At 43.1% G+C, this 72,089-nt stretch overlaps 1 long non-coding RNA gene across 1 annotated transcript; it reads right to left on the reverse strand.

Annotated features, from left to right (window-relative positions):
* Positions 1–841: 841 nt before the first annotated feature.
* LOC144690123 (uncharacterized) lies at positions 842–36,762 on the reverse strand. Its single transcript, XR_013578757.1, has 3 exons — positions 36,697–36,762; positions 5,297–5,359; positions 842–882 (listed from the first exon to the last, which is right to left on the reverse strand). It is a non-coding gene; the product is annotated as an uncharacterized LOC144690123 (long non-coding RNA).
* Between the last annotated feature and the right edge of the window lie 35,327 nt (positions 36,763–72,089).

Raw genomic sequence — 72,089 nt, forward strand, 5'->3', positions numbered from 1 at the left:
CCTCTCTATATGTGCTATCCACGATACTCTCCACCTCGCAAATGCTCCATAGTGCACAGTGTCCCCAGTCGTCGCTCCAGCTCAGAAACCGCTGAGGTCCACGGGGGGAGGGGCAGCTCTTAACTGCTGTGCAAAGTGACCCATGCCAATACGGTACTCATCCTTCCTGATCACAGGTGATTGTTAAAGTGCTTTTGGCACTGGACCCATGTGCAGCTCACCACATCATGGCTGCTGATCCTGGATGCCACCTCCTCCCAGGCCTTTTTGGTGAGGTGAGGTGAGGGGCCTCCTCCTCCCATCTCTGGGGACAAGTGTTTCTCTCCTGGCTGCCACCTCCTCTAGGAGGGCACCGAGGCACTCATTGGAAAAACGCAGGGCTGACTGCCACGCTGACCAGCCGTCCTGCCTGCCGTGTCCACCCACTGTGGCATCCATGCACACAACTTCCGTGTCCTTCGGTGACAGCCTTCCGGGGCTGCCGAGGCCATATTTGAATCGGCCACAGGGTCGCCATTGAACCCGGCGGACATTAAGCCCCCAACCCCGTCCGCCCCTTCGCACTCATTCAAAGGCCGTGTCTCACGCTGGGTGGGCCTTAATTGGCTTCCTGCATAAAATCGCGGTGTGCTGCCGATCACGGGCAGCGGTCAGCTTCCCAACCGCCCCCGCCTGCCCCCGCCAAGCCCACAGGCCAAGGGTAAAATTCTGCCCATAGTTTATTCTCTTACCACAACCTCCATGTCCATTTTAGGGGTTAACCAACTTCTCACCCATTAAGTCTCCAACTGTCTCAAATACTTTGAACCAACCTTTGGATGAATCACTTACTTGCATTCTCTGATTTAAAAATCGTAGTTTCTGATTCAGCAACTCTATTTCCTAAAGTAAAAAGCAAACAAAAACATATAAGGATCTTCCAGTATTTTGTTATTAAACAGATTTCATAGTTTTTTGTCAAAACATAGGAACATAGGCCTTAGGAGGGAAGTAGGCCATTCAGCCCTTCTCATCCGCTCACCCATTCAATAAGATCATGGCTGATCTGGTTGTGGTCTCAGCTCCATTTTGCCATTTGCCCCTCATAGCTCTTGACTCCCTTGTCTATCAAAAATCTGTCTTACTCTGCCTTGAATAAATTCAATGACCCAGCCTCCACTGCTGTCTGGGAAAGAGAATTCCACATACTAACAACACTTCGAGAGAAATAAATTCTCCTCATCTCTGATGATGGCAGATCTCTTATTCTTAAACTCTGTCCCCTGGTTCTAGTCTCTGCCACAAGTGGAAATATCCTCCCAATACCTACCCTATCAAATCCCCTCAGGGTCTTATATGTATCAAGAAGATCACCTCTCATTCTTCTAAACTCTAATGGGTACAGCCCAACCTGTCCAACATGAATGTGCAAGATTCCTATCTCGGAAGAGGAATCTATGATGGAGTAAAATATCAAAGTAATCAGATGTGCAGTAATTGGGCAGAGCTATAAAAAAAAATGGCAGTAACTGTGGTTTGTGCCATCCATTGTTAGCCATGTTAGTAATTTGGCAGTGCAAATTCAGTTTCTTACAAATTAACATCTTTGTTGACATTGATAAATCATTTATTTTCAATACCTCAATGAGTTTTGAAACCGCTGCTGCATTGTCTTGTATGCCTGGTCTAATTTTAGGCTTTTCCTAAAATTTGTCTTTCTTATCAAAGTGAGGATTGTTAGGGTTGGAGAATGCATGCTTCCAATTTCCGACACTCATGTTAGTCGCAGGTACTGCCAGGTCAGCTGTAACTAAGGCAGATATACTTAAACTCACAGCTTTGCCTTTAACTTAAGGTTGCTTCGTTTTCAAACAGAATAACATGGTAGTCGCATCCCATCTTGTCCTTTCTGATGTGACTGTTGATGTCCTGGTTTGAGGGTGCATTGTGACAGACGATCCATGTCATTTAGCTGTTTTTGACTCACCACGATCTTGGTTTTATTCTAAGATTCAGTTTTGTAATCATATTTTGCCCTTCTGATTCAATGTGGAGATCCTAGTTAGCTATTGTTGGCTTTTACGTGCCTTTGTTTTTAGCTTCAGCTGGGTGCTAACTCCAAATGCAAGAGTGATCCATTAAACCAGTGACACAATATAGATCAGCTTGAGAATGAGAAGAGTATAGTGTGGTTATCAGTGAATAAAAGTCTTAGTTTATCTCTGGCTCTTTGTATGTGGGGGTTGAAAATGGCACAATCTCTCCAGAGTTGACAGAGGTGCCCCTGTTTAAATCAGTTATGCAACATACAATATAACTGTGCAAGCAAGCCCAGAGGAGAACAAAGCAAGCACGTAGCCTTGTTTCATGTTGCTTTCTTTTATTCATTTATAGGTGCTTTCTTTTATTCATTTATGAGATGTGGTCTTTGCCAGTTGACAACCATAGCCAACTAGGTTATTTGAAACAGCTGCTGTATTGTTTTGTATGCCTGGTCAAATGTGGTTATTGCCCATCCCTTAATGCTTTTCAGCAGGTGCCTTCTTGAACCACTGCAGTCTGTGTGATGTAGGTAGACTCACACTGCTGTTAGGTAGAGAGTTCCAGAATTTTGACTCTGTGGCAATGAAGGAACAGTTATACATTTCCATGTGTAACTTGGAGGGGAGCTTGGAGATGGTTATGGAAATATGTTCACAGTATCATCAGTGATTACAGTGTCCATGTTATCAGTGTCATGAAAATATAATTATTTTCATAATATTATGATTTATTGTAAAAGTGGGTTAATAGTGGGGTTTGGATAGTGTCTGTGTGTGTGGGGGATTTAATTGAATTGGACACAGCTGGTCTGGAGAATTTGAGTTATCAAAAAGAAGCTAGGTTTGAAATGCTAAATACAAAACATGGCTGAAGTTTTAGAATGTGAGGTGTGAGGAAAATTTGCATTTATAGATAAACCGGAGTAGTTCAAAGAGATTGTAAGAGGTTACACATAGCCAGAAGAAGCCAAGCCAAACAGTGTGTTTATTTTTCCCATAGGTTACTGATAAAATTAGTACTATGAAAAGATTTGGATTATGAGAGAGATAAAGTTCAAAAAACATATGGGAAGAATGGAATTCACATTAAAAAGGGAGAAACATGTTTAACGGATATGAGGCAATGTGTCAGAAGGGAGAAGGCATTCTCAGATCTGACACAGGTGTGAAAAGCCTCTAGCCTCTCTGCATCAAGTTGCTATCTACAGGAACCAAAGCTGAGAAAACTTATTTTGAATATGACTGTCCAGTGTTATTGTGTTATTTTGCCTGGGTCTGTTTAAATCTATTTGTTTTACTGCTGCCTTAATGGGGGTGTAACTGGAAGCCAGATTAATTCGGGGTTTTAGGAGTTATTATAGTAGTAATTTGTACACCTATGTATGTGTTTGAAATATTTTCCTTTATTAATAAATGTTTAATTTAGTTTTGTAAAAAACCTCTAAATCTCGGTGGACTTATTACTACTGAATTCAAGGCACGTATCTCAAAATAAAAATACAAATTGCAAAATCGTTGTGACCACGTGATCAAATTTCCCTCGTTAATTTGATCTGCCTGGCACACATCATCTGCCGTGTCATAGCACTGGTCTTAAAAGGACAAATAGATGTGCTGCACTGTTTCCTTCTCCAATAACTGCATCAAAGGCTTTTGTGATTATCAATAAACATTAAGCCTAACGATTGCAATTGCTGCAGGCATTTCTGCTACGTATGCTAGATTAAAAAGATTGTACAAACTATTCCAAGGTCTGTATGAATTAATACCATGCTTCATGAAATACTCAAGTTGCAGTTATAAACTTCACATAGGCAGCCCAAGATATTGGTCACTTGTTTAACTTAATAGCGATACAAATTTAGAGTCATGTTGCTTGATCCCTCTTGCCTACATTGAATGTATCCAACTCCTTGAGGGCTGCTCTTACACAGTCCAATTTTATTGTTTTCTTTCTACTTCTTTAAATAATTATGACTCAATGTTAACATCTAGCATTGTGCAGATGGCCAAATAGCCTTATTCATTGTCCACTTTTTGAAGAATGGCCAATGTTGTCCAAACATCTTCAAACAAAATTGGCTAGCCTACCATAGCCAACTAGGTTCTTCATGTCAGATCGAAATGATAAGTCTTTACTAAGTTGAGCCTTGAATGTTAGAATATTGTTCAATCATTTTTAAAGATCCAAACTCCTCCATAGGTCATTCTTCGGTCCAAAATTCATTACTTCACACATCTTTGCATTAAGTTTCACCTGCCATGAGTCTGCTCAATTCACCAGCCCATCTAAAGTCTGCCACTATTCTCCTAACTGTTTACTATATTTTCCAGTTTTGTGCCATCTGCAAACTTAACAATTATGCCTCCTATATCCAAGCCTAGATCACTAATTTGTACCAAAAATATCAGTGGCCCTAAAGGAAATGCTGGAGGACACCACTCTTCAGAATGAGAAATAACCCTTTGGGCAAGATTTTACCTCCAGGCTGGGAAACAGGGATCAGGGCTATTTCTAGGTCCCGAACTTTCCAGTCACTCATTGTGATTTTCACATGGGAATCCTCTGAATTAGTCTGGAGACAGGCTTGCCATCCAACTAAGGATGGCAGGCAGGCTCACAAAGCTGCAGGGCCAATTAGAGGCCTTCCAGCTTCAAAGGAGCAGCAGGTGGCAATGAAGGGTAAGTAAGAGACAGAGTGCTTCAAGATGAAAGTGACCTCTCTCTAAATTTTAAAAATAGCTTTTGCAACCAGGCCACCGCTGTGAGGAAGGTGGAAAGGTGGAGGTTGGGCTCTAGGGGCTGCCTTGTAGCTGCACCTAGGCAGGTAGGGGATGGGACTTCAGGCCTGCCTGGAGTGCTAGACCCCCTGCCTACCACGGAGCTGCCTCCAGGCACTAAGCTAACCCTGCCGCCTGCAGGAAGGCAGAGGCCAACTGAAAAATCCTAGTCGGGATTTCATGCTAAAAGTAGTGAAAATCTGGAACTGACTAAAAAGGCTGTGGTTGCTGAGTCAATTGAAATTTTCAACACTGAGATTGATCATTTTTCTTTAGGTAAGGATATAGATATGGAACAAAGATAAGTAAATGGAATTGCAGTACAGGCCAGCATGACCTAACAGAATTGCAGACCAGCATGAGGGACTGAATGACCTACTCCTGTTCTTTGTTTAGAAGTAAAACAAATCTATGAGTCAATTCCTTTATTCAGTGCACAGGGGTTATATAATTCCATTAGTCAAACTCAATTGTTGATTGCAGAGAATGTCTACCTCATTTAGCTTGTCTTGCCGTCTCATTTTTATTTCTGGTGCCAATTCCTCTATTCTCTCAATCTGAAAATAAATTACCAAAGGACGTCAATAAAATTACTCGTATTTCAATACTGATGGAAAATGCACAATAATAATTACTTCTTATATTTTACAATGCACAGCTTTATATAAACACTGTTGATGTTGTGCATATTGTGTAACCATTAAGCCAACATTGTTATACATTTTAATAAATAATGAAAACATTAAACCCATTCCCCAAAACTGTTTTGTACATGCTAAACTGAGGTAAGTATCCTTGGCTTAACTCAGAATAATCACATTTCTATTCAATCTCATTATATTTTTCAAAAATATCTCAAAATACCGCACATAAAAGAAATTTCTTAAAGAGACACTACTGACGTTATGTGGCAATAGATAGCATGTGAATAATAAAACGGTCTGACCCTCTGACTCCCCCATCCCTGACTCTCCGACTCTCCCTCAACCCTCTAACTCCCCATGCTCCTCCGACCCCCACCCCACCCTCCAACTCCCACATGACCCTCCGACCCCCACCCCACCCTCCAACTCCCCCATGACCCTTCAACTCCCACCCCACTCCCCAATCCCCCCATGATCCTTCGACTCCCAACCCACTCACTGCCACCCCCAACCCTCCACAATTCCCTTCCTAATCCTCCAACTCTCACACCAACCTGACCCAAACTCATCACCCTACACACCCTGCCACCAACAACCCTGCCACTTGCCACTCTACTCATCCTGCCACCTGCCATCTACCACCCTACCCAGCCTGGCACCCTACCCAGATGGCACCCTACCCACTTATCTCACTCGCACTCATTCACTAAGACAGTGAAAAGCTATTTAAATGTCCCAAAACTTTTCACTTTGTTAGTGAATGAAGACTTAACAAAATATTGCAGCTAGTGCCAGTAAAAAAGGGTGTGGCTTGACTTCCCCCAATGATCCTGCCCTACAAAGAAAGACTTCAAGGACAGGTACGCTCCGCATTTCTGAAGAAGCCTGGTTTGGAAGTCTGGGCCAAGAATACAGAGCTCTAGTGATAGGTAAAAAAAAAGAAGCAGAGTGGCAATCCAACAGTGATTGGAATTCCTTGGAAGATAAGGCCCATTAGGTTTAAACAGCAGTGTGTCCTCTTTAGCAATTCCTAGTCTACAAGTATATTGTTGTTTCAATGTCCCTTAGTCATTATATAAGAACAAGGAACTGGGTTCAACAATTTGCTATGATCACCTTGTAAATTAATTCAATATTTGAGGTCAAAAAACTGTATAAAACATTTATAGCATTTCTGAAGCCTTCTGTTGAACATATCAAGACCCTCCTCTTTGCCACACTAAGAATCTAAAACAACATAGGACATTGCAGAAAAGTTTTAATCAGCATAAAAGCAAAATACTGCGGATGCTGGAAATCTGAAACAAAAACAAAAATAGCTGGAAAAACTCAGCAGGTCTGACAGCATCTGCGGAGAGGTATACAGTTAACGTTTCGAGTCCGTATGACTCTTCATCAGAACTAAGGAAATATAGAAATTAGGTGAAATATAACCTGGTTGAGGGGTGGTGGGACAGGTAGAGCTGGATAGAGGGCCAGTGATAGGTGGAGGCAAAGAAGATATTGCCAAAGATGTCATAGACAAAAGGACAAAGGGGTGTTGACAGTGGTGATATTAGCCAAGGTATGTGCTAATGGTGACATTAAGGGTAGAAAGCAGGACGAGCAAGTGACAGATAGCTGTAGTAGGGATCGGGTGGGGGGAAGGGATCGAAATAGGCTAAAAGGTGGAGATAAAGCAATAGATGGAAATAGATTTGAAAATAATGGAAATAGGTGGGAAAAGAAAAATATATTTTAAAAATTATAAATTATTGAAAAAAGGGGATCGGAAAGGGACAGGAGGGGATGGAGGAGAGAGTTCATGATCTGAAGTTGTTGAACTCAATGTTAAGTCCAGAAGGCTGTAAAGTGCCTAGTCGGAAGATGAGGTGCTGTTCCTTCAGTTTGCGTTGAGCTTCACTGGAACATTGCAGCAGGCCAAGGACGGACATGTGGGCATGAGAGCAGGGTGGTGTGTTGAAATGGCAAGCGACAGAGAGGTCTGTGTCATGCTTGCGGACAGACCAAAGGTGTTCCACAAAGCAGTCATCCAGTCTGCATTTGGTCTCTCCAATGTAGAGGAGACCGCATTGGGAGCAGCGAATGCAGTAGACTAAATTGAGGGAAGTGCAAGTGAAATGTTGCTTTACTTGAAAGGAGTGTTTAGGCCCTTGGGCGGTGAGGAGGGGGGGAAGTGAAGGGGCAGGTGTTGCACCTTCTGTGGTTGCATAGGAAGGTGCCATGGGAGGGGGTTGAGGTGTAGGGGGTGATGGAGGAGTGGACCAGGATGTCCCGGACGGAGCGATCCCTGTGGAATGCCGCCGGGGGGGGTGAAGGGAAGATGTGTTTGGTGGTGGCATCATGCTGGAGTTGGCGGAAGTGGCGGAGGTTGATCCTTTGAATGTGGAGGCCGGTGGGGTGATAAGTGAGGACAAGGGGACAACATGGTTCTGGGAGGGAGAGGAAGGTGTGAGGGCAGACGCGCAGGAGATGGGCTGGACACGGTTGTGGGCCCTGTCAACCATCGTGGATGGAAAACCTCGGGTAAGGAAGAAGGAAGACATGTCAGAATCTATTTCCATCCATTGTTTTATCTCTACCTTTTAGCCTATTTCGATCCCTTCCCCCAACCCCACCCTCCCCAGGGTTATCTGTCACTTGCTTGTACTGCTTTCTACCCTTAATGTCACCATTAGCACATTCCTTGGCTAATATCACCACCGTAAACACCCTTTGTCCTTTTGTCTATGACATCTTTGGAAATATCTTCTTTGCCTCCACCTATCATTGGCCCTCTATCCAGCTCTACCTGTCTCACCCCCCTCAACCAGCTTATATTTCACCTAATTTCTATATTTCCTTAGTTCTGAAGAAGAGTCATACGGACTCGAAACGTTAACTGTATTCCTCTCTGCAGATGCTGTCAGACCTGCTGAGTTTTTCCAGCTATTTTTGTTTTAATCAGCACACCTAGTTAGCCAAGGTAAGTGAAGGCACAAGTGCCCAGAAGCGGAAGCTTGGCTGACCTCCACACTCCATAATATTCACACTGTTTAAATGCAAAAGATACTTCAGCAATCACGCCCTCTTCCACCACCACACCCTGCACACACAACTCTGTCCTGGCATCCACTGTTCCTCATGCTACTTCCTGACACCAAGGTGGCAGTGTTTGAGTGAAATGTGAAGAGGCTGCTGCACGGCCTACACCTCAAAGTATGATCACCGTGAAATGTCAACAGAAACCTTCAGGTAATTCAAATCTGAATTAATCCTTTATATAGCTTTACATTCTTTGCAAATGAAAAGGTCACCCATAATCAGTGGCAATTAAGTATCACAAGTGAAGGAACAGCAATTATGAGGTCCAGAGTAGGCATCAGAATGCAGTTCCACAATTTCTAGATGCACCAGGAGATAGCAGTAGATGCGTTAGTGGAGAATGGTCAAGTTCTGGTTGCTAAATGAATCATTAGTAAGAGTGCACCTTCTGAAGATGAATGATCGTGTACCGATTTTTAACAGAAAGCAGGATCTGATGGTCAGCCGGACAACTCGAGTGAATCCATTCATGCACCTAATCCACTGCGCCATTATATTTATCGAATCACTAACTGTAAGAAATGGTATGTTTCAGAATATTATAGAATACCTGTGGAATTAGCAGGCACAGTATGAGGCCACCTGGTGCCTATTACTCTTCTCTAAAAAAACATAAGCTGTCCCTGTCAGGGACTGAGGTAAAACAAAGATCATGGTCAAGGAGAGTGATGTTTTCAGGAGGGCCATATAGAGGCCGCTAGACTCTCTAGGCATTCCTGAGCTGATCGTAGGGAGTCTTGTGGCTCCTTGTGTACCCTCTTATATATACAGGTGCCTGGCAGGAGTTAACAAAAGGCACTCAGCGTGAGAATAACTAAGAGGTGACCTCGAGCCAATTTGGGGTGGGGGGGAGGTGCCTTGGGCACTTGTCCTTTGGTCATCGGCCAGATGGACTGGAACATGTGATTGATATAGGATAAGCAACTAGCCCCTAGAATTAAAGTATCTTAACAAGTGCTCGGGAGGTCAAGGGGAAAGTTCTCATCAGGCAGCTGCCTTCTTCATATGGAGGAAGGCCGGGGAAGAGCAAGGAAGACTGTGAGAAGAGCTACTTAACACTTCCACTAGAGAGCATAATTCTGCTACCACAAATTACAGAGGCCAATACTCACTGTGCGTCATCCACCTGTTCGTTGCCTGGGGCTGGTAAGTCACTCTCAACTGTCATGGGCTGCATGTTTTTTCTGTATAGTTAGCTTATGTGTCATAGTTGAACTGTTGCTTCTTAATAAACACTTAATAAATTACTCCAAATTCACTTATGAGCTGCTCCATTTTTTGGGGTAATCTGTGACTTTTTCTTCTTCAGTTCTCTGTCCGTAGGCAGGTCCAAACCACAGTGCCACAATCTCTGTCATGGCTAGGGCAAGAGATCAGGCCCCAAATCCACCCCAGCCGGAACAAGGATTGACTCCCATATTACTGGCACCATCTAATCCACATGCCAGTCATCCTGAGTAAGCAGAGCACACTGTTGCTTTTATGAATGGATTTTAATTTATCCTGCGTTATCGTGTGTACTGTACGATCACTGGGCCACCTGAGCCAACCACCCCCAGCCCCACCCCACTCCCAGGGATTCTGAGTTGCTATGGAAAATACACTTCTACATGCAGGATTGTAGTGTGGAACTATATTGGAGTGATGGTAGAGGCTCCAACATTCTTTCCATCACGTGGATGACCAGGAATCTCTCCCATTCTTATCGCCTGTCATTGGTTTCACTGTGTTATGATCACACCTTCCATGACCATCAAGTCCTGGGGCGGAACTCGAACCAAGAGCTTCTGTCTCAGAGGCAGGGACACTACTCATTGCGCCAATCTGTGACTCACAGATTTAAAACTTACAGAGCCCAGATACACCCACTCAGGAGAACCTAACTCGTTTAACGGAGGGAATATTGCAGGGTGAACAACATAGCACAAGTAAGCAGGAGGATAATGAGGAGGAATTAGCTAGCTCTTCCTAGGAATGGCAGGTTTGAAACAACTGGCCTCAGCCAAGCAGCCCAAAGACCCAGATCTCAGGAGCCCAGTCATTCAAACAATTCTGATTTAGGAACACAGCTCTTGTGCAAGTGGTGAAGACAGTCTGCTCTGAGGTAGTATAATAGGAAAAGTTTTCATGTCAGCTATTAGCCCAACTGAGGCCATTGCCAGCACAAATGGGCTGTAAGGAGTAGTCACAGATCCAAGCTCACCCCCATCCCCAACCCAAGCCACACCCCTACCCCACCCTCCCCCCAACCAAAGCCAGCAAAAGAGGGACTTAGTGAACACTCCAGTGGCATGAGACTGGAAGCAGGTCCAGCATGGGCATTAGCATCACTGAGACAATTCCCACTTCAGCACTGAGGGCCCCATCAATATAATTCCAGCCAGCAAACACACCATTTCTTCCACGAAGTTAGCTATCATATTGAAGTCGGAGATTAAGTTCATGTGTAGAAAAAGATTTAAGCCAAGGAGTAGGCACAGTGATGGGAAATAGTAACAGAAAATAATGAAGAGACAATTAGTAAATATAATAGGGAAAACTTGGATAAGACACAAAAATGGGTGCAGAGAGCACAATCTCAATTGACCCATGCCCATTCATTCCAATGTGGACAGCACGAAAACTTCATGTTGTCTGCTAATTCAAATGATAGTAGCATGCAGGTCAGTGCTAAATGCGCTGCTGAATGGCTGTGCACAACAGTAGGAGGCCCAAGTTCATGGCCAAGACCACTTAAACTTAGTCTGCATTACTTAAAGCCAGCCTCACCTCTTAAAGGGGAGATACATTCTGCAACTTAATGCAGAAGGCAACCTGAGCAGGACTAGGAATGAAATAGCACAAAAATGGAAACAGCATGCTTCAAGATTCTCAGGCACAGGAGATTATCAGGAAGAGAGAGATCCTCTACCCCCCAGAGGCCAGAAAACTCTCCAGGCAGACATTGAAAAAGAAATAGGAGCAGGTAGCCATTACTGGCAATGCAAGTAGTCTAGCGCTAAGGATCTGGACACAGTGCAGGAAGAGCTTTAATGATCTTACATGAGTGATAAGGTCAGTGAATGCATCTTCTTATGCTTACAATTTCTTACAAGTGAACCAATAGCCACACACATTGCTCCATTCACCATCTACCCCTCACCTACCTACCACCATTCGCTACCAAACATGACTCATATTTCACACTCATAGCTTCACTTCAACTTCACACACTTCGCACTGCTGCAAGCTTCACATCCGCAATTCATTGCTTTAACACAGTGTCAGCTATTCAATTATTACAACCACGTCTCGCAAACACATTGCACCATGCTCACTGACACACTTCTGTGATAAAATGGAGTGCTATGTACCTTTAAGAGAATGTAACTGACCATGTGGTTGTATTGACCAATTGCTATGCAGCGCGGGTACTTGGGTAACTGTAAGTCTAGAGCTGGAGGTGATTGAAGAAGCACACATGGTGTTAGTGCTCTGTTCTTAGTTCCAATAAACCACCAGTGTTTGTTCAGTTAATCGGTCTGTCTGCCTATATTGTTTCAAGCACCAACTAATGTGTTAATATCAAGGGCGCAGATCATGGTCGCTGGGCAATACGAACCTGATAACCAAAAACATAAAACTGGCAATGAGGATAAACCGGATCAATTGACGGCAATCAAGGAAGCCGCGGTAAGACAGCTACGTTACTTCGCCACTACCTTCAAGCTGTTTGAAAGCGCAGTCTCCTTAGTCATTGAGTAAGCTGTGGTTTGGGCATCTTGAATCATTCGATCCTGTTTCCGATGACTGGTCTCATTATGTCGAATGCCTAGCGTTCTCCTTTGCCGCTAATGACACCATCGGGGAGGACAAGAAGAGGGCGATTCTTTAGTCCACACGAGGGAGCAAACCATATGGGCTGATCCGCAGCCTCATGTCACCGAACACCCCGATACGAAGACTTTCACAAGTTAGTAAATATTGTCAAAAACCACCTGAAGCCAAAGCCCTCAGTCACTATGCAACGTTGTAAATTCAATTCGAGGAATATGTTTCCAGGAGAACAATCGCTGGCTATTTGGCTGCTTTAAAGGAATTAATGGAATATTGTGAGTTTGGAACTTCAATTAATGACATGTTGAGAGACCAACTGATATGCGGAATTGGGAACGATGCTGTTCAAAAGCGATTGCTATCTGAAACTAATCTAGACTTCACTAAGGCATTAGAATTGGCAACAGCCATGGACAGCGCTGTTAGAGGCACGGAGGCAATAAAAGATACACAAAATGGCGCCGTCCATCTTGTAGGGCGGGAAGGGCCGGTAACAAATTGCACGAGAACATTGGACTTCGCAGAAAGGCGGAAAACGCCCACTATGTACAGACCATTGAAGAACAACAGTACCACAGGGAAAACCCACAACATTAATGAGAGAAATGCATCCAGGCAGCCTGCAGGCGATCGACAGTTCAGAAATATCGAATGCTTTTTCTGCCACCACAATGGTCACATAATGCGACACTGTAAAAATAGGCTGAGAGAGCATTTTAAAAACAAAGGTAGAAATCATGAAATCTGACTCGTTGAAGAACCAGAGGAAACAGGATCTGACATCTATTCATCATACAACCTGAAAGTGGGTAGAATTGAGCCAATCCAGGTAGTCATTAGAGTCAATGAACAACCATTCAACATGGAGGTCGATACTGGGTCATCAATGCCTGTCATAGGAGAACGTATGTTCAGATACTTGAATAAAGTAGTCCATCCCATAAGTTTGGAAGAATCGGGCAATAAATTAGGGACATACACGGGTGAAGAAATAAGAGTGAAAGAGATATATCAAGTCCTGGTGCAGTATGGGGCTCAGTCTACAAATTCACCCCTTTTAGTAGTTGCTGGGGCAAGGCCCCAGTTTAATTGGTCGCATCTGGTTCAAAAAGATTAAATTGCAATGGGCCAAGAATTTTCAAATAAGAACAAGAAATTTACAGGAACTGTTACAAAAGTATGTTTCCATTTTCAGTGACCAGCTAGGAAAGATTTGTGGGATACAAACCAAAATTCACGTAGACCCTAACGCAATCTCCAGATTTATCAGAGCCAGACCAGTCCCTTATGCTCCACGGGACAAGGTCGAGACAAGGAAAAGTTGCGTATCTTACAACCGGTGCAATTTTGTGTGCGAGTGGGCAGCACCCATAGTACATGTACTGAAGCCAGACCAAACTGTTCACTTATGCAGTGACTATAAGTTGACTATAAGGTGATTGTAAACAGTGTGGCATCACATATTCAAAACTCGACATGAGCCACACCTACCAGCAGGAAGAGTTGGAAGAAGGTTCTAGGGAATTGGTGACCATCAATACACATCAAGGGTTGCATCAATATATTCAACTACCCTTTGGGGTCTCATCAGCGTGTGCTATTTTCCAGCGTATCATGGAAAACCTACTTCAAGGACTGCCCCACGTCGTTGCCTATCTGCAATATGTCTTAGTCACTGGACTAACTGACGAAGAACATTTAGCTAATTTGGAGGAGGTGCTGAAACGCTTCTCACAAGCGGGGGTACGCTTGAAACGAGAGAAATATGTTTTCCAAGCCAAAAGGTAGTTTCCTTGGGCCATAAGGTCAATGCGCAGGGCCTGCATCCCATGGAAGAAAAGGTCAAGACTATTTGCGAGGCACCTACACCAAAGAACATTTCAGAACTACAGGCCTTCTTAGGCATGATAAACTATTATGGGTGATTTCTCCCAAATCTATCAACTGTACTGGCTCCGTTATACGCATTGCTTAAGAAAAACCATAAATGGGTTTGGCAAGCTCTGCACCAGGAGGTGTTTCCAAAGGTAAAGCAGTTGTTAAGATCTTCGGCCCTAATGGTCCACTTTGATCCAAAGAAAGAATTGGTTTTAACTTGCGATGCATTTCCTTATGGAGTAGGGGCTGTACTTTCACATCGGATGGTGGATGGTTCCACACGCTCAGTGCTGCAGAGCAACAATATTCTCAAATTGAGAAGGAGGCTTGTCTGTTGTGTTTGGTGTTCGGAAATCCCATCAATGCCTCCACGGTCACCATTTTCACATTATATCCGACTAAAAACCTCTGCTGGGATTATCTGGAAAGGATAAGGTGATACTCCCTATGCATTTGCCCGCATCCAGAGGTGGGCACTGATATTGGCTGCTTACAAATACACTTTTATTCACCGATCGGAAAGCACATGCTGATGCACTAAGCCGTCTTCCCCTGCCAGATAACAATGTGAAGGTTGCAATTCCTCAGGAACTTGTCTTAGTCCTAAATTTTTTGGATTCCTCCCCTGTCCAGGCCAAACAAATCCATGAGTGGACAAGCCGAGATCCTCACATCCAGGAGCAAGTCTTGAATGGATGGTCAGGGGAACCAAAGTCTGTTGACCTGAAGCCTTATTTCAAACGCAGACACGAGCTCACCTGCCAGGACAGCATATTGCTCTGGGGAGCAATGGTTATTGTGTCCCCGAGATGGTGAAGGCCATTATAAAAACAAAAAACTGCGGATGCTGGAAATCCAAAACAAAAACAGAAACAGAAATACCTGGAAAAACTCAGCAGGTCTGGCAGCATCGGCGGAGAGGAGCGCAGTTGATGTTTCGAGTCCTCATGACCCTTCAACAAAACTCCGTGACAGTGCCTGTTCGCATACCGGATGATGCCACACACGACCACCGGTATTGCCCCCATTGAATTACTAATGAAGAGACACCTCTGCACCTGTCTAATTCTTATCAGGCTAAATTTAGGGGGGGAGTGTGGAGAGATGACAAGAGGCCCAGAAGCCCAGACATGATGGCCAAAATCATGAAAGAAATTTCAAGGTGGGAGACACAGTTCTCGGGAAGAACTTTGGAGATGGGCCCAATTGGCTATTAGGTGAAGTGAGTGCCGTGACAGGACCTCTCTCCCATAATGTATCGGTAAATGGCCGAATAATTAGACGACACGTGAATCATCTCCAGAGAAAAGAGACAGTCCCACAAGAAGGAATGCCATCATCATTTGCGTTTGAGTCTGTACCTCATGTGGAAGAAATGTTACATGATTTGGAAGTACCAGTGGGGCCTGTTGGACCTGAGAGGGTTGAAGACACAAACTTGCCCACTTCCATCGAAGAGCCTGGTGGACAGTTGACCCCTGAGAAGGGGGTCTCGGAAAAACCAGCCAAGGCCGTTGAGCTACAACGCTCGACACGTCCGATGAAGCCTCCTGAGAGACTTGACTTGTAAATAGTTATTCATGTAAATAATTGGGATGTTGTGAAGCTTGTCAATTGTACTTTCAAGTAAAGGGGGAGGGATGTGGTAAAGTGGAATGCTATGTTACTTTAAGAGAATGTAGTTAATTGACCATGTAGCTGTATCAACCAATCGCTATACAGCGCGGGCTATTTGGGTAACTGTAAGTCTAGAGCTGGAGGTGATTGAAGAAGCACACATAGTGTCAGTGTTCTGTTCTTAGTTCCAATAAACCACCAATGTTTAGATAAAGGCAAAAAACTGCAGATGCTGGAAATCCAAAACTAAAACAAAAATACCTGGAAAAACTCAGCAGGTCTGACAGCATCTGCGGAGAGGAATACAGTTAACGTTTCAAGTCCGAATGACTCTTCATCAGAACTAAGGAAAAATAGAAAAGAGGTGAAATATAAGCTGGTTATAGGGGGTGGGACAGGTAGAGCTGGATAGAGGGCCAGTGATAGGTGGAGATTGCCAAAAGATGTCACAGACAAAAGGACAAAGAGGTGTTGACGGTGGTGGTATTAGCTAAGAAATGTGCTAATGAAATGAAAAGGTGCTCATTAGCACATTTCTTAGCTAATATCACCACTGTCAACACCTCTTTGTTCTTTTGTCTGTGGCATCTTTTGGCAATCTCCACCTATCACTGGCCCTCTATCCAGCTCTACCTGTCCCACCCCCCCCCCCCCCCCCCATAACCAGCTTATATTTCACCTCTTTTCTATTTTTCCTTAGTTCTGATGAAGAGTCATTCGGACTCGAAACGTTAACCACCAGTGTTTGTTCAGTTAATCGGTCTCTCTGCTGATGTGTTAATATCAAGGGCGCAGCTCGAGTTCACTGGACAAAGTGAGCCTGATAACTAAAACGTAAAAACTTCCCTCTCCCTTGCCAGGCAAAGTGAGAACACAACCACAAGCAGCAACATCTAACCAGCAGGGGATGGCATGGCTGCACCTCCTCACCCCCATGGAAGGGTCTGTACTGGCATTAGATGCGACCATGAATGAGACGCACCCACTCAGGAGAACCTAACTCATTTAACAGAGGGAATATCACAGGGCAAACATTGAAACCATTGAAAATGATGCTATCTTTTTACCTAATCCTCCTTCACACATCCTACTTCCTCCTCATTCCATTATCATTTCTGATTTTACAAGCGGCAGATAGTCCAAGCATGCACCTCTTGTTTCCCCCACCTTCCCTCACACAGCACTACCACTGTGTCTTTTTCCTTTCAGCCAGCCAAGAACGACCATCTGGCCAAGCAGTGGTGCAGGAGCATGAACCCCAAGAACAGCAGGAGACACAGGATCATGAAACGCTGTCACTCAACATCACATTCATAGCCACCAGCTCAGAAACCAGCACCGTGCATACTTTACAGGGTAACATAGGGGTGGGATTTGTTGACGTGGGCTGCAGTCAGGGCAGGGGGAGCGGGACATTCAAGGGTGAAGTCACTCACGAGTTCTTCAGAGAACTCGGATGAGGACATTGATGGGAGGTCTATAAAAAGAGACTAGCTTTTTTGCAGCTTTGATGAGTGGTCATCAGTCTGAAATGTTAACTCTATTTCTCTCTTCACAGGTGTTGCCTGACCTGCTGAGCTTTTCCAGTTTTCATTTCCAATTTCCAGCCTCTGCAGTATTCTGCTTTTCAATCAGTGTTTAATTCACTGCCCTTTCTCTCCCAGGGATACCCACATTGAAGCAGTTCTGTTCTTCTGTCCAACAGGATTTCTGTTTGTCTCTTTACCTTGTTCAGTTTCACGGATTTCTATTTCCTTTCTCATGTTTGATCAGGCATTTAGCAAAACTCCCTTCCACATCCATATCTCTTTCCTCAGCAACTGTCTCTGGCTTCAACTTATTCCATGTGGATTCCAACTGAAATTCCATCTCTTGTGTTTCAGATCCACCCATGATTCCAAATATCTCCATGACATTCAGAGTTCCTTGTTATTGAGAGTCAATTCAGACATTGTTAAGATGTTTTGCCCACCTCGCCAGGATTTTGGTCTTGTCTGTAAGCAGTGTGGTTTCATCAGCACTGGGGATTGAGAATTGCCTACGGCCAGTCGTTTGTCTTTAGAACATGATAGAAATGTTTAGTATTTCTTCTGCCTTTTAGCTTAGCCAGTGATCCTGAATCTCTCTAAGCTTTGATTGGCTGATTTTAAGGATGATGTTGAAGGTGATTTCCTTTGAAGCAGATGAACAACCCTAATCAGCTCTAAGGAGGCGGTGCTTCCCATCCAATAAAGTCTGAATATGCTCATGGTTTTCATTATCAGCCTTATGGGTAGTGGGTCCAGATCTTTTCGGGCAACAGAGTGCATCAGGTCTCTGAAAGCTATCCAGTTATCCTCTATGCCATGTGAAACAAGTTTAAGGCCATCTAGCTGGCAATCTAAACCTTCTGAAAAGTTTTGCCTCACAGTATCCATTTTGAGTCTTAAGATGTTGCCTCTCTTATTGACTTTTTTTCCCCTGGGTGTATTTCTTGGGCTGAACATGGATGTTGCGCTTTTGGCAATAATTCAATGGCCAGTCACATGAACTGCAGCAGTTCAAGAAGGCAGCTCAACACCACCTGCTCAAGGGCAATTATGGATGGGCAATAAATGCCAGCCTAGCCAGTGATGCCCACATCCCATGAATGAATAAAAAAAGAAGTCCAACAATCTGCTCCATGCATGGCTTTAGTCACACTGACATCTTGCCGTTATTCATTTGATGGGATGTGGATGTCACTGGCAAGGCCAGCATTTGTTGCACATCCCTAACTGCCCTTGAACTGAGTGACTTGCAAGGCCATTTCAGAGTCAACCTCATTACTGTGGGTCTGGAGTCACATGTAGACCAGGCCAGGTAAGGGTGTCAGATTTCCTTCCCTAAAGGGCATTATTCAACCAGATGAGTTTTTATGACAATTGACGATAGTTTCATGGTCACCATTACTAAGACTAGCTTTTCATTCCAGATATTCAATTAATTTAATTTAACTTCCACCAGCTGCCACGGTGGGATTTGAACCCTTGTCCCCAGAGCATTAGCTCTGGATTACGAGTCCAGTGACAGTACCACTATGCAATCATCTCCACCTGTCATTCCTTCTAACAATAACTTAGGGTGGAATCATCCCAGATTTGCACAAAGTGCAGTGGCAGGCAGAAAAAAGTCATTTTACCCACTGGCCAAAAAGGCAGGTTTTGTACCGTATTGTCCCATTCCCACCTCATTTATTATGCAGCCACAGGAAATTTGCTGTCTCACTGGCAGGCGGCCTCTGATTTTCCCGTTATGCCATTACCTTGCCGCTTCCTCACACAGTGACACATCCCTAGGACACCTTCTAGATGCCATGAAGGCCCGCCACAATATCCTCTAACCCCATTCTAGCCACAGAAGGCCCATCAGTCTCAGCACTCTGGCTTGGGAGGCGGTGGCAGTGGTGGCAGTGGTGTCAATGTCAATACTGCACACAAGAAGTTGACCATCCGGTGCAGGAAACGGATAAGTGATCTCATCCATGCCACCAGAGTAAGGCAACCATCTTATCACTCTAAACTCTCACACTCACAAGCCCATCACACATTCACTGGCATCTCACTCACTGCCAGCTCCAGGGACATCACCACTCACTCTTTCACACCCACCCTCACATCTCCATCTGCCTTCATCTCCTCTGGAGATTGCCTCATCAGCCTTCACCACCTTGAGGCCACTTGCACAGATCAACATGTGCCCTAAACATACCCTGGGATACCCCACTTCCCCAGTACGGCCCTCGCCCTGCAGCCTCCTCCCTTGCCTGAGGCCACTTCTCCCCACTCCCCAAGCAAGCCCTAGTCCTGCAGCCATTGAAAAGCCAATCCTGCCTTACAGCTGGTCTGGTAGGTAAGCCTGCGAAGCCTGGTGCTGATGACCATGAGTGATGCCAAAAACAAGGCAGGAAAACAAACCTCGAAATCCCGAGTGAAGTGCAACTCGACAGATGCACATCCCTTAAATACAGTTGTGAAATATGTTGGCGTAATTGACTGGATGGTCCAGTGTGGGGGGGGATGGTCCAGTGTGGGGGGGGATGATTCTGGAAAGCAAGGCTTATAATTAGATGCAAATGCATTAAAATGATGTCTCCAATGTGCGTTGGGCAGGAAACATGGCCCGCCATCGAAGGGTGGAGCAGACAATCGTAAACTGCTTTCACAATGGCGTGAAACCAATTTTTGGCCTTCTCGACATATTGTCCGCCCCTGCCTGCCATGATGACCGACAACAACGGGGCTGGAAAATTCAGTTCTCAAGGGCAATTAGGGATGGGCAATAAATGTTGGCTAAGCCAGCAACACCCCCGTCGCATGAACGAATAAAAAAATATTCCAAATGATCATTTGCCATTTCAATTCATAACCCTGACCTGCTGATCGCTTGCCAAGTCAATTCACTCTCATACTTACATTTCTGTCCTCAATCTGCTACAATGTTCCCGTGAAGCCCAACACAAGGTTAAGGAACAACACATCATAATCCGATTAGGCACTTTACAGCCTTCTGGATTCAACAACTTCAGACCACGAACTTCATCCTTCATTTTGTATTTTGTCCCCCAGAACCAGTCTGTATCTTGTTCTCATGTTTTGCTTTCAGACAGCAGTGACCTTTATTCTGCTATTAACACCTACTCTGGGTCAATGCTTTGTTCCTTTACTACGACCATTCCCACTCTCTTGTTCTTTTGCTCCATGATGTCGTTGTAATTTAATCTCCTTTGCCCTATCCCTGACTTTCTCTTTTTCCTCCTTTTTCAATATCATAAAACCCATCACCTCTCTTCAGTTCCAAAGAAGTCATATTGGACTTGAAATGTTAACTCTGTTTCTCTCTCCATGGATGCTGCCAGACCTGCTGCAGTTTTCCAGAACTTTCTGTTTCTGATCCAAAAGAAGGTGTATCCAGCTCCAGCTTCTGTAATTTGACTTTGTCATCTAGACAAGTCTCACTTAATGCTACTATGTGGTTGTTGTAACTGGCAAGTTCTTTCCCAACCAGTCCTGTTCCTCTCACTGTCTGTCTGTCTGCTCTGGCATAGTTCATGAGTGTTCACATATTCCACATGCCAATTGTAATCTGCATTAACTATATCTTCTTTACACTTGTTCAACCATTGTAATGGGATCCCTGTAAAGTGCAAGGATAGAAGATTGGCTGTCTAGCAGGAGGCAGAGAGTGGGGATAAGGGGGTCCTTCTCAGGATGGCGGCCGGTGACTAGTGGAGTTCCGCAGGGGTCAGTGTTGGGACCACAACTTTTCACTTTATACATTAATTATCTAGATGAAGGAACTGAGGGCATCCTGGCTAAGTTTGCAGATGATACAAAGATAGGTGGAGGGACAGGTAGTATTGAGGAGGCAGGGAGGCTGCAGAAGGATTTGGACAGGTTAGGAGAATGGGCAAAGAAGTGGCAGATGGAATACAACGTGGGGAAGTGTGAGGTCATGCACTTTGGTAGGAAGAATAGAGGCATAGACTATTTTCTAAATGGGGAGAGAATTCAGAAATCTGGAGTGCAAAGGGACTTGGGAGACCTAGTCCAGGATTATCTTAAAGGTTAACTTGCAGGTTGAGTCGGTAGTTAGGAAGGCAAATGCAATGTTGGCATTTATTTCGAGGGGTCAGGGATGTGCTGCTGAGGCTTTATAAGGCTCTGGTCAGACCACATTTAGAATATTGTGAGCAATTTTGGGCCCCGTATCTCAGGAAGGATGTTCTGGCCCTGGAGAAGGTCCAGAGGACGTTCACGAGAACGATCCCAGGAAAGAAAGGCTTAACATATGAGGAACGTTTGAGGACTCTGGGTCTATACTCGATGGAGTTTAGAAGGATGAGGGGGGGATCTGATTGAAACTTACAGAATACTGGAAGGCCTGGATAGAGTGGACGTGGGGAAGATGTTTCCATTAGTAAGAGAGACTAGAACCCGAGGGCACAGCCTCAGAGTAAAGGGAAGACCTTTTGAACAGAGATGAGGAGAAACTTCTTTAGCCAGAGAGTGGTGAATCTATGGAATTCATTGCCACAGAAGGCTGTGGAGGCCAGGTCATTGAGTGTATTTAAGACCGAGATAGATAGGTTCTTGATTGGTAAGGGGATCAAAGGTTATGGGGAGAAGGCGGGAGAATGGGGTTGAGAAACTTATCAGCCATGATTGAATGGCAGAGCAGACTCGATGGGCCGAATGGCCTAATTTCTGCTCCTATGTCTTATGGTCTTATGGTCTAAACTGACCCGGGTAGCTGAAGCAGACAATATTTAGGGCAGCTTGTTTCCAGCCTCTTCCTCATGTGATGTAGGTGAGCAGTGCAATCTTGAAGAGGGCTGCTCAGTCACTCAGGGGGCTGCCAAAGTCCACCGCCACTTCAATCCAATGAAAGACAACCCTATGGCCTGGGCTGCCTGTGTGCAGGATTGCAGGTACAGCTTCCATTGTATCCTCACCTCCTGTTTCATCACTTGAAGACTGTATGGTAATGAATTGGTGGCTGACATCATGACTTGCACATGAAGTAGTTTGTAGTGAGGGGGAGTTGCGCTGTGTCAACCTCATTCTCTCATCCAGGCACATCTGAGTCCAATGGCAAGACAGCTGGAAATGATTCTGGATATAGTGGATGACGTTGGTACCTTGAGTGCCTCTTAGCACTCCACAATGCTTTGCTTAGTCACCCTAATGGTCACTGAATTTGTGATGAACTCTTCCACCCATTCCACCCAGTAAGACTTCGTACGTAAGGATAGGCAGGTCTGCGGTTTGCTGGGGTTTAGCCATTGTTGCATGCAAATAACTACTTGGAATCACAGGAGGTAGCTGGGTACCGGTGAGGGCCAACAAAAGGTGAAGCACTCTAAAGAGTATGACAAGTCCCCTCTTTACAGAGATACGACCCTTCCTGGGGGTACTCCATACACCCCTTTCAAGCTCCAGCCACTGGGGAAACATTTCATTGTAGTAGCAAGATAGAGAAGGGTACAAGAAAAATTCTTTTTTTTTTTGTTAGCATGTTACAATGATTATTTTGATGAACTATGAATTGAATGTCCGTTTGCTTTGGGTTTTATGTCTGCAGTCACATGAGGGACATGCCAATAAGTGTTGACAGGAAGAGGGTGAGATGATGGTTCTTGAGTGAGGAAAGATGAGGAGAATGGGACAGCTGGTGAATGGCAGGTGATTGGTCAGTGGAAGCACCCGTCAATGAGCTGTCCTTCTAGAGTCCTGGCAGAAAAGGACTGCCTTCTCTACTCCACCCCCTACTCTATCTACTCTTCCTTATCTTCCTGCTTCCCCTCATTTTATCTTCTGGTGGTAAGGGATGCTCCCTCAATTTGGCAAAGAAGAAATGTATGCAAAGTGTGGACACAAATCTGGATACTCGCTCAGTGATGTACTACAGGACTCCTTAACTGTCCAGATGGCAGAAGCTTGACCATGGATGGTGCTTGTGTGCTTGATGATGCAGTATGCCTCTCATTGTACTCCTGTTAAGCATATATGTGTGGGTTCCTGACCAGGTGCTTTAGCCCTGTTAGTCTTGTGTCCCAATAGCCAGCCTCTCATTTGGAGGGGGTGTTTAGAAAACAGGGGCATAGGGATTGCTGTAGAATGAATTACTGCTGCCAGGATATGGTCACAGGCCTGCCTGACGCATTGCCTATAATTGCAAACTAGCTGCATGTTGAAGGAATGGAATTCCTTTCTATTGGTAAAATTATGGTGTTCTGATGGGAAGCCGACAAGGCAAAGTGCATGCAGTCCATGGCACCAAGAACCATGGGGAAGTGTTCCCTGAAGACCCTCCATAGATATGGCCTCCTCCTGTGTGTCCTGCTCTTTTTCCCCACTCTTCTGGTAGCTCATCCTGCTCTGTGGTGCCCTCCTTCATGCTCCCAGTCATGTATACATGATAGGCCTAGAAGCCCAGCCAGGTCTGGAGGAAAGTAATTTGTGACAAAAATAACAGCAGGAGGCCTGGCAAGTGGAGCCAGATTTCAACCCATAAATAAACTAAACTTCCAACAGCTCCAAAGCTCAACCAAAAATGCCTACAATTCAAGCAACAGCCAAAGTTAATTATCCGGCAACTGACCTGTAACCCCGGTATTTTAAATACTACTTGTGTGTGGTCCTTCATGCAATTTAGCATCATGATCTACTGAGAAAGGTAAAGGCAAGACATTTGGCTAAGTGGGACATCAAAAATGGCTTCAAACCAGCATTGTACTCACTATCTGCCTGCTCTACATTTTGTTGATGGTTCCTAGGCACGTGGGTGGTAACTATTTAACAAAGATGGTGCATTGTGTGTATTTGGGTGGCCACATAGTGCCTAAGAAGGGACACTCCACAGCCCAATTGAACTTCCATTTATAATGCTATTTACTTGCAATAGTACTAAACTTGCTTAAGGTGCAAATATCTTTGTTTTCCTTCTCTCTCCAAAGCCCCTTATTCTCAGTTATTTATAGGGTTTTTGCTTAACCAACTACAGTGGAAATGCAGTACAATATGTTTAAAATGCAGTATTTAATTTTTTCAATTAATTATATGATTATAAAAAACATTTTTTATAAAATCATACAGCACAGAGGAGGTCATTCAGCCCATTGTATCTCCAATGACCGACACCTTGAACAAGTGTTCATTCATAATCATCCAGGACTGACTGACTGACCTCACCAACATTGGGCTGAATTTGACTGCTGGATTTGGGACCCCTAGGTTGGGGTCAAAAGCGTGCCCTGAGCCCACACTTGCCGGCAGCAGGACTGGCTTGGCAATTTTACAGCAGGCAGCCTCCTACTTGACCTGCCAAACAATTAAAAACAGTGAATATGCTCCTGATGCTGCTGCCCACTAGCAGGACACCATCAGGGAACCATCCCGAAGCAGCTCCCTGCTATTTTCCCACCCCCTCCCGCCTCTCAGCCCACCACCTGGGGTCAGTCAAATTCTGCCCAGTGACTGAGTTCAGCAGCAAGGCATGTGATAGCTACCCCTCTCTGGCACTGGCGCAAACATCAACAAGCCTAAGAAACACAAAAAGCCTCACCCCTAAGACAGAGAGCTCAGACTTTTAATTTAACAGCTTAAATTGTATAAAATGCTGTAAACAATATTTTTATACTTTCTTTTCATAGCTTATTCCTAATTCAAAAATGACAAGCAAGAAAATACCAGCTGGTCCATAAAGTCTGCCCCACACTCAAAATGGCAAGAGCATCATGACTGAACACGTTGTATTCACCACCAGCCCCCCTTCCCCATTAGCCCCCACATCCTCGCAATCACATAATCTCAAAGGACATGGAAAAAAAACAGCAAAGTCCAAGACTAATAAGTTGAAAAGTACTCTTTCCTTTCGGATCTTCTCAGATTGTCAAACTGGAATAATAAGCATACTCCGCAGCTCTTTCATTATTTTATAAATCACTAGCAGATCACTTGTAGGTCTACGCTGTTCGATAGACCCAGTTCTCTATATGTGAAAGTACAGTTCTTTAAACTAGATTCATTCTCTTAGTTTTTCTCTGAGCCTTTTCCAAGGCACATATATCAGCCACATGTGAGGGGACCAAAACTGGGCTACGTACTCCAGATACAGTCCAATCAATGACCTATATCATTGCACAACAGTATGTACTCAATGCTCTATTAATACAACCCAATTCTTTGTGATCTTTACTACTGGTTTCTCTATATTTCTCACTAACCTTCGGTGATCTGGCACACTAACACGTAAGTTTTAGTTTTTTTTCTGTCATAATGCAGTGATGTATGCTGGGTATCGTGGTTCCAAAGGCACAAAGTGAAAGCACAACATCCAAAATATTTTTTTTACCAATACAAAGTTTATTAACAGGTGCAGAAAATCCTCAGCGTCAACAGCCGAGCAAAGATGTCCGACTCTGCAGCTGAAGAAGGATTTCATAAGAATTTTGCAATTGGAGACTTGTGGAAAACTATCCGTGCTCCATTGCTCTATTTATAAAGTCAAGGATCCATATGCTTTGCGAACAGCCATCTCAACTTGTCCTGTCACCTTCAAAGGTTCCTAGATGTGAACACCTAGGGCCAGGTTTTCGTTATTGAGGTGGGCAGCTCGAGTTGGAAAATTTCCAGACTCAGCAGACCTATCTCCTTTAAAAGAGTGCCCTCCCACCATATTTTCATTCTGGGGAGGCAGGGGCGAGATGGAGTTGAGCCTGCTGCCCTATGGGCTGTTCAAATGCAACCACAGAGGTGGGTGAGTGCTGAGGTGGGTTAGTTAGAAGGCCCACCTCAGTTCTCTGTGACTTCATCCCACTTGTATAAAAGGCTATTAGGTCCTGTAGTCCTCACCCCACCCCTATTCCACCTACATGAGCCCTCATACCCCCATGCCAGCTCCATGCCCTCTCATACCCACATGCCACTTCCATGTCACCCAGGCCACCCTCCATTGCCACTCACCTAGTATCCACTGTGGACAGACATCAGGAGCCATGTGGAAATGAAAGAAACACTTCTAACAATCTAAGAGAGCTTTCATTCATACAGATGTGTTACTGAAAAAAACTGTAATTCATGAAACCCATTCAAAAAATGTAAATCACTTTAATTCTATTCATTAACCATTTCAGAGCAACAATTCCTATAATAGCCCCTTAAAACTGTCAATCAAAATGTGAACAAAGCTCCCCAGCAGAGATAAGTGGTTTTGGAATCTTTGAAATGCAGCCAAGCATCTATAATGGACTCAACAGTAATAAAATCTTTGGGAAAGGTCAACAATGAAATCTATGGAAACTGCAGAGACAGGTGGATAATCTTTTTTTACAAGCTGGACCAGATGGCCTGTCAAACAATGCAGCTCAGCAGTGGGTATCTTCTTTTCTACTCAAACTGAAAGATACAGTCTTTTTTTATTTTTAAAGAGCTGGGGGTTTAAATAACTTCAGTTCATGACATTTAAGCAGACCTATCCACTCTTCAAGAACGTTTATACCTCCTCCATAAATTTGCTCCCACACACATGCAGTAAGACCTGGACAATATCTAGGCTTTGGCTGACAAGTGGCAAATAACCTTCACGCCACGCAAGTGCTGGGCAATGACCACCTCCAACAAAAGAGAATCTAACCATCGCCCCATTACATTCAATGGCATTACCATTGCTGAATCCCCCACTATCAACATCCTGGGGGTTACCATTGACTAGAAATTGAATTGGGCTAGCCACATAAATATTGTGGCTACAAGAGCAGGTCAGAGGCTAGGAATAGTGCGACAAGTAACCTATCTCCTGACTCCCCAAAGCCTGTCCACCATCTACAAGGCACAAGTCAGGAGTGTGATGGAATACTCCCCACTTGCCTGGATGAGTGCAGCTCCAACAACACTCAAGAAACTCGACACCATCCAGGACAAAGCAGCCCGCTTGATTGGCACCACATCCACAAACATTCATTCCCTCTACTACCGACGCACAGTAGCAGCAATGTGTACCATTTACAAAATGCACCGCAGAAACTCACCAAGGCTCCTTAGGCAGCATCCTCCAAACCCACAACTGCTACATCTAGAAGGACAAGGGCAGCAGATAGATGGGAACAGCGCCACCTGGAAGTTCCCATTCAAGCCACACACCATTCTGACTTGGAAATATATCGCCGTTCTTTCACTAACACTGGGTCAAAATCCTGGAACTTACTCCCTAAAAGCACCGTGGGTGTACCTACATCACATGGGCTTCAGCGGTTCAAGACGGCAGCTCACCACCACCTTCTCAATGGCAATTAAGGATGGGGAACAAATGCAGGCCTAGCCAGCAACGCCCACATCCCATAATGATTTTTAAAAATGCTTCAAGCTGAGATACTTGCTACAGTGAAAATGGTGTCTGTTTGACCTCAGTACTAATTTCAAATTGTCCTGCTGAGTTCAGGTTTTACACCTGTGTGACTCACACACTGCCCCGTTCCCCCTGCTGGCAAAAATTGGATCTGCTGGAAATATGGGCAGGACTTCCACACCCAAGTCCCGCTGGCCATTTTAAAGACCTCTTGAGTTGGCTCGACTCTGTGAAATCGGGCTCCTAGTCTCTCTGTTCCTGAAACCCCCTTCTAAAACAAACCACACCCCTGTAGAGGTACTATAGTGCAAGCAGGAGGGCTTAATGACAGTGTGGTAAGTTTAAACTTTGTATGTTTCCTCCCCATTATTTCTCCTCTTCCAGGCATTTCCCCCTTTTCCTCTCATACCCACCCCTTCCTTCCTCTCCCTTTTCCTCTTCCCTGCCTCCTCTTCCCATGCCCTCCCTCCTCCTCCCCAATAAACAACTCATAGGTCCATTGTATGCAAAGAAAAAACAATTGCATTCACTTCCTTGTGACCAAATGGTGACAGGAATAGCAAATATAGAGCGGTGAAGTCCTAAGAGAGAGCAAGCACTATTAACTAAGCTCATTCAAGCACTGGGCAGTAGTTCTGCATAGGTTTGATCTTTTGGAAAGCAGATCTAATATCTAACAAAGAAACCAATAAAGTTCTGCTTCACAGTTGTCTGCAATCAGTACCAAGTCTGCTGCAGCCAGAAGAAACACAATCTGGCTAATTTTTACAATCTGGCATCCTGATCCTCTGTGGCAGCAATCGGAGCATTTATTGAGGAAGCACGGACTGCCCTTAGGGTATTTGACACAAGGACCTCCAATGCAGATGTTCCTGCATCAAGTTGTCATATGTTCAATGGTAAAAATATCCATCATGCTGCATGTGCTTCCATTGGAAACCTTTTCTTGAACCATTATCTGCAGCATTGTAGCCCTGGTATTCCTGGGGCAGGATTTTTCACTCGGCGTGCGGGCACGCGCCCGACATGCCCTAGAGTAAAATAACTTACAATATTTCAATCGGTGGGCGCGCCCGAGAGACAGCAATCACAGAATCACAGTGCAGAAGAGGCCCTTCGGCCCATCGAGTCTGCACCGACACGTGAGAAACACCTGACCTACCTACCTAATCCCATTTACCAGCACTTGGCCCATAGCCTTGAATGTTATGACGTGCCAAGTACTCATCCAGGTACTTTTTAAAGGATGTGAGGCAACCCACCTCCACCACCCTCCCAGGTAGTGCATTCCAGACTGTCACCACCCTCTGGGTAAAAAAGTTTTTCCTCATATCCCCCCTAAACCTCTTGCCCCTCACCTTGAACTTATGCCCCCTTGTGACTGACCCTTCAACTAAGGGGAACAGCTGCTCCCTATCCGCCCTGTCCATGCCCCTCATAATCTTGTACACCTCGATCAGGTCGCCCCTGATCAATGTGCCTGCCAACAATTAAGAGGCCTATTAAGGTCTTTAATGTATCAATTAACCTGGATTTTTTGCTGCCCATCCAACCGTACAGTTGGCAGGTGAACCGGCCAGGCAGCCTTTGGATTTTTGAGGAAACCTCATCCAAGGATGGGATGAGGCTTCCGAAATAAATTAAGAAAAATAAAAATGTTTGGGCAGAATTTCTATAATCTATATGTTTAGGTGGGTGAGTCTGATGTGTGGAGATTTTTTTCTGTGTTTTAAAATCTTTATTTGATGGTTTTAAATTCTTCAGCTCTCTGAGGCAGCTCTCTGCTTTCATTGCACACTCCCCCACGCCCGCACTGACTTCAGCGCTCACCCTCCTCCCACCCTCACCCCAGCAGCACTGAGCCTTTGAGCGCGCCTTTCATGCTGGCTGGCCATTAATTGGCCATTAATGTGTGAAATCACGGGCAGGAGCCAATCGCGGCAGTGGGCCGTTTCCCGGCTGCTCCCAGGCCTGCCCACCACGCCCGCCTGACGACCTCAAAATTCTGCTCCTGGGGTATCCTGACACAGGTGCCAGGAGTACCTGAGAATTTTGTAGCCTCTTTGTCTTCGCTGGTTGTATGGATGCATAATATTTCCATAGAAACTTGCTTCAGGCAGTTTCTGTTTAAAGGTCCAGTATCCAAAGAACTGTCGCTCTGGCTGTTTTCATTACATCAAAGTTACTCAGTAATGCAAATGAGCTCTTCTCATGTTACCAATTCTGCTTGTTTGGCCCCAAGTGCAGGCAGTATATGGGCCTATGATTTATGTTAATCAAAGAATCAATTTTGGAGCCTTTGAAGTCATATCAAGGTGTCATTTGATCTTGATTCCTTTAAAAGATCCTAGCTGAGCTCAATTGAAAATTAACAGATTTTTGATTTTTGTACTGTGGCTACTTTTACTGTTAGGTCTTTTGTGGCAAAATGCTCTATTCCTAGTAATCTAGCCTAAAACAGCCACCCAAAGTAGATTAAGCAATTATTCATCTCATTGCTGTTTGTGAGGCATTATTACTATGTACAAAATCACACGCGTATTTATCAACACAGCAACAGATACTGCACTGTAAATAATTTGTTCCGGGTGAAGTACTTCTACTGTTCCTAAGGTACATTGCAAAGCATTCATGACTACAACTTTCCCTTTCTGTAAAATATGTAACTGATTGACCTTGATTTGTTGTAAACAGCCACATTGACAGGCTTTTGGGATGATAAAAATGCACCTTTGAACAGAAATTGCTTTAGGAAAGTTGCCACACAAACGCTCTGTGAAACACCAGGGCCTGAATTTTTCCTGCGTCGGGTGGGCTCAGCAGGAGTGGGCGATCACAGAGCCGACCGCTGCCCACGACGAGCTCCACACCACCATTTTACACAGGCAGGCCAATTAAGGTCCGCCCAGCGTAATACGCGAGTGGACCTGTGTAGGCGGAGGGAGGAGCGAGAGTCGGAGCCAGCGCTGTTTCACACATGCGCGCGAAAGCACGCTTCACTCTTCTTGAGGCAGCTCTTTGCCTCAGGGAGATTGAAGCGCTTTTGAAAACAACAAATAAAATCAATAAAAATTTAATGAAACATGTCCCATCTCATGTGAGTGTGTGACATGAGTGGGACATGTTTTTATTTTTCAGAAAAACTTTTTATTTAATTCATAAAAGCTTTAGAAACCTCACCCCGCTCGTGGATGAGGTTTCCTAAAAAACGTAAAGGCCGCTTGGCCTTTTCACCTGCCCGCCAACCATAAGGTTGGACAGGCAGTGTAAACTTGACTTTAATTAATTCGTTAATGGCCTTAATAGGCCTATCAATTATTGGCAGGCACGCAGCCGACTCTGGCACGCACCAGCCGAATGAAACATCGCGAGACAACACGATGATGTCGGGGTGCACGCCCAACGTCATCGCACGTCATTTTACGCACCGGCGTGTTGGGCCCACCGCCGCATTCCGACTGTAAAATCCTGGCCCAGGGCAGAGAAAAGTAAGCAGCTGCAAAAACTGACGACATGGTGCTGGTAGTACGAGTGCTACAGATACCATTTTTGCGCCAGAGTCCATGCTGCTTCTGCTCACTCCCAATATGGTCCGTGTTGAACACCATTGTGATGAAGTCATTCAGTGCATACACAGTTGACAAATTGTGACACCTGTCGGTGTCTAACGCTGAGTTAACACCCGGCCCTTAATTTTCAGCTCGGCAGGCAGGCGCGATTGGCAGGAGCAATCAGAAAACGGACTGCCAACCAGTTAACAGCCAGGCAGCATGAAGCGTGCGCTGAAAAGCTCAGTGCTGCCGGTGTGGAGGCAGAAGGAAGGCGGGTAATGATGTAAGTGCGGGCGTGGGTGAGCACTGACAGAAAACTCCTTGCAGGCAGAGAGCTGCCTCAGGGAACTGAAGACCTGAAAGCCAGGAAATAAAGTTTTTAAAATCAGAAAAGAAATATCCAAGCATCACAATCAGGCACCTGAACATATAGATTATAAAAATGGTGTCCACAGATTTCTATTTTTTATTTTATTTAATAACGGAAATCTCATCCTGCCCTTGGATGAGGTTTGATGAAAAATGTAAAGGCCGCCAGGCCGATTTGCCCTTCCACCAACTGCAAGCTTAAACGGGCTACGTAAAATGATAGACAATTATGCTGTTTGGGCTTAATTGCCCTCTTAATCGTTGGCAGGCATGCTTCCAACTTTTGCACATGCCCGCCAATCGAAATATCGCGCAAGCGCGGGGTGACGTCGGGAAGCTCGCCCAATGTCATCTCGTGATTTCACGCCCGATCGGGTCGGCGCACGGCCGCCTGATCAGCGTAAAATTCAGCCCCAGGACCACCAATTTGAATCTTGCCACTTTAGCTAATGCCTTCTTTTAAATAAGCATAACTGAACATACATTCAGCAGTGGGAAGATCCCCCCTACCCTTCCATACCCAATACCAGGGATCATCAACAGCTTGCTTTTCGGTTGCCGATTACTTTGTACTGGCTCTATTTGAGCTGGTGGAAGTGCTGAGTTACTTACAGTTGATAAAGTCTGCAGCTAGTGATGCTGCATGTGGAAAAGGCATTGGTTGTTGCTGCAAGTGCTGGGCACACTGCTTTCCCCAAGTTATTGGGACTATAGCAGCAGTTGGCCTTGGTCTACATTAGGCTTGTCTAATCTTTTCGTGCGATGGGCCACATTTCAATTTTTTTTTCTTACTCAAGGGGCTGATGAGCAAATTTCAGAAAGATAAGGTTCGGTGCAATATTAAACATGAATTTCAATAAAATGCTGAGGCATGAAAAGAAACAACTTGCTGAGCAAAAATAAAGCCATGTCAAAGCAATAAATTGATCATTTAAAATAATGAGTAATTAATAAAGATGACCATTAGAGTGTGAGAGGGTCAAATTGCATTTTTCCAACTCACTCCCAGTCTCAGGGTTCATACTTACCCTCACCCACATCTTGGTGTGAGTTTGTTGGTGTGTGGGGGTGAGGGTGAGTGCAGACCCTGAAACTGGGAGTGAGCCAGACTGTCTCGTACTCTCGCTCACACACACACACACACACACACACACACAAACACACGCACACACTCTCGCTCACACACACACACTCTCTCTCGCTCACACACAAACATATACACTCTCTCACTCACACAAGCACACACACACATTCTCTCACTCACACACACACACAAACACACACACATACATCCTCTCAGTCACTCACACACAGACACTTTCTCACTCACTCATTCACACACTCTCCCACTCTCCCCACCAACAGCCACTCTGTTCCCCCCACCAGCAGTCAGTCCTCTCCCCACCAGCAGTCAGTCTCTACCCCCTGCTCAATAATCACTCCCTTCCCCTTGCCCGGTAGTTGCTCCCTTCCCCTCCCAGCAGCCAATTTCCCCTCCCACCCCCGGCAGCCACTCCCTGCTGCCCACCCCCGGCAGCCCCCTCCCTCCCCCCTTTCCCCACCTGCAGCCCACTCGACTGCCCCCCCACCCCAGCAGCCCCTCCCGCGCCTCCTCCCCCACTGCTCCCTCCCCTCCCAGCAGCCACCACTTTTTCTCACCCACCACCCCCCCTCCCAAAACCCCACAACCGCCTCCCCCCTCCACCGGCAGCCACCATTTTCTCCACCCCCCCCAACCACCGGCAGTCACTTCCTGTAACCGCCCTCCCACCAGCCATTCCATCCCCGCCCAGCAGCCACTCCGTGCCTCTTGTTTTCCTCTGAGCAGGCAGCAGCAGGTGAAGCACACACATGGCCTTGCAGGCACCACATCTCAATGCTGAGATGTACTGTAACCACAAAGACCACCACTTGCTAATAGGCAGTTGGTATGTGATGAGGCTCAGCACATTATGCTGGTGAATGCCCATCAGCTGTCACAATTTGTTCATTCGGCGCCAGTTCACCATTTCAATCAATCTTTCAGCCACTACATCAAACCAGAGTGTAGCTGCTAAGGGCTATCTGCTTTACACATGGCTGAGGACTCCCCTTGGCAATCCAACCACCTGCATCCAGTACACATGGGTTGGGATCCATGCTACCACAGAAACATCACTGAACCAACCATTGTAGTGCTGAAGCAAATGTTCCACTGTCTCTATCACTCTGGAGGAATCCTCCAGTGCTCACCAGAGCGGCTGTCCCAGTTTGTGGTGATCTGCTGCATCCTCTGCAAGCTGATCATCATGAGAACGTAGCCCTTGCCACAATGGATTTAGTGACCTCTTCAGGAGGAGGTTTGGAGGATGAGGAGGAGCAACTTTATCCTACAAAAGATCGAATAATCTACACAAACTCAGCTAATCACCCCTGTGCATTCCCTTAGTGCCTGTTATGCATGTGTCTTTGCCTGTCCTAGTGTTCCTATGCAATGCTACCCCAGTGGCTGCTGCAGCATGGAAAGTGGAAGGCTGCTGATTTTCAGTGAGATAGGCCTTGCCTAGAAGATCTAGCTTCAGACTGCACCACTTCAGCGTGGCTGGCAGCAGTCTGGACTGACTGACAACAACAAGAGAACTGGCAAAATGACAATGGAGGGAGGACAGATGCCATCATCCCAAGAGAGGGCAGCAGGTTCATGCTCCGAGGAGCCACTGTCATATCCCTGGGGCAGAACCTCAGCAATCTCCATAATCTTTTGAAGCACAGATTCCTGGACTGCGGTGAGACTCTGCAAGCCTCTTTGATGACTGGTATCCAGAGCCATGGTGGCAGCAGTTTGAACCTGCATGGCACCAAGCTGAGATGGCATGACCTTAGCCTTACTCAGAGAATCTGGGGGCTAAACTGGATACCCCAGATCACAAGCAAAGGGACCCTAATGCACAATTAATCTTGCCACACAGGCAAGACATCAACTGCAAGCTGCCTGCTCATTTCAATGGTTTCAGTGTTCAGGTGTCCAGCGGGGGCAGGGGTGGGGGAGGGGGGGCAGGAGGCTCTCCAGGCACATGCTCAGAAGACAGTGAGAGCAAATAGTCATGTAGATAATTGCCAGGAGTCAAGCCCCAAAGATCATGCTTCAGTGGCACAAGAAACTCATTGACCTCACATGACTGATCAAGGTTAGGGAATGCAATCTAAAATACCAAAACCAGCCTCATGCTTAAGGCTTTGTGGAGAGCTTTGGAGGCCATCCTTAGCAGCACGGAAGTGAGAGGCAATTCCATCAGCACAACCGTAATGTGGAGTGGTGACAGACGTTGCTGTCCTTTCTCAGCATGACAGCATTTTCCTCCCCACACCTGCCACAGCAGCTTCTGCAAGCGATCCTGCAGGCACTGGGGTAACACTGTGTAGGAGAACAGGGACAGGCAAAGGCCCACACAAGACAGGCATTAAGGGACTGCACAAGGGTGAACAGTTTACATTAATATGCAATGTGGCATGATTTCATTGATCATTTTGATTTGGAATGTTTATTTTGTGTTGGCTTTTACTTTTGTATTGTGGTCAAGCAGATGCAGTGAAAGCATGACTTTCATTGTAGCATTCTGTGCATTGGCATCATCAGCCATGTCATAATCAGATAGCTTATGTCACCCAGTAACCATCTTTTGATTTGCCACAGTAGCTCAAATGCAGCTGGAACACCAGGGTGCTGCAGAATGAAGGCATCATGACTGCTGCCATGATTACTGGGCACTGACCTCTGTGATTTCGCTACCTATGGTAATATATCAGCTGAACACTGAGGGAGTGAAATGCCTCTTGATTCCTGAATAGGACAGAGATGCATGCTGCTTCCCAGAAGTGATGTGTTGACACCCTGCAGCATGGGAAAGTCTGCAATCCTGCCAGGCAGCATGCTCACGTGGCCTCTTTGAATAGAAAACCTCAGTGACTTCCCTTATACAACAGTAGGTGGCAAACTGCAAAATCACACAAGTATTTACAGCCCGGGGCTGCAGGGGCTAAACCCATAAAAATTCATCGCCACTGTCACCTTCACAACCACTGACAATGTGGTCCCCACTCTGCTTTGAGGTAGCAGTTGTGGTTGCGGCAGGTTGTAGATTTCAGTGAGGTCATCCTTATTGAAGTTCAGATATCTCACACATGGTTTCTCACTGAGGTTCAGGTAGGAGAATTATTCCCTGAGCCCTGGGTGGATATGGTCTTCTGGTGATAGTATTTTCCCCCTCTTCTTCTCCTTCTTCTTCAGCAGCTTGCCCTGCTCTGTATGACCTCTGTTCCTTCCTCATGTAATGCTATCTTTCAGGGAGTTGCCTACTAGTGCACCCATATCTAGGAGAAACTGGTTTGTGCAGAAGCCTCAAAGCCAGCAAAAACTCCACCACCTACCACACCACTCCCTGTAAACTTTGCAACTTTAAACAACTATAGAAAGCAGTATACATTGATAGAATCGAAGCAACAGTCAGACAAAATCAACCAGCAACTAGCTTATAAGTAGCCGATAATCCTATTAAATAGCACTGGTAAGGGTCATTCCAACTGCTGAACATATGTTCAGCTGTGTGAAGTTAAAAGAAAGTGCGAGCTGGAAAGTTCATGCTGATTGACATCATTAACTGTCTGTTCTGCAGGTGTCCACTGGTCATGCACGGTGTTCCCGTTAACACTCATCAAAATGGCTTCTTACACAATTGGCCCCAAATGTGTGCACAAGCTCCACAAATGCCAATTTTGAGGCCTAAGACCACTCATAATGCCCAAAGAATGGGCGTCAATGGTCCCAATCTCATTTTCTGATCTCTAATTACATCAAACTTTCTACAAGCAGAACTAAAATGGTATATTTTTATTATTAATCCTTGTAACCAATTGTCCTAAATCATCAGTTCTCAACACATACCTAATGTTTTGTGAAACTTCATACCAACAAAAATTATATCACACTTAAAATTTTCTCCAAAGGTAATATTTTTTCAACATTGGTGTCTGAATTAGGAATGTCTAGTAGATGTTTTGTATTGCAGTGCATGCATAGAACATTTTTCATACCCTCTTCATGATGCTTTGCAGTCTGTTCTTCAAACCTTTATTGATAACTGTCATGGCATCAGTACGAGGTTTGGGGACAACTGAAAATAGAAGAACAAACTGGTAGAGGTCATATAATGTTGCATAATTAATTATCTCTTTTTCACTATTGAGAAAGTGGGCATGTGACAGACTCCCATGACTCCAGCGTTAGTGTTCTTGACCCCATTACACAGTCCCTAGCTTCAACTTTGTGACCTCTATTCACAAGTCTCAACTCAGTTCGCACCAATTTCAGGTACGAAATCAGGCCCAAGCACTTCTTGGCATGGATAACACCATTGTTAAATTGTATAAATGATGCAGTCTTAATCTAGAACCATATGAAAATTTCACTTTTGAACATAATCCAGTACAGAAAGGATAAAGGCTGAGAAATTTGAGAGCACCCATTTTTGATACTTGGTGCTTACCCTGCTAATGAATAAATAATAAGGTCTGAGGAGCTCCAGATGGCATGGCCCTCATTAACATATCAATGGCTACAGGGGGTAGCTGAACAGGTTCGGACAACTTCCTGCAAAGGCCAATATGTGATTGTGGGCCTCAAAAATGGAGTGCGGGTTTGAAGGGCAATTACAGGCCTCAGTGGGGGCAGCATGTAGAGGGAGGCGGAACGTGATTCTAAAGAGGAACAATCTGTAGCACTTTCTGGGTTGGAGACTTTTATTCCAGCAAATAAGCCCTTAAATTTGTGTCCTAGAATAGAAAGGTCTGGATATAAAAGCATTGTAACAACTCCCAGGAAATCTGGTAAACACCTACATTAACTTCTTCTTGTGGTGGCACATTAACTGCGATGGAATAAAATCACTTCTGGTTGTGGTCCTTAGATTGCCATGTGTGAGCAATTAATGGCACCCTGTGCCTGTTGGCAGCCAGTCAAAGAAGCAAATGTGAATGCTCGCTCATTCTTGCTACTGTCCCCATAAATCTCATAAATCAACACCCTAGCAATTAACTTACTTTGAAGACTGCCATGTACATTTATGGGCGTGAATTGAGAGTCCCTCGAGATGCCTATGGTGGCCCAATGGAAGGAACTAGAGACAAAGAAATTGAGGATGACATTATCTTTAATGGTGACAGGCAGTGCATGGCTAACAGGGCAAGCAGGGAGCAGCTCTTCTTGAAGGGGGCTACAGATGTCTTCAAACACCTGCTGTATCAATCTGAGCCTGCGGAAGTACTTATGCCTTAAATAGGTCAAGGAGGCTCCTGTGGATAGACCATCTCATGGTCCTTCTGCACCTTGGTCCCTCTGTTGCTCTCCTCTCTGCTGTTCTCCACTATATTCTCTGCCCTGCTATTTTGCACCTCTTGTCCATGTATCTTTCTAGTGTGTACCTCTCTTCTGTGAACCTCTCTCTTGTGTGTCTGCTGATCCTATCACAGCACAACGTCACCACCATGGATGGTGATTATCTTCCTCATCTGAAGTATTGTCAGAGACAATCATGACGCCTCCCATCCTGCCAGTGTCCATTTGAAAGCCTCCAAACTTCTCCAAAATATCTGTGCTTTTTAAAAAAACACATTTTCCAGAGCCAACTGGCAAAACATTTGTAGGCATTGAGCCTTTATGGAGATTGGCTAATCTGAATTTTAGGACCCCAATGAGTGCACCTCAATCTTGCCTCCCATTTACTGGCGAATTTCCAATGCCCCAGGTAACCCATGCTGAAGTTGTTAAATTCAAGTGTCCATTTAATTGAATTGAAAATGGCCTCATTACCACATGCTAATGATGTTAAGAGCTAAGTTAATTGCCAACATATCTACATTAATGATCATGATGACTCCAATGAGTAAGTTATAGGTGGCCAAAAGCATTAGAAATAAATTACAATCGCCATTCGGTCAAAGCCAGCAAGCTGGAGCTGGTTCAATGTTCCGCAATTTTCTTCTTTCCTCCCGATACCAACCCACCCATTCTTGCGAGTTAAAACACCACCCCGCCCCCAGAGAGTTTGGCAAATGTTGTAGAGCTGGAGGAGGTCACAGAGAGTGGGAGGAACGCGGCCATGAAATCATTCAAACGTGAGGATGGGAGTTTTAAAAAGTTAAGTGCATAAGGTGTAAAATCAGGTACAGTCTGGGTCTTCAGTGCCATCAGGAGAGTAGATCCTTCTTACTAAAAAGTGGCATAGACAGTGAGAGTATTGCGTACCCAATTCTCTGTAAATGTTTCTCAAGTTAACTCTGTTCAAACTAAGAACATCAGATTTCTCGGCAGTGGCATCAGCCAGCAGAGACAGAAACCGTGGTGTGTGATGCTTTGCTGTTGGTATCCAGAATTTATTGACTGATATAAAATCCTGAGGTGCAGCTAGAAAAGTAATTCTCCTGCCATTTGGTTATAGTTTATAGGACTGTAGCAAATTTGATGCTTCTGCAAGGAGAGGTCATCTTTTAACAATTAAAATAAACAAAAACTTGTCACGAATACATGATTAGAAATAAATTACAATCACCATTCTGTCAAACAAACTATCAACACAGGAATGTCCACTGATAATTCAACAGCATCATGAGTAAGCAGTTTATGTTTAGTAAAATACATACCATGCTGAAACAACTTCGTTACTTCTAGAATATACGGTCTGTAAAATGGAAACGTAATTCAAATTAAAATGTGGAATCTTAATGACATAGGGGCCATTACTAAGCAGTAACCTAACATTGAGTTGTAGGTTGTATCATGAATCACAATAATGAAGCTTGTTTGTGACTCGCATCCACATATATAAAAAACACTGCAACCTATGAAGCTGTCTAGCACCATTACAATTACAACATAAATTGAGATTTACAAGATACAATTGCAGCAGAAAAAGTTAATCCTGGCTGTGACTTCAGGGGCAGAATTTTACTCTCATCAAGCGTCCCGACGTCAGCACGCACTCGCGCAATATTTCAGCTGGCGGGCACGCGCGGGTGGTCGGTAGCGCACCTTCCGACAATTAAACAGCCTATTATGGCCCTTAAAGAACTAATTGACTCGAATTTTTTGCTGCCCGTCCAACCGTTCAGTTGCCAGGCGTGTGAAAAATGCCTTCGCATTTTTGGCGAAACCTCATCCACGGGCGGGATGAGGTTTCGACCCGTGATTTTAAAAAAATTAAAAACTTTTAACACTCATATTTAACGTCCTTGCTCATGTGACAGAGTCACATGAGGGAACATGTTTTCATTATTTTTAATATCTTTACTTTTATCGTTAAAAATCTTCAGCTCCCTGAGGCAGCTCTGTGCCTCAGGGAGCTTTTACTGTGTACACCCCAGCGCATGCGCAGACTTCCGCACTCGCGCTCTTCCCGCCCCCACCCCGGCAGCGCTGAGCGCTGCAGAGTGTGTTTCATGCTGGCTGGCGGTTAATTGGCCGGCCAGCGTGAAATCCATGTCAGGGCCCGATCATGGGCACGGTTGGCTGTGTGACCACTCCTGGGCCCGCCCAACGAGGGCAAAATTCTGCCCCAGGTTGTTTGTCAAGGGCGATATAGGTACAAACTGGTAAAACATAAGTTCAGGACCAACTTCAGAAAACCTTTCTTTACACAGAGTGATTAACAGCTGGAAAGGTGGCCCCAGTCGAGCTTCCCACATCAACATTTTACTTTGCAATGGTACTTAATGTAACCTCATTGTTAAAAAAGCCTTCTACAAGCTTTCATTGCATCAAATGTTCCCCATATCTATAAGACAGTGCATTATTATCACAAGAGGAAAGTCAATTACCTGAATCCCTATCAGAACTAATGCAGTAATTCTCAGGTGTTTGGAATAACTTCCCACTTACTGGGTTTCTAGAATAAATGTTACCTCCTGCATGTGTAGAAAACAGGTTTTAACATGCAGATCAGTGACAGGATAGTAATGTTAGAATAGGAAGCCGAAAATGGCAGGGGGGCAACGGCTGTACAAGCAATGCAGCAAATAAGGTCGGTGTGTCACTGTCTAACTCCAGATGCCTTTCAAACAGTGTCACAGCTCTAACATCTCCTAAGGGGGCAAAGCTTATCAATAAGTGTGCCTAAAATTTCTGGCCTACAAGTTAGTCCTTCAAATGTCATCTCTTGCCATTGGCTTCTGTTGTATTTTATCCAAGGTTAAATAAACATCTACACAATGTTCATCAAATGCAGTGCATTTATTTCTGCCATGATTATGAAGTGTGCTAACATTGACAGCAGCATTAGCACAGTGCTGCTGCCTGGCGCTTATATATCATTTCAGACATGATCCATTGAACCTGCCATTCTTGAGTAATTCCTTATGTTCATAGCTGCACGAGTTCATCGCCATTGATTGGTGCAAGGTTTCACTGGGATTCTGGTGCCCAGACCACCTTGAAAAATTTTGCCTGTCTGCTAGCCTTGTATATGAATCAGCCACATCCAGGACCGAGGTGAGCGGCTAGTGCTGCCTGTTCCTAGTCACCTCCTCTATGCCTGTCACACCAGGTGCTTGGATGGGAGGGAGGGAAAAGGTGGGAACTTGTTGCCTTCTCTCCCTGACTCCTTTCAGATGGATTTCTAGCAGGATAGGGTAGTGTCCTAAGCCCAAGCATCTTCAGCCACTTCATCAATGACCTCCCTTCCATCATAAGGTCAGAAGTGGTGACGTTCACTGATGATTGCACAATGTTCAGCGCCGTCCTCAGATACTGAAGCAGTCCATGTCCAAATGCAGCAAGACCTGGACAATATCCAGGCTTGGGCTGACAAGTGGCAAGTAACATTTGTGCCACATAAGTGTCAGGCAATGACCATCTCCAATAAAAGGGAATCTAACCATCGCCCTTTGACACTCAATGGCATCACCATCACTGAATCCCCCACTATCAACATCCTGGGGGTTACCATTGACCAGAAACTGAACTGGACCAGCCATATAAACAGCGTGGCTACAAGAGCAGGTCAGAGGTTAGGAATCCTGCAACGAGCAACTCATCTCCTGACTCCCCAAAGCCTATCCACCATCTACAAGGCACAAGTCAGAAGTGTGATGGAATACAAAAACAGAATTACCTGGAAAAACTCAGCAGGTCTGGCAGCATCGGTGGAGAAGAAAAGAGCTGACGTTTCGGGTCCACATGACCCTTCAACAGAACACTGTTCTGTTGAAGGGTCATGTGGGCCCGAAACGTCAGCTCTTTTCTTCTCCACCGATGCTGCCAGACCTGCTGAGTTTTTCCAGGTAATTCTGTTTTTGTTTTGGATTTCCAGCATCCACAGTAGCTTTTTGTTTTTATCTCTGTGTGATGGAATACTCCTGGTTTGCCTGGATGAGTGCAGCTCCCACAACACTGAAGAAGCTTGACACCATCCAGGACAAAGCAGTCCGCTTGATTGGCACCACATCCACAAATATTCACTCCCTCCACCACCGACGCACAGTAGCAGCAACAGTAGTACCATCTACAAGATGCACTGCAGGAATTTGCCAAGGCTCCTTAGACAGCACGTCCCAAACCCACGACCACTGCAATCTAGAAGGACAAGGGCAGCAGATAGACGGGGACACCACCAACTGGAAATTCCCCTCCAAGTCACTCACCATCCTGACTTGGAAATATATCGCCATTCCTCCACTGTCGCTGAGTCAAAATCCTGGAACTCCCTTCCTAATAGCACTGTGGGTGTACCTACACCACATGGACTGCTGCAGCTCAAGAAGGCAGCTCACCACCACCTTCACAAGGGCAACTAGGGATGGGCAATAAATGCTGGCCTAGCCAGTGAAGCCCACATCCCATGAATGAATAAAAGAAATCCCTCACATGCCCATCTGGCCTCATCTCCTCTGGAGACTGCCTCCTCAGCCCTCACTATCTTGAGGCCACTTGCGCAGATCAACATGTGCCCCCACACACACCCTGGGATACTCGCCTTTCCCAGTATAGCTCTCGTCCTGCAGCCTCTTCCCTTGCCCAAGGCCACTTCTCCCTCCACCCCCACACCCCTCAAGCAGGACCTTGCCCTGCAGCCGTTGAAAAGCCACCCACATATGGCTGATCTGGTAAGTAGAGGCCTACCCATGAGCCCCCATAAAAGCGATGTGGTGCTGTCTGTGAAGCCTGGCACTGATGACTGCGAGTGCTGACTGAAGCAAGGTAGACAAACAAACCTTGAAGTCTCGAGCGAAGTGCAGCTCACCAAGTGCACGCCTTATATATGCTGTTGTGAAACACGTCGGCATGTTTTCCCGCCAACGTGGACGGACGATCCAGACGGCGAGGGATGAGTCCGGCGGGCTGCCCTTATAATGATATGCTGATGTATTACAATGAGGTTGCTGACGTCCAATGGCAGGGAATGTGGCCCGCCATCAGTGGGCTGAGCAGATGATCACAAACTGGTTTCACGCCGTCATTGAAACTGATTTTTGGCTTTCTCGCCATATTGTCCATTCATGCTACCGAACACGCCCGACGCCAGCGGGCACAGAAAATCCCGGCCTCAGTCTTAGAAAATGAAGCTAGGAAAGTGGGTGAAGTAGCAGTGGGGGACCATTTTGGAAATAGTGACCATAGATTTAGCATCATTATGGAAAAGGGCAAAAATAGAACAGGAGTAATAATTCAAAATTAGTGGAAAAAAAATTTTACAAAGCTGTGAGATGAGCTGGCGAGAGTGGACTAGATACAGTTATTCGAAGGAAAAACTGTCAGATCAGTGGGAGGCATTCAAAGGCGAGATTCTACAGGCACAGTGTAGACATGTCCCCACAAAGAAAAACGGCGGTACTGCCAAATCGAGAGCCCTCTGGTTATCCAGAAGCATACAAACCAAAATAAAGCAGGAAAAGAAAGCTTATGACAGTCAAAAAAGACTTAGGGCAGGATTTTCGGGTCATTGGGCGGGCACGGTGGGTGGGCGGGCCCAGGAGTGGCCAGGAAACAGTCCACTGCCCGCGATCGGCCCCCAACCCCGATTTCACGCTGGCCAGCCAGAGCGAAAGGCGCGCTGAAGGGCTCAGCACTGCCGGGGTGGGGGTGGGAAGAGGCCGAGTGCAAAAGTCTACGTATGCGCGGGGGGAGTGCGCACGGAAAGCTCTGTCAGAGCAGGGAGCTGCCTCAGGGAGCTGATCAATTTTAAAATCAAAAATAATGATTTTTCAAATCTGAAAAAAATGTCCTGACATGGGGCTCACACACAATAACATTAACAGAATAAAAATTCTGCCAAAAATTTATACTTATTTTTTATTTAATTGTGGAAACCTCATCTTGCCGGTGGATGAGTTTTGCTAAAAAATCAAAAGGTTGCGTGGTCGATTGGTTGGTCGGGCAGCAAAAATAGGATTAAATTAATTGATCTAGGGCCTTAATAGGCCTCTTAATTGCTGGCAGGCACACTGCTGATTCTCGTGCATGTCCCCCATCAACCAAAATATTGCACAAGTGCACGATGACATTGGGATGCTCGCCCAACATCATTGCGCGCTATTTTACGCCCGATAGGGTCAGGCGTGCCCGCCCGCGGGATGTAATATCCTGCCCTTAATACTGTAAAAAGCCTAGAGGAATATAGAAAGTACATGGGTGATGTAAAAATAGAAATTAGGAAAGCAAAGAGACAAAATATTGGCAGGTAAAATCAAAGAAAATCCTAAGATGTTTTACCAGTACATTAAGAGCAAGAGAATAACTAAGGAAAGGGTAGAGCCTAACAAGGATGTACATGGTAACTTGTGCATTGATGCAGAAGGTGTGGGCAGAGTTCTCAACGAGTACTTTATCTCTGTCTTCACTAAGAAGAGGGATGATGCAGACAGTATAGTTAAAGAGGGGGAGTTCAAAATATTAGATACAATACGCATAGTGAGAGAGGAAGTACTGGAGGGACTGGCATCCCTGAAGGTGGATAAATCATCAGGGCCAGATGGATTGTATCACAGGCTGTTGAAGGAAGCCAGGGAGGAAACCACGGATGCTCTGAGGATCATTTCCCAATCTTCACTCAATTCAGACAAGGTCCCAGAGATTGGAGGTCTGCGAATGTTGTACCATTATTTAAAAACCGTGCGAGAGAAAATTAAAGGCCGGTCAGCATGACTTTGGTGGTGGACAAATTATTAGAATCAATTCTGAGAGACATGATAAGTTGTCACTTAGAAAGGAATGGATTGATCAGGGATAGTCAGCATGGTTTTGTTAGGGGAAGATCATGTCTTACTAACTTAGAATTTTTTGAGGAAGTAACAAGGAGGATTGATGAAGGTAGTGCAGTGGATGTTGCCTACATGGATTTCAGTAAGACATTTCACAAGATCCCACCTGGCAGACTGGTCAGGAAAGGGAGGTCTTACGGGATACAGGGGAAGGTGGCAGGTTGGATCCAAAATTGGCTCAGTGACAGGAAACAAAAGGTTGATGGATGTTTTTGCGAATGGAAAATGGTTTCCAGTGGTGTTTCACAGGGCTCAGTGTTGGGGCCCTTGCTGTTTGTTGTATATATTAATGAATTAGACTGAAATGTGGGAGGTATGATTGGGAAATTTGCAGATGACACAAAAATTGGCCGTGTAGTTGATAGTGAAGTGGATGGCTGTCAATTTCAGAATGATATCAATGGTTTGGCTGAGTGGGCAGGAAAGTGGCAAATTAAATTCAATCTGGAAATGTGTGAGGTACTGCATTTGGGGAGGGCAACCAAAGCAAGGCAATACCCAATAAATGGGAAGTCATTGAGAGGGGTTAAGGAAGTGAGGGACCTTGGAGTGCATGTCCACAGGTCCCTGAAGGTGGCAGGACAGGTGGATAAGGTGGTGAAGAAAGTATATGGAATGCTTTCCTTTATTGGGCGAGGTATTGAATACAAAAGCAGGGATGTAATGATGGAACAGTATAAAACGCTGGTTAGGCCACAGCTAGAATTTTGTGCACGGTTCTGGTCACCATATTACAGGAAGGATATAATTGCTCTGGAGAGAGTGCAGAGGAGATTTACAAGAATTCTGCCAGCGCTTGAAAACTGTAGCCATGAGGAGAGATTGAATAGGCTAGGGTTATTTTCCTTAGGACAGAGAAGGCTAAGGGGTGACCTAATTGGGTGTACACAATTATGAGGGACCGAGATAGGGCGGACAGGAAAGACTTGTTTCCCCTAACTTAGGGGTCAATTACCAGGGGGCATAGATTCAAGATGATTGGTGAAAGGATTAGAGGGGACATGAGGAAAGTTCTTTTCACCCAGAGGGTGGTGGGCATATAGAATTCACAGCCTAAGTTGGTGGTTGAGGCTGAAATGCTCAATTCATTTAAAAGGTGCCTGGATCTGCACCTGATGCTCTATAACTTGCAAGGCTATGGACCAGATGCTGGAAAATGGGATTAAAATGAGCGGCTAGTTTCCTTTTTCTCTTTTTGGATGGCGTAGATATGATAGGCTGAATGGCCTCTTTCTGCACCGTGACTTTTCTATGGTTTCTATATGCTGTAAAGGTAACAGCAATTTACTGTACATACAATGAAGGTTACAACATTATACTATACATACTTCCTGTGAAGGCAACAGCAATATACTACGCATACTGACTGTGAAGATAACAGCATTATACAGTACACATTGACTGTGAAGATAATAGCAATATACTGCACATACTAACTGTGAAGGTAATGGCAATATACTGCACAACCTGTCTGTGAAGGTAACATCAAAATATTATACATACTTGCTGTGATAGTAACAGCAATATACTACACGTACTAACTGTGAAAGTAAGAGCAATATACTACACATACTATGAAGATAACAGCAATATACTACACATACTGACGGTGAAGATAACAGCAAAATACTACACATACTGACGATGAAGATAACAGCAATATACTGCACATACTGACTTTAACGGTAATAGCAATATACTGCACATACTGACTGTGAAGGTAACAGCAATATATTGTATATACTTACTGTGATAGTATCAGCAATATACTACACATAGTTTACCACACATACTGACTGTGAAGGTAACAGCAATATACTACACATACTGACTGTGAAGATAACAGCAACATACTGCACATGCTGACTGTGAAGATAACAGCAATGTACTGCACATACTGGCTGTGAAGGTGATATCAATATGATGTACATACTGACTGTAAAGGTAATAGCAATATAGTGCATATACTGACTGTGAAGGTAATAGCAATATAGTGCATATACTGACTGTGAAGGTAATAGCAATATACTGCACATATTGACTGTGAAGGTAATAGCAATATACTGCACATACTGAGTGTGAAGGTAATAGCAATATAGTGCACATGCTGTCAGTGAAGATAACAGCAATATACTGTACATACTGACTGTGAAGGTAACAGCAATATATTATACATACTTGCTGTGATAGTAACAACAATATACTACACGTACTAACTGTGAAGGTAATAGCAATATACTACACATACTGTGAAGATAACAGCAATAAACTACACATACTGACGATGAAGATAACAGCAATATACTGCACATACTGACTGTGAAGGTAACAGCAATATATTGTACATACTTACTGTAATAGTATCAGCAATATACTACACATAGTTTACTACACATACTGACCGTGAAGTTAACAGCAATATACTACACATACCGACTGTGAAAATAACAGCTACATACTGCACATGATGACTGTGAAGATAACAGCAATATACTGCACATACTGACTGTGAAAGTTATAGCAATATACTGTGCATACTGACTGTGAAGGTAATAGCAATATACTACACATACTGACTGTGAAGGCAATAGCAATATGCTGCACATACTGACTGTGAAGTTAATAGCAATATGCTGTACATACTGACTGTGAAGGTACTAGCAATATACTGCACATACTGACTGTGAGGTTAATAGCAATATACTGCACATAATGACTGTGAAGGTAACAGCAATATATTATACATACTTGCTGTGATAGTAACAGCAATATACTACACGTACTAACTGTGAAGGTAATAGCAATATCCTACACATACTGTGAAGATAACAGCAATATACTACACATACTGACGATGAAGATAACAGCAATATACTGCACATACTGACTGTGACGGTAAGAGCAATATACTGCACATACTGACTGTGAAGGTAACAGCAATATATTGTACATTCTTACTGTGAAGGTAACAGCAATATACTACACATAGTTTACTACACATACTGACCGTGAAGCTAACAGCAATATACTACACATACCGACTGTGAAGATAACAGCAACATACTGCACATGATGACTGTGAAGATAACAGCAATATACTGCACATACTGACTGTGAAGGTAATAGCAATATACTGCACATACTGACTGTGAAGGTAACAGCAATATACTGCACATGCTGACTGTGAAGGTAATAGCAATATATTGCACTTACTGACTGTGAAGGTAAGAGCAATCTTTGTACATACTTATTATGATAGTATCAGCAATATACTACACATACTTTACCACACACACTTACTGTGAAGGTAACAGCAATATACTGCACATACTGACTGTGAAAGTAATAGCAATATACTGCACATACTGACTGTGAAGGTTACAACGATATACTGCACATATTGTGAAGGTAATAGCAATATACTGCACATACTTACTGAGAAGATAATGGAAATATACTGCACATACTGACAGTGAAGGGAATAGCAATATGCTGTACATACTGACTGTAAAGGTAATAGCAATATACTGTACATACTGACTGTGTGTAATAGCAATATACTGCACATGCTGACTGTGAAAATAATAGCAATACACTCTACTTACTGAGAAGTTTACAACGATATACTGCACATATTGTGAAGGTAATAGCAATATACTGCACATACTGTGAAGATGATGGGAATATACTGCACATACTGACTGTGCAGGTAATAGCAATATACTGAACCTACGCACTGTGAAGGTAATAGCAATATACTGCACATACTGACTGTGAAGGTAACAGCGATTTACTATGCATACTGACTGTGAAGGTAATAGCAATATACTGCACATACTGACTGTGGAAGTAATAGCAATATACTGCACATACAGACTGTGATGGTAACAGCAATATCCTGCACATACTGACTGTGAAAATAATAGCAATATACTGCACATACTGACTGTGAAGGTAACAGCAATATACTGCACATACTGACTGTGAGGTTAATAGCAATATGCTGTACATACTGACTGTGAAGGTAATAGCAACATACTGCACATACTGACTGTGAAGGTAATAGCAATATACTGCACATACCGACTGTGAAGGTAATAGCAATACACTGCACATACCGACTGTGAAGGTAACAGCAATATACTGCAAATGCTGACTGTGAAGGTAACAGCAATGTACTGCACATGCTAACTGTAAAGGTAACAGCAATGTACTGCAGATCATGACTGTGGAGATAACAGCAATATACTGCACATACTGACTGTGAAGGTAATAGCAATATACTGCACATACTGACTATAAAGGTAATAGCAATATACTGCACATACTGACTGTGAAAGTAACAGCAATGTACTGCACATGCTGACTGTGCAGGTAATAGCATTATACTGCACATAATGACTGTGAAAGTAATAGCATAATTCTGTACATGCTGACTGTGAAGTTAACAGCAATATACTGCACATACTGATTGTGAAGGTAATAGCAATATACCGCACATACTGACTGTGAAGGTATTAGCAATATACTGCACATACTGACTGTGAAGGTAATAGCAATATACTATACATACTGACTGTGAAGGTAATAGCAATATACTGCACATACTGACTGTGAAGGTAATAGCAATATACTGCACATACTGACTGTGAAGGTAACAGCGATTTACTGTACATACTCACTGTGAAGGTAATAGCAATATACTGCACATGCTGACTGTGATGGTAACAGCAATATACTGCACGTACTGACTGTGAAAATAATAGCAATATACTGCACATCCTGACTGTGAAAGTAACAGCAATATGCTGCACATCCTGACTGTGAAGGTAATAGCAACATACTGCACATACTGACTGTGAAGATAATAGCAATATACTGCACATACTGACTGTGAAAGTAACAGCAATATACTGCATATACTGACTGTGAAAATAATAGCAATATACTGCACATACTGACTGTGAAGGTAACAGCAATATACTGCACATACTGACTGTGAAGGTAATAGCAATATACTGCATATCCTGACTGTGAAAGTAACAGCAATATGCTGCACATACTGACTGTGAAGGTAACAGCAACATACTGCACATACTGACTGTGAAGATAATAGCAATATACTGCACATACCGACTGTGAAGGTAATAGCAATACACTGCACTTACCAACTGTGAAGGTAATAGCAATATACTGCACATGCTGACTGTGAAGATAATAGCAATATATTGCACATACTGACTGTGAAAGTAATAGCAATATACTGCACATACTGACTGTGATGGTAACAGCAATATACTGCATGTACTGACTGTGAAAATAATAGCAATATACTGCACATACTGACTGTGAAAGTAACAGCAATATACTGTATAGACAGACTGTGAAGTTAATAGCAATATGCTGTACATACTGACTGTGAAGATAATAGCAATATACTGCACATACTGACTGTGAAGGTAATAGCAATATACTGCACATACTGACTGTGAAGATTACAGCAATATACTGCACATACTGACTGTGAAGGTAACAGCAATATACTGCACATACTGACTGTGAAGGTAATAGCAATATACTGCACATACTGACTGTGAAGGTAATAGAAATATACCTCACATAATGACTGTGAACGTAATAGCAACATACTGCACATACTGACTGTGAAGATAATAGCAATATACCTCACATAATGACTGTGAACGTATTAGCAATATGCTGTACATATTGACTATGAAGTTAATAGCAATATACAGCACATACTGACTGTGAAGGTATTGGCAATATACTGCACATACTGACTGTGAAGGTAATAGCAATATACTGCACATATTGACTGTGAAGGTAATAGCAATCAACTGCACATACTGACTATGAAGGTAATAGCAATATACTGCAAATACTGACTGTGAAAGTAACAGCAATGTACTGCACATGCTGACTGTGAAGGTAATAGCAATATAATGCACATACTGACTGTGAAGGTAATAGCAATATACTGCAAATGCTGACTGTGAAGGTAACAGCAATGTACTGCACATGCTAACTGTGAAGGTAACAGCAATGTACTGCAGATCATGACTGTGGAGATAACAGCAATATACTGCACATACTGACTGTGAAGGTAATAGCAATATACCGCACATACTGACTGTGAAAGTAACAGCAATGTACTGCACATGCTGACTGTGCAGGTAATAGCATTATACTGCACATAATGACTGTGAAAGTAAAAGCATAATTCTGTACATACTGACTGTGAAGTTAACAGCAATATACTGCACATACTGATTGTGAAGGTATTAGCAATATACTGCACATACTGACTGTGAAGGTAATAGCAATATACTATACATACTGACTGTGAAGGTAATAGCAATATACTGCACATACTGACTGTGAAGGTAATAGCAATATACTGCACATACTGACTGTGAAGGTAACAGCGAATTACTGTACATACTCACTGTGAAGGTAATAGCAATATACTGCACATGCTGACTGTGATGGTAACAGCAATATACTGCACGTACTGACTGTGAAAATAATAGCAATATACTGCACATACTGACTGTGAAGGTAACAGCAATATACTGCACATACTGACTGTGAGGTTAATAGCAATATGCTGTACATACTGACTGTGAAGGTAATAGCAATATACTGCACATCCTGACTGTGAAAGTAACAGCAATATGCTGCACATACTGACTGTGAAGGTAATAGCAACATACTGCACATACTGACTGTGAAGATAATAGCAATATACTGCACATACTGACTGTGAAGGTAATAGCAATACACTGCACATACCGACTGTGAAGGTAATAGCAATATACTGCACATGCTGACTGTGAAGATAATAGCAATATACTGCACGTACTGACTGTGAAAATAATAGCAATATACTGCACATACTGACTGTGAAAGTAACAGCAATATACTGTATAGACTGACTGTGAAGTTAATAGCAATATACCTCACATAATGACTGTGAACGTAATAGCAACATACTGCACATACTGACTGTGAAGATAATAGCAATATACCTCACATAATGACTGTGAACGTAATAGCAATATACTGCACATACCGACTGTGAAGGTAATAGCAATACACTGCACATACCGACTGTGAAGGTAACAGCAATGTACTGCACATGCTAACTGTAAAGGTAACAGCAATGTACTGCAGATCATGACTGTGGAGATAACAGCAATATACTGCACATACTGACTGTGAAGGTAATAGCAATATACTGCACATACTGACTGTGAAAGTAACAGCAATGTACTGCACATGCTGACTGTGCAGGTAATAGCATTATACTGCACATAATGACTGTGAAAGTAATAGCATAATTCTGTACATACTGACTGTGAAGTTAACAGCAATATACTGCACATACTGATTGTGAAGGTAATAGCAATATACTGCACATACTGACTGTGAAGGTATTAGCAATATACTGCACATACTGACTGTGAAGGTAATAGCAATATACTATACATACTGACTGTGAAGGTAAAAGCAATATACTGCACATACTGACTGTGAAGGTAATAGCAATATACTGCACATACTGACTGTGAAGGTAACAGCGATTTACTGTACATACTCACTGTGAAGGTAATAGCAATATACTGCACATGCTGACTGTGATGGTAACAGCAATATACTGCACGTACTGACTGTGAAAATAATAGCAATATACTGCACATACTGACTGTGAAAGTAACAGCAATATACTGCATATACTGACTGTGAAAATAATAGCAATATACTGCACATACTGACTGTGAAGGTAACAGCAATATACTGCACATACTGACTGTGAAGGTAATAGCAATATACTGCACATCCTGACTGTGAAAGTAACAGCAATATGCTGCACATACTGACTGTGAAGGTAATAGCAACATACTGCACATACTGACTGTGAAGATAATAGCAATATACTGCACATACCGACTGTGAAGGTAATAGCAATACACTGCACTTACCAACTGTGAAGGTAATAGCAATATACTGCACATATTGACTGTGAAGGTAATAGCAATCAACTGCACATACTGACTATGAAGGTAATAGCAATATACTGCAAATACTGACTGTGAAAGTAACAGCAATGTACTGCACATGCTGACTGTGAAGGTAATAGCAATATAATGCACATACTGACTGTGAAGGTAATAGCAATATACTGCAAATGCTGACTGTGAAGGTAACAGCAATGTACTGCACATGCTAACTGTGAAGGTAACAGCAATGTACTGCAGATCATGACTGTGGAGATAACAGCAATATACTGCACATACTGACTGTGAAGGTAATAGCAATATACCGCACATACTGACTGTGAAAGTAACAGCAATGTACTGCACATGCTGACTGTGCAGGTAATAGCATTATACTGCACATAATGACTGTGAAAGTAAAAGCATAATTCTGTACATACTGACTGTGAAGTTAACAGCAATATACTGCACATACTGATTGTGAAGGTATTAGCAATATACTGCACATACTGACAGTGAAGGTAATAGCAATATACTGTACATACTGACTGTGAAGGTAATAGCAATATACTGCACATACTGACTGTGAAGGTAATAGCAATATACTGCACATACTGACTGTGAAGGTAACAGCGATTTACTGTACTCACTGTGAAGGTAATAGCAATATACTGCACATGCTGACTGTGATGGTAACAGCAATATACTGCACGTACTGACTGTGAAAATAATAGCAATATACTGCACATACTGACTGTGAAGGTAACAGCAATATACTGCACATACTGACTGTGAGGTTAATAGCAATATGCTGTACATACTGACTGTGAAGGTAATAGCAATATACTGCACATCCTGACTGTGAAAGTAACAGCAATATGCTGCACATACTGACTGTGAAGGTAATAGCAACATACTGCACATACTGACTGTGAAGATAATAGCAATATACTGCACATACTGACTGTGAAGGTAATAGCAATACACTGCACATACCGACTGTGAAGGTAATAGCAATATACTGCACATGCTGACTGTGAAGATAATAGCAATATACTGCACGTACTGACTGTGAAAATAATAGCAATATACTGCACATACTGACTGTGAAAGTAACAGCAATATACTGTATAGACTGACTGTGAAGTTAATAGCAATATGCTGTACATACTGACTGTGAAGATAATAGCAATATACTGCACATACTGACTGTGAAGGTAATAGCAATATACTGCACATACAGACTGTGAAGATTACAGCAATATACTGCACATACTGACTGTGAAGGTAACAGCAATATACTGCACATACTGACTGTGAAGGTAATAACAATATACTGCACATACTGACTGTGAAGTTAATAGCAATATACCTCACATAATGACTGTGAACGTAATAGTAACATACTGCACATACTGACTGTGAAGATAATAGCAATATACCTCACATAATGACTGTGAACGTAATAGCAATATACTGCACATACCGACTGTGAAGGTAATAGCAATACACTGCACATACCGACTGTGAAGGTAACAGCAATGTACTGCACATGCTAACTGTAAAGGTAACAGCAATGTACTGCAGATCATGACTGTGGAGATAACAGCAATATACTGCACATACTGACTGTGAAGGTAATAGCAATATACTGCACATACTGACTATAAAGGTAATAGCAATATACTGCACATGCTGACTGTGATGGTAACAGCAATATACTGCACGTACTGACTGTGAAAATAATAGCAATATACTGCACATACTGACTGTGAAAGTAACAGCAATATACTGCATATACTGACTGTGAAAATAATAGCAATATACTGCACATACTGACTGTGAAGGTAACAGCAATATACTGCACATACTGACTGTGAAGGTAATAGCAATATACTGCACATCCTGACTGTGAAAGTAACAGCAATATGCTGCACATACTGACTGTGAAGGTAATAGCAACATACTGCACATACTGACTGTGAAGATAATAGCAATATACTGCACATACCGACTGTGAAGGTAATAGCAATACACTGCACTTACCAACTGTGAAGGTAATAGCAATATACTGCACATGCTGACTGTGAAGATAATAGCAATATATTGCACATACTGACTGTGAAAGTAATAGCAATATACTGCACATACTGACTGTGATGGTAACAGCAATATACTGCATGTACTGACTGTGAAAATAATAGCAATATACTGCACATACTGACTGTGAAAGTAACAGCAATGTACTGCACATGCTGACTGTGAAGGTAATAGCAATATAATGCACATACTGACTGTGAAGGTAATAGCAATATACTGCAAATGCTGACTGTGAAGGTAACAGCAATGTACTGCACATGCTAACTGTGAAGGTAACAGCAATGTACTGCAGATCATGACTGTGGAGATAACAGCAATATACTGCACATACTGACTGTGAAGGTAATAGCAATATACCGCACATACTGACTGTGAAAGTAACAGCAATGTACTGCACATGCTGACTGTGCAGGTAATAGCATTATACTGCACATAATGACTGTGAAAGTAAAAGCATAATTCTGTACATACTGACTGTGAAGTTAACAGCAATATACTGCACATACTGATTGTGAAGGTATTAGCAATATACTGCACATACTGACAGTGAAGGTAATAGCAATATACTGTACATACTGACTGTGAAGGTAATAGCAATATACTGCACATACTGACTGTGAAGGTAATAGCAATATACTGCACATACTGACTGTGAAGGTAACAGCGATTTACTGTACTCACTGTGAAGGTAATAGCAATATACTGCACATGCTGACTGTGATGGTAACAGCAATATACTGCACGTACTGACTGTGAAAATAATAGCAATATACTGCACATACTGACTGTGAAGGTAACAGCAATATACTGCACATACTGACTGTGAGGTTAATAGCAATATGCTGTACATACTGACTGTGAAGGTAATAGCAATATACTGCACATCCTGACTGTGAAAGTAACAGCAATATGCTGCACATACTGACTGTGAAGGTAATAGCAACATACTGCACATACTGACTGTGAAGATAATAGCAATATACTGCACATACTGACTGTGAAGGTAATAGCAATACACTGCACATACCGACTGTGAAGGTAATAGCAATATACTGCACATGCTGACTGTGAAGATAATAGCAATATACTGCACGTACTGACTGTGAAAATAATAGCAATATACTGCACATACTGACTGTGAAAGTAACAGCAATATACTGTATAGACTGACTGTGAAGTTAATAGCAATATGCTGTACATACTGACTGTGAAGATAATAGCAATATACTGCACATACTGACTGTGAAGGTAATAGCAATATACTGCACATACAGACTGTGAAGATTACAGCAATATACTGCACATACTGACTGTGAAGGTAACAGCAATATACTGCACATACTGACTGTGAAGGTAATAACAATATACTGCACATACTGACTGTGAAGTTAATAGCAATATACCTCACATAATGACTGTGAACGTAATAGTAACATACTGCACATACTGACTGTGAAGATAATAGCAATATACCTCACATAATGACTGTGAACGTAATAGCAATATACTGCACATACCGACTGTGAAGGTAATAGCAATACACTGCACATACCGACTGTGAAGGTAACAGCAATGTACTGCACATGCTAACTGTAAAGGTAACAGCAATGTACTGCAGATCATGACTGTGGAGATAACAGCAATATACTGCACATACTGACTGTGAAGGTAATAGCAATATACTGCACATACTGACTATAAAGGTAATAGCAATATACTGCACATACTGACTGTGAAAGTAACAGCAATGTACTGCACATGCTGACTGTGCAGGTAATAGCATTATACTGCACATAATGACTGTGAAAGTAATAGCATAATTCTGTACATACTGACTGTGAAGTTAACAGCAATATACTGCACATACTGATTGTGAAGGTAATAGCAATATACTGCACATACTGCCTGTGAAGGTATTAGCAATATACTGCACATACTGACTGTGAAGGTAATAGCAATATACTATACATACTGACTGTGAAGGTAATAGCAATATACTGCACATACTGACTGTGAAGGTAATAGCAATATACTGCACATACTGACTGTGAAGGTAACAGCGATTTACTGTACATACTCACTGTGAAGGTAATAGCAATATACTGCACATGCTGACTGTGATGGTAACAGCAATATACTGCACGTACTGACTGTGAAAATAATAGCAATATACTGCACATACTGACTGTGAAAGTAACAGCAATATACTGCATATACTGACTGTGAAAATAATAGCAATATACTGCACATACTGACTGTGAAGGTAACAGCAATATACTGCACATACTGACTGTGAAGGTAATAGCAATATACTGCACATCCTGACTGTGAAAGTAACAGCAATATGCTGCACATACTGACTGTGAAGGTAATAGCAACATACTGCACATACTGACTGTGAAGATAATAGCAATATACTGCACATACCGACTGTGAAGGTAATAGCAATACACTGCACTTACCAACTGTGAAGGTAATAGCAATATACTGCACATGCTGACTGTGAAGATAATAGCAATATATTGCACATACTGACTGTGAAAGTAATAGCAATATACTGCACATACTGACTGTGATGGTAACAGCAATATACTGCATGTACTGACTGTGAAAATAATAGCAATATACTGCACATACTGACTGTGAAAGTAACAGCAATATACTGTATAGACAGACTGTGAAGTTAATAGCAATATGCTGTACATACTGACTGTGAAGATAATAGCAATATACTGCACATACTGACTGTGAAGGTAATAGCAATATACTGCACATACTGACTGTGAAGATTACAGCAATATACTGCACATACTGACTGTGAAGGTAACAGCAATATACTGCACATACTGACTGTGAAGGTAATAGCAATATACTGCACATACTGACTGTGAAGGTAATAGCAATCAACTGCACATACTGACTATGAAGGTAATAGCAATATACTGCACATACTGACTGTGAAGTTAACAGCAATATACTGCACATACTGATTGTGAAGGTATTAGCAATATACTGCACATACTGTCAGTGAAGATAACAGCAATGTACTGCACATGCTGACTGTGAAGGTAATAGCAATATAATGCACATACTGACTGTGAAGGTAATAGCAATATACTGCAAATGCTGACTGTGAAGGTAACAGCAATGTACTGCACATGCTAACTGTGAAGGTAACAGCAATGTACTGCAGATCATGACTGTGGAGATAACAGCAATATACTGCACATACTGACTGTGAAGGTAATGGCAATATACCGCACATACTGACTGTGAAAGTAACAGCAATGTACTGCACATGCTGACTGTGCAGGTAATAGCATTATACTGCACATAATGACTGTGAAAGTAAAAGCATAATTCTGTACATACTGACTGTGAAGTTAACAGCAATATACTGCACATACTGATTGTGAAGGTATTAGCAATATACTGCACATACTGACAGTGAAGGTAATAGCAATATACTATACATACTGACTGTGAAGGTAATAGCAATATACTGCACATACTGACTGTGAAGGTAATAGCAATATACTGCACATACTGACTGTGAAGGTAACAGCGATTTACTGTACATACTCACTGTGAAGGTAATAGCAATATACTGCACATACTGACTGTGAGGTTAATAGCAATATGCTGTACATACTGACTGTGAAGGTAATAGCAATATACTGCACATCCTGACTGTGAAAGTAACAGCAATATGCTGCACATACTGACTGTGAAGGTAATAGCAACATACTGCACATACTGACTGTGAAGGTAATAGCAATATACTGCACATACTGACTGTGAAGGTAACAGCGATTTACTATACATACTCACTGTGAAGGTAATAGCAATATGCTGCACATACTGACTGTGAAGGTAATAGCAACATACTGCACATACTGACTGTGAAGATAATAGCAATATACTGCACATACCGACTGTGAAGGTAATAGCAATACACTGCACTTACCAACTGTGAAGGTAATAGCAATATACTGCACATGCTGACTGTGAAGATAATAGCAATATATTGCACATACTGACTGTGAAAGTAATAGCAATATACTGCACATACTGACTGTGATGGTAACAGCAATATACTGCATGTACTGACTGTGAAAATAATAGCAATATACTGCACATACTGACTGTGAAAGTAACAGCAATATACTGTATAGACAGACTGTGAAGTTAATAGCAATATGCTGTACATACTGACTGTGAAGATAATAGCAATATACTGCACATGCTGACTGTGAAGGTAATAGCAATATACTGCACATACTGACTGTGAAGATTACAGCAATATACTGCACATACTGACTGTGAAGGTAACAGCAATATACTGCACATACTGACTGTGAAGGTAATAGCAATATACTGCACATACTGACTGTGAAGGTAATAGCAATCAACTGCACATACTGACTATGAAGGTAATAGCAATATACTGCAAATACTGACTGTGAAAGTAACAGCAATGTACTGCACATGCTGACTGTGAAGGTAATAGCAATATAATGCACATACTGACTGTGAAGGTAATAGCAATATACTGCAAATGCTGACTGTGAAGGTAACAGCAATGTACTGCACATGCTAACTGTGAAGGTAACAGCAATGTACTGCAGATCATGACTGTGGAGATAACAGCAATATACTGCACATACTGACTGTGAAGGTAATAGCAATATACCGCACATACTGACTGTGAAAGTAACAGCAATGTACTGCACATGCTGACTGTGCAGGTAATAGCATTATACTGCATATAATGACTGTGAAAGTAAAAGCATAATTCTGTACATACTGACTGTGAAGTTAACAGCAATATACTGCACATACTGATTGTGAAGGTATTAGCAATATACTGCACATACTGACAGTGAAGGTAATAGCAATATACTATACATACTGACTGTGAAGGTAATAGCAATATACTGCACATACTGACTGTGAAGGTAATAGCAATATACTGCACATACTGACTGTGAAGGTAACAGCGATTTACTGTACATACTCACTGTGAAGGTAATAGCAATATACTGCACATGCTGACTGTGATGGTAACAGCAATATATTGCACGTACTGACTGTGAAAATAATAGCAATATACTGCACATACTGACTGTGAAGGTAATAGCAATATACTGCACATCCTAACTGTGAAAGTAACAGCAATATGCTGCACATACTGACTGTGAAGGTAATAGCAACATACTGCACATACTGACTGTGAAGATAATAGCAATATACTGCACATACTGACTGTGAAGGTAATAGCAATACACTGCACATACCGACTGTGAAGGTAATAGCAATATACTGCACATGCTGACTGTGAAGATAATAGCAATATACTGCATGTACTGACTGTGAAAATAATAGCAATATACTGCACATACTGACTGTGAAAGTAACAGCAATATACTGTATAGACTGACTGTGAAGTTAATAGCAATATGCTGTACATACTGACTGTGAAGATAATAGCAATATACTGCACATACTGACTGTGAAGGTAATAGCAATATACTGCACATACTGACTGTGAAGATTACAGCAATATACTGCACATACTGACTGTGAAGGTAACAGCAATATACTGCACATACTGACTGTGAAGGTAATAGCAATATACTGCACATACTGACTGTGAAGGTAATAGCAATATACCTCACATAATGACTGTGAACGTAATAGCAACATACTGCACATACTGACTGTGAAGATAATAGCAATATACCTCACATAATGACTGTGAACGTAATAGCAATATGCTGTACATACTGACTATGAAGTTAATAGCAATATACAGCACATACTGACTGTGAAGGTATTGGCAATATACTGCACATACTGACTGTGAAGGTAATAGCAATATACTGCACATACTGACTGTGAAGGTAATAGCAATCAACTGCACATACTGACTATGAAGGTAATAGCAATATACTGCAAATACTGACTGTGAAAGTAACAGCAATGTACTGCACATGCTGACTGTGAAGGTAATAGCAATATAATGCACATACTGACTGTGAAGGTAACAGCAATATACTGCACATACTGACTGTGAAGGTAACAGCAATATACTGCACATGCTTACTGTGAAAATAAAAGCAATCTACTGTACTTACTGTGAAGGTCAACAGAAATACTGCACATATTGTGGAGATAACAGCAATATATTGTTCATACTTACTGTGAAAATAACTGCAATACACTTTACATACTGTGAAGGTTACTGTACATACTTAGTGTGAAGGGAACTGCAATATACAGTACACACTGATAAAGAATCATACGGCCTCGAAATGTTAACTTTGTCTCCCTCTCCGCAGATGCTGTCAGCCCTGCTGAGTTTTTCCACCAATTTTTGTTTTTGTTTCAGATTTCCAGCATCCGCAGTATTTTGCTTTTATCTTCCTGTACATACTTAGTGTGATGGTAACAGCAATATACTGTACATACGTACTGTGAAGTAACAGCAATGTACTGTACATAGTTACAGTGTAGGTAATAGCAATATACTGTACATACTCAGTGTGAAGGTAGCAGCAATATATTGTGCATACTTAGTGTGATGGTAACAGCAATATACTACACATACTGTGAAAATAACAGCAATATACTGCACATACTTACTGTGAAGGTAAAAGCATTATACTGCACATACTGACTGTGAAGGTAAGAGCAATATACTGCACATACTTACTGTGAAGGTAACGGCAACATACTGTACATACTGTGAAGGTTAGAGCAAAATTGTAATAAATATGGTATGTAGGGCTGGTTTCTTGTAAGAAACAGTAAACTTCATTTACAGACTCCTGGTGAGGCTATGTGCTTGTTACAAGGCCAAGAGTCAAAAGCTCCACCCTTAAAATTTCCCGCGCTGAGGGCTGATTCATCTGTACAGTCACATGATCCCCACAATAGTAAGAAAAGTTTTAACTTGCAATTACTACATTCCTCCCCCGTAATATTGTTTTACCCACTTATTAACAAAAATGCCTGAATCCATATTATGTTCAATTATATACAATTCATGCAATTATAAATTTAGTGTTTGAGGAGATTCTCGAATTCGCTTAGAGTGACGCAACGCTACAGCTGGAGGTTCTTCCATCGGATCGACTTGAACAGAAACTGAAGCATCAGGGACATCCTTAGAGAATGCCAGTTCAGAATTATTTACTTCAACAGTGGCATCAGGGGCAGAATTTTAAGTTCCGCAGGCTGGCGTACCCCCGACCTGAACAGGTGTAAACTCGCGGAAAATGAAGTCCCAACGTCATTGCGCACTTGCACAATATTTTGTTCGGCAGGTGCGCGCGGCAGTCGGAAGTGCGCCTGCTGACAATTAAGATGGCAATTAAGTTCATTAATGGTGCAATTGTCAGCGATTTTTCACAGCCCATCCAACCTTACGGTTGGCAGACAGGCCAATCGCCAGGCAGCATTTACATTTTTGATGAAACCACATCCAAGGGCAGAATGAAATCTCCGTTAGGAAATAAAATAAAAAGAAACATCTGGGGACACCATTTTTATGAGGTAGGTTTTCAGGTTCTTGATTGTGCTGCATGGACATTTTTTGCAGCTTTTTTGTGCTTTATTTTATTATTTGGAGGTCTGCAGCTCCCTGAGGCAGCCATCTGCCTTCAGGGAGTTCAGTGGAAGCACTCATCCACTCTCACGGTGACATCTTCATCCGCCCTCTTCCCACCCCCACCCCGGCAGCACTGAGCTTTTCAGCCAGTGTGAAATCGCAGTTGGAGGCCAATTGCGGTCGGGGCCCGTTTCCCGACTGCTCCCAGGCCCATGCATGCCGGACGAGGGAAAAATTCAGGCCAAGGTGTGTCTTCTTTGTCGACCTAGCACCTCAGGAATCGAAGGTTCGACTTTGATTTCAACTGGATTAACTGGTTGTTGGAGGGTTTCTTGACTTCTGAGGCGATCCACGTGTTTCCTAACAATCCTGTTTTCCGCTTCGACTTCATAAGATAAAGGTCCTGTTTCAGAGACAATTGTACCAGGGACCCATCTCGGTCCCATTGCAAAATTCTGCACAAAAACTGTCTCTTCTACAGTAACTCTCGACATTTACTGTGAACGTCATGATTCACTTTCTCACTTTCCTGGTTTTTTTCCATCTTCCCCTCTAAATTGGGGAATACTAGACTCAATCTTGTACGAAGTCGGTGCTTCATTAACAATTCTAAAGGTTTTAAACCAGTGGTCACATGAGGAGTTGTGCGATAGCCCATTAGGAATCTTGAAATTCATGTTTCTAATGTTCCCTCTGATAGTTTCTTCAAGCCTGTTTTTTAGGTTTGTACTGCTCTTTCTGCTAACCCATTGGATGACGGATGATACGGTGCTGCTCTGACATGTTTAATCCCTTTTAGGTTCACGAATCTTTGGAATTCAGTGTTAGTGAAAGCAGAACCATTATCTGACACAATATCTTCAGGTAAACCATGAACATTGAAACTCCGGTGCCGTTTTTCAGTGGTTGCAGACGATGTAGGTGATCTCATTTCAAACACGTCCATCCACTTTGAATGTGCGTCAACGATCACAAGAAACGTGGTACCTAGAAATGAACCTAGTCTATACGTAGTCTAACCCAGGGTCGACCAGGCCACTCCCATGGATGCAGTGGAGTTGAAACAGGTAACTTCTGTTGTCGCTGATACTGGAGATAGCATCATTTTTTCTATATCATTGTCTATATTTGGCCACCAGATATAGCTTTGTGTGAGCATCTTCATTTTCAAAATACCAGGACGCGAACTATGAAGTTTTTCCAATAATGGTTCTCTTCCTTGCAAAGGGATGACGACTCTTCTCCCCATAACAAGATACCATCTTGACAACTCAGTTCAGATCTACGTACAAAGAATGGTTTTAATTCTTCAGAGACTTGTGCATTTGACCATCCTTGCAATACCTGTTCACGGACTCTTGATAAAATTGGATCCCAATTTGTCCAATTCTTTATCTGTCTCACACAGACTGGTGAGGAGTCCAGGAAATTCAACACAAGTACTACCTCTTGAGGTACTGGAACATGTGTAACACTATCGGGCAAAGGGAGATGACTGAGGGCATCTGCATTTGCTATATGAACACCCGGTTGGTGCCTAAAAGTGTACTCGTATGCCAACAAAATTAAAGCCCATCTTTGAATTCGAGCAGAGGCTATCTGTGGGATTGCCTTATCTTCACCAAACAACCCTAACAGTAGTTTGTGATCTGACTCTATGGTGAAGTGTCGACCGTGCAAATATTGATGGAACTTCTTTACTCCAAATACGATAGACAAGCCCTCTTTTTCAATTTGAAGGTAACCTTTCTCAGGTTCTGGATACATTATCCTATCGGTCTTTCAGATCCATCCTCCATCTTGTGTGACAATACTGCTCCCATCCGTTGGAAGAGGCATCACAAATGAGTATCAATTCCTTAGGTGAGTCATAGAGCACTAGCAGACATGATGAGTGTAAAAGCTTCTTGACTCTTGTGAAGGCTTCCTCTTGCTGTGCCTTCCAGGATCATCTGTGGTTCTTCTTCAATAATAAGTGTAAAGGGGCTAACATTGTAGATAGATTAGGCAAGAATTGGCCATAATAGTTTACCCTGCCCAAAAGAGATTTGATAAGAGAAGGCGCTTCCATGATTGCCCTGACTTTCTCCTCTAATGGATGCAACCCTTGGGCATCCACTCGATGACCCAGATAGGTAACTTCCTTAGCTTGGAAAGTGCATCTTTTTTTAAATGAACGGCAGCTTCTAAAAATTTCTTCAGACCTGTTCCAGGTTGGCCACATGTTCTGCTCCATGGACCCTGTGATGGCCCAGGTGCACTATAACCCGTGGAAGTCCTTGTAGTGGGCTTTCCATGGTTCTTTGGAAAATCGCAGAGACAGAAGGCACATCGAAGGGTTGGCGTGTATATTGGTAAAGGCCCTTGTGCACGTTTATGGTGACATAACTTCTTGATGTGTTGTCCAGCTCAAGCTGTTGATATGCATGACTCATGTCCAGTTTAGTGTAGGATCTTCCTCCTGTAAGTTTAGCGTACAGATCTTCAATCCTTGTGATTGAGTATTTGTCTAATTTCGCAGCCTTGTTCACTGTTAATTTATAAACCCCATAGATGCGAATGGTTTGGTCCAGCTTTAACACAGGGACTATGGGTCCTGCCCATTCTGAAAATTGGACTTGCTGTATTATTCCCAATTTCTCCAAACGACATAATTCCACATCTACTTTTTTTTAAAGCGTAAGGCACAGGTCTTCTCTTAAAAAACCAGGTGTTGCTTCAGGGTCCACGTATATTTTAGCTTGTAGACCTTTGATTTTCCCCAAAGCATCTCAGAATACTCTGTCATACTTTTTCAGCAACTCTGGAATTCCTCCTGTCCTGACCTGAAAAATTTCTGACCAGTTCAGTTTGATTTCCTTCAACCAGTCACAGCCCAGAAGGCTAATTCCATCTCCTGTTACAACAATTATTGGCAGCTGAGCTGTTGTTGCCTGTAGGATACAGGTAGAGAGATGATGCCTTTCACCTGTATTGCTTCTCCTGTATATGTTTTTAACTGAGCAGCGGTGTTCTCCAAACTCAATGGCTGGGTCCCTTCTCTGAGGTATTTAAAGATGTGTTCTCCCACTACTGTGGTCAATGCTCCTGTGTCAGCCTCCATGAGCAGAGGTTTTCCATTTACTTGAAGGGTAACAGTGATTGGTTCAGTTTTCCTGGCCTTCAGATTGTGTAGGGAATAAATGTCAGCCTCAGTAACTTCTGGCTCATCTATATTGTGCACTTCATTTAACTTGGCTTGATGTCTGAATGCTGCCTTGATCCAGTCCTGCACTGTTTAACAACATGCCCTTTTTTGTGGCAGTAGTGGCATTCTGCCTCTTTAAATCAACAGACTTCAGGTGCATGATTTCCCCCACAACTGTAACACTTTAACTTCTGCGTTACTGGTGAGCTGCTTCCAGTATTTCTTTTTATTTTTCTAGCTGTAGAGACCGTGTCCCGCTTCGTGGTCGCCTCCCTGGTCTTCGCACCATGCCCGGCGGCAGGTTCCTGCCCTAACTGCAGAACGGCGCCATGTTGCACACTCTGCAAAGCCTGCGCGTCCCTCTCAGCACTCTCCATTGCTAGCGCTATCTCCATGGCGCGCTTCAGGTCTATCTCAACTTCTGCAAGCAAACGGCGCTGAATGGCATCGTCGTTTATGCTGCAACCCAAACGATCTCACAACATGTCATTTAAAATATCACCGAAGTCACAATGCTCCATTAACTGTTTTAACTTCACAATGTACGTTGCGATCGACTCACCGGGGGCCCTTACTCGAGAATTAAACTTGAATCTTTGCATGATCACTAAGGGTTTAGGCCGAAAATGTCCTTTCACGAGATCTACTAGCTCAGAGAAGGATCTGGAATTTGGTGCGTTCGGAGTCATCAAACTATGGATTAGGTTATAGATTTTACCCCTGCAGACACGTAGGAGAATTGCCTTCTGTTTTCCCTCTGCTGTTATTTCATTAGCTAAAAAGTAGAAATCTAATCGCACAATGTATTGACTCCAGTCCTCGACGGATGAGTCGTATGGGTCAATTCTGCCAAAGAGAGGCATTGCTGCTGAGTATACTTTTCTTCCCTTAAAATATTGGAATATTCACGGTCGCGCAGCGAGGTGTGTTGGTGCTATTTATCCTCATTGCCAGTTGTAATAAACTTGGAGTGCAGGACGTGTTTCTTGTAAGAAACAGTCAACTTTATTTACAGACTCCAGATGAGGCTACATGCTTGATCCAAGACCAAGACTAAAAAGCTCTGCCCCTAAGATTCCCCCTGCTTAGGACTGATTCATCTATACTGTCACATGATCCCCATAACAGTAAGAAAAGGTTTAACTTACATTTACTACAAATATACCGGACATACTTACTGTAAAGGTAACAGCAATCTACTGTACATACTTACTCTGAGGTTGATAGCAACTACTACAGGTGCAGAAAAACTAGGAGGGGAGTATCTTAGTTCCCATCATTAACTAACGTAATAACACGTGGAGAGGGGGATGGGAGAGTCTAAGATCGTGCGGATGAAGGGGGAAGCGAAGTGCTGTAGTACGGTCTGATGTAGAGAAGGAGACATCACATTAAGTAAATCTTACCTTGGCCAGGTGTATCAGATTAATAAATATTTTTACCATTCCAGCCATGTCCAGGGAGGTCACTTTTTCCACTATCTCCCTCCAGGCTTGCTGCAGCAGCTGCCTTTGCACTCTGGACCTAGCTAATGGAGGGAAGAGGTCCCTGAATGGCTTCACTTCATGCAACACATTCTACAGAGCAGCATCCAAAAATGTCGGTGCGCACACCTGTGCCAGAGCAGTCGTCCAGATTCACCTCCTAATGTGCACAACAAAAGGACAACATCCTCACTTTCAGAGTTTACATCTCAATTTAAGAGATACAGGGATTAAAGTCTGATAGTCCCTGAAAACAGGCACGGAAATCATGATGAACATTTAGTCCATGCCCATGCAGTCATATGGACAACACGTAAACTTCATGTTGCCTGCTATTTATTATGATGGTGTCATGAATGTGCTGCTGAGTGGCTGTACACCTCAGCAGGGATTTGTGTGAGGCTAGTGCCACTTAAAGCTAGCCTACACTTCTTAAAGGCAGTCTGTACCTCTTAAAGGCAAGATGCATTCCGGCTTCAGCAGGGACTGGAAGTGGTGGCAGAGGGGTTACTCAGCTGGAAGGACCTTGAAAAATAGCAGACAGAGAGTGTGCTCCAAGGTTCTCCTATACAGCACTGAAGGCCTTGGTTCAGGCAGTGCAGAAAGAAGAGAGATCCTCTTCCCTCAGCAAACCAGGGAGTCATCCAGGCAGATATTCAGAAGATAATGGGAGCAGATAGCCCTCACTTTAAATGCCAGCAGTGTAGCCCTGAGGACCTGAATGCGGTTCAATACCAAGGTCAAAGTTATCATCTTCATTTGCTGTTTCCCTACAAATGCACCACTAGCCTCATACACTGCTCCACTCACTATCTTCACTCACCTACCAACAATCTCTATCTACCATGACTCAAATCTCGCATCCATTGCTTCATTTCACCCGCAAAATCTAGCATCGCCATAAGCCTCTCGCTCACATCTCACAGCTTGCTAAAGTGTCAGCTATTCAACTGTGGCAGGCCTATCATTCAAGGCCCTTGTACCACAATCACTGACATACTTCACTCTCACTTGCAGAACAGGTGGTATCCAATTGGAGGCAGCAGTATCTAACTGGCAGGGGCAACATCTCCTTAACCCAATGGAGGAGATCATACCTGCAATCATTGGAGTGACCACAACTGAGGCTATACCAAGCAGCGAGGCTATAACCATTGAGCATCATGGTATCTTTCTACCTAATCCCCCTTCTTACATTTCACTTCACCATCATTCCAAGATCTCTTGTGCTGCAGATAATGTGACTATTCACCCCTTGCTTTTCCGCCTCAACCCAGTTCCCTCACACCAACCCTCGCCTCCTGCCTTCAGGCTTTCAGATGCTTAAGAACTGCTGTATAGCCAGGCAGTGGTGGGGGAGGCCGAAGTCTTAAGGGAAGAAAAAACTGAAGAAGAAGAAACACTGTCACTCAATCTCACATTTGCAACCATTGAATCAGATACTGGAACTGCCTTAACTTTAAAGGGTAGCATAGAGGCAGGATCTGCATGCGATGAGTCACTGGGCACAAGTGGACTGCAGGCAGAAGAGGATGACAGGCCTCTGGAGGACAGTCTGAGGAGGGCTTCAAAGACACATTGTCTGATGGCCGATGTCTGAGCTTCTGTTACACCACAAGGAGAAGCCACCCAAAGTGTGAACACTGCAGTGGAAGCTCAGACTGAGGTCATGAAATCTTAGCTTGCTGTGAGCTCCGACTGTTGCCACCAAGGCCGCTGATACTTGCACTCAAGGAGGCTTTCAGGGTTTCACAATGGTCCATCAAACTGTGCTCTACTAGAGTACGTGGATTACTGAGGCATCGCCCAGTGAGAGTGGCAACAGCTCAGTGAAGCATGAACCTCTCTCAGGATGGTATTTGTCATCAGTGGACTCAGTGTCATTATCAGGGAGACAGAAATGCAAAATTGGGCTCTGTGGTGCTTGTAGTTTTGGTGTGATGGGTGCCATTACCAGTTGCTCTTGCCTTTCAGGCAGCCAGCCAACCCATCTGCTGCCACTGATGTCGAGATGATGCCAGACTTTCTAAGCCCCAGTTGCTTGAGGTCATCCTGCATAGCCATCTGCAGTCTCCACCACTGAAAGTCAGCAGCTTCCACCAGCCGTGCTGCAGCCACTGGGGTAGCGCTGGTGGGGAGCTTCCTTCCTACTATCAATTACAGAATGCATGTATAGCTGTGGGAGGTTAAGACAAGAGGTTAATGACAGCCATGCTGGCATCAAATCAGCATTACTCACTGATTGATGTCACAAGTTGCCTTCTCTGTGTCCGTGCTAATCATGTTCATGCTACTGACTTTCTCAGAATTGCCTCTGGCACAGGAAGTGCTGGAAGTGCAGTGCAGATACCATTTTGGTCCAAAAACAGCACCCATCACACCAAAACTACAAGCACCTCAGAGCCCAATTTTGCATTTGTCTCCCCTATAATGACATTGAGTCCACTTGAAATCCCTGCTCCAGCATCGATGAGCTGCACTTTCACTCTGAATGTGGGCAGCTCACTTGTCATTGAGTAAAGGGTTCCAGCCATCAAAATGGTTTGAACCACTCAAATATTTCATCAAGCAGATAGCCCAATAGTCCAGCCTATCTTCTGCCAATTCAACGCCTGTTAAAACTGACCCCAAACAGAGGAGCAGAAAGAAAGATGAAGCAGGAGTGACAACAAGAAAAAGTGTTGGGGGAATATAGAAACAAAGAAAGAGGTTTACAAAGAATGGAAGACAGAGAAAAACGAATACAAACAGACAATCAAATATATTATACAATATCTAGCGTTCTGTTACCGGGCTGTAAACAAAAAATATTTCAGCATCTCAGTTTAAACTCCAGTCAAACTGATATCCTAACCATTGGCAAACAGAAAGGGTAGAGAGATAAGATCTAATCCATATAATTCCCTGAACAACATCAAAGGGGATGTATAGATTTTTTATAAAATGGCTGTATGTGTTTTTACTGAAGTTCTCTGAATAATCTTACTATGATATTTCCTATTTATACAGCAAAATTATACCCAATAACTCCTCCTCATCATCTTATAGCACATTAGGAGGTAAGTCATATTAATTATGAAGTAAATTTTGAGTGAATAATAATCATCCACAGTATAATGGCTGAAATAGGCGCATTACATTCCAAAAGATTGTACTAATGCTAATTCATTGTTTTTACATCTGACAAATTGACTGAGCTATCCTTGTGGATATATGATATCTTTAGTTCAATTATTACATTTTCTACTTGATTAAAATATTAGTGACAGTACACAATCTTTTAATAAAATACTCTTATAAGGGGGTGTACAGGCTTCAATGATCATTTGACTTCAGGTAGCTGTTGCAAATAAGGGATTAACTATTTAGCCCTTGCTTGTAGGAGAGTTTAATATCTTTCTTCCTGATGTCAAATGATCTTTGATCTGATTACAATCATAATAAGGTATTGGGCAATTAAAGTTAATAGAAAGATTGTTGTTACTTTGGAGTATCAAAATTTAAAGAAGTAGAGTTTGGGCACTATTTCTGATCCAAGTGCAAATGGCACTGAAAATTGTGCCCATTTGAGAAGTATTTTTTCCTCAAGTTTCCCCTCATTCATTATCAGCAAACACAAAATCTATCAAAAACAAATGCAATCAGGCAGCATTTTAATAGATCATGTTTTTCTTAAAAAGTTGCTATATTCCTTGGCATAATTAAAAATGGTAACACAGTTCAACACAGCTGAAAATGAGTTTATCACAAAAAATCTAAGTGCCAATCACCCAATTTAAGTAACCCAATTTTAAATTACTGAAATTGACTTTTAAAGAACACCCAGAACTATTTGCTAGATATATTGGAGTACAGCAGTTAGTTCCATAGAAAATTACAAAAATATATATGTTCAAAAAGCTTTCAAAACAACTCTTTTAGTATCCTTGCACCCAAAAGAAACAGCTTAATTTTTAGACCTCCTTGAAGATCTACAAATGAGCGCAATTAATGGAAATTCCCAATAATGATTGGTCCTTTCTGGGGTTGGGGCTTTTTTGCGGGGCAGGGCCAACTTTTAAAGCGGTGTTTGTTAAACTAGTGTAAAAGACAGCAGAAGCTTGATGTACTCTGGCCATACTTCTCACTTAAAACTCCTTGATCTTCTGCAGTCTTAGACAAATTGCATTGAGAAAACCAGCACAACCTGGTGGAAAGACATTCACAGTGGTTTGTTTTGGTGCCTTTCCTGCAGATGTTCCAATTACTTTGATTTATTCCTTGCATGCCCATCTCAGTCACTCTTTTCCTATTTAACTACTAAATGACTCCAGGAGAATTGGACCATATTGTACGTTTAACTAATTAGAAAACAGAACAGTGGTTGCATTTTTAAGCCCTTTACGTATACACAATATGAAGATGGTGGATAGTGTCTCAAGTAAACTTGATACTTAAAACAGGCGTGAGACATGAATCAGCAAGTAACAGACCAGTTAATTTACACTAGTAAAGGATAGACACCATTATCTCGCCCTTACCAATTTACATATAATTAAATTAACTTGTTTTGATCTAGAATCAAGTACCCTTGGGAAGTATCCCAACATATAATTGGTCTTAGAGGCAAAATATGGATAGCACTTTAATTAATAATCATCAGTTCTGATGATAGCTCATCGACCTGAAAGGCTAACTCAGTTTCTCTCTCCACACATGCTACCAGACCTGTTGAGTATTTCCAGCATTTTCTGTTTTTAATACACAAATCATTTTCTCTTTATACATGCATCAATCAA

The sequence above is a fragment of the Cetorhinus maximus genome, chromosome 14 (genome assembly GCF_964194155.1).
Source record: "Cetorhinus maximus chromosome 14, sCetMax3.hap1.1, whole genome shotgun sequence".
Taxonomy (NCBI): Eukaryota; Metazoa; Chordata; class Chondrichthyes; order Lamniformes; family Cetorhinidae; genus Cetorhinus; species Cetorhinus maximus.